Source organism: Callorhinchus milii, unplaced genomic scaffold (assembly GCF_018977255.1).
Source record: "Callorhinchus milii isolate IMCB2004 unplaced genomic scaffold, IMCB_Cmil_1.0 Scaffold10, whole genome shotgun sequence".
NCBI lineage: Eukaryota > Metazoa > Chordata > Chondrichthyes > Chimaeriformes > Callorhinchidae > Callorhinchus > Callorhinchus milii.
Window position 1 is genome coordinate 4,951,978 of NW_024704751.1, and position 60,948 is coordinate 5,012,925.

At 47.0% G+C, this 60,948-nt stretch overlaps 1 long non-coding RNA gene across 1 annotated transcript; it reads left to right on the plus strand.

Annotated features, from left to right (window-relative positions):
* Positions 1-39,246: 39,246 nt before the first annotated feature.
* On the plus strand, positions 39,247-60,240 carry LOC103183331. Its single transcript, XR_488403.2, has 4 exons — positions 39,247-39,509; positions 56,559-56,665; positions 56,762-56,839; positions 59,251-60,240. It is a non-coding gene; the product is annotated as an uncharacterized LOC103183331 (long non-coding RNA).
* The last annotated feature ends 708 nt before the right edge of the window (positions 60,241-60,948 follow it).

Below are 60,948 nucleotides of genomic sequence, written 5' to 3' on the forward strand. Positions count from 1 at the left end.
ATTAGACATTGTCAGACATGGTTTGCATGTTACAATGTCCCTTTGTAACCTTTACCTGCGTATAAAGAGACGTTACATTTGACAGAGATAACCGGTGAAGCACTTTAAATCGTTGCAAAGTTATAAGAAGTTATAGGAATGCAAGCTCTTTCTCTCTTTTTTCTTTCTCGCTTTCTTTCTCTCTCGCTTTCTTTCTCGCTTTCTTTCTTGCTTTCTCTCTTTCTCGCTCGCTTTCTCTCTATCCCTTCCTCATCCATCTCTAGTTCTCATATTTTAGTAACAAAACCCTGAAGCTCCAATAATGTGAGGATTATCCCCTCAGTAAACACCCAAGCCTCCGAAATGGTAGCTAATCTGACAACATTGAGATCGCTAAAGATTGCTAAATTAGATCAGGAAGTCTGTCACTTACAGTCCCACATTAAATGAGCGTCTCTTTCCTTTCATCCCCAAAGAGCTTTCCTATCCATTGCTTGGATGAATTACATCACCCGCGTTTAAACCTTAAAGACTATTCAAAGGCTGTTTGATTAACCAGCTATTCTTAAACTAACATTACATCATCCAGTCTCGTATTCACACAAATCACACAATCGGCCTCTTTCTTTCTGTGCTAATCAAGCAACAGCCGCAGCTGCGAGCTTCTCCTCGATAAACGTCTCCACAGAGCCTTGCGTCGCACCAACTCATACTCAAAACACCGGAGACTTGTCTTTCTGCCTCTTGGATTTTTGTCAGGAAACCGGAACAGTAAAATGCCAAGATTCCACACGTGGCGGGAATCGCTCTCTCATGAGCGCCTCCAACCTTATCTTCCGGAAAGCCTGGCAGGTCTCATTGTGCTGCATGATGTGAGGCGATGGGCAATATGGAATGGAGGACTTGGATGGAAGTAATGGGATAAGTTGGCGGCTGTAATTGGCTTTCGCTCCTCTTGTGTTTCGGTTGCTGGCGATGTCTGAAGTCAAGCCATTCTTTCGTCCACACAATACGCAGTCAATTCACTTTGTGTGTATTGTGAAGCGCTTTGAAAAGCCTCAACGACATGATGAGGCGCTATATCAAATGCAAGGGTTATTATTATAATTTTTATTCTGAGCCAGACACAGTTGCTCTGCACTGGTGCCTGGCTCACAGGACAACCCAAGCATCGAAGCCACAGAAACCCAGATTTGTTGCTTTTCACACACACACACATACACACATGCATACACACGCACACACACACGTTCCAACAGGAAGCTAGTGAGCGAGCTGCAGCGTGTTTGACACTGGCGTGCTCTAGTTTAGTTAACCCACTTCACGCTATTGTATGCTCGGGCCTCTCGACCTTTCTCTTTTTTGAAATGAAACAGAGTTTTATTAATGTGACAAGATTCACACATCGTTAGCAAGAGGAACATGGTGTGTGTGTGTGTGTGTGTGTGTGTGCAGGAGAGCTTTACCCACAACTTTCCACACTCAAGAATCTGAATCATCATGGCGCGATGCGTGGCTTTCCGCTGCGCTGTGCCCAACAGCTTGTTTCCGGCCATTATTGAGGGAGAACGAGGCATCCGTGAGATTCCCAAACTTGCCGTCCATGTGACATCCTTAGCCTAATAGGCTGCGCAAATCCATCCTTCGCAACGTGACCTCTTAATGTTTTCCCCTCCAACCTCCTAGTGACTTCCTGCCCTATGTCCGATGTCAGCGTTCAAGTAGCTGATGCAGCCGGGCATTTTGCTCTGGTGCCTGCGTATCAATTGCTTGCCTTCACAGCGCTTGCAGCTTCGAGGTTGACCGCGACGTTAATCTTTCTCTCAAACACCGACCCTCCGCTCGCAACTCTAGTCAATCTCAGTGGCAGAGGGTCAAAGTTCAGCAGTGACGACCGGCAGAGGATAGGCTTCTAGTCTCTCGTTGCAGGCCGCGCAGATATTTTCTGCCACCAAGCAGGGAGGCCGTTAGGTTTCAAGCGCTCTGAGACGCTGCCCTGCGTGGAGATCGCAATATAAGTGCAAGCCGTCGCGGTCGTCGTTTTCGCAACTGGAGCGGATGCCATTAAATCGTAATAGCGCCTCTTTCGAAGGTTAGTCCAATCTGCTTCGGTGCAAGACTGGGAGGAAGGCAGCACAATGATTGTACTTTCGCCCACTCTTTCCTCGAGATTAGTTACGCCGAACGAAACGATGAATGATCCTCACATTTGATACAGCACCTTATCCCGTCGTCGAGATGTCTCAAAGCGCTTCCACTGACTGGATTTAGGAATGGCCTGGCAGTTAATCGATCCCAGAATTCGGAGTCGTCTCAAGTTGAGCCCAAAAAATCGCGAAGACACACGGAAACGTGGTTGCTCTCCTCGGTTGAGAATTTCGACCGGTACCAGGATTGCTGCTTTGTGAGCGTCGATCATGTTGACGTCTGAGTTTAAGATATTGGTTACGGATAGCCAGCCTTGCGAGTAGCCGGGCCATTGTGGAGTCCTGTAGCGCAGTGGTTAGAGCACTCGCTTTGCAAGCGAGAGACCTGAGTTCAATCCCAGGCAGAGGGCGAAACCTTGGGCAAGTTTCTTTACTCCACACAGAGCCTAATAATAATCCCTCCAAAACCAAAAACAATAATAAATCGGTCATTTTCAATCCACGACTGTTTGTGGGACATTGCTGTGCGCAATTGGCTGCCGCGTTCGCCCACAAATATACAGTCAATTCACTTTACAGTGTGTTCTGTGAAGCGCTTTGGGACGTCCTCCCGACGTGAAAAGCGCTATATCAAATGCAAGGATTATTATTATTATTATTATTCCAAATTCCCTCTCTTCTCCCAAACTCACTTCTTCTCCCCCTAACTCTAAAATCTCTGGTGCTTTATACCTCATTGGTCACATCTGTTCAACGTGTTGTTAAAATACACCAGGCTCAAAACCATCTGCCATTTGTCCTTGCACCCATGCATTTGCGGTATCGTCGGGTTTTTTACGAAGCCTTCGCCATTTTCCGTGCGGCTTTTGCCGATTTTTTTTTTTTCCGGTCAACTTGAGACGACGCAGAATTCTGGGATTGCCAGATGACGCGATAAGGGGCCGTGTCAAACGGAAGGATCATTCTTCATTCCATTACAGGATTAGCGTAAACCCATATTCAGTGCGAAAAGCGTTCTCATAACCCGAAGAAATACGTTCCATAAAATGTTGTGACAGATGTGTAATTGTACAAATCCACTTAGATTTTAATTACCAACTCGCGAAAAAGCAACGTATAAGTTTGGAGGCCAAAATTCTACTAGATGTCAAATAGATTCAGTTGAGTTGGGGAAAAGGAGAAAGAGGAGAGGACAGGACGGGACGAGGAAAGAAATGATTGAAAACGCTCCAGGGGTTTCGGGAATGATAAGCCACGGCTGGATTAGAGGCGAGTCGTGGTTTTCGACGAAAAAGTGGGAAAGAAAGAGCACCGATGACAGAGTGAATAATTGTACAGTATCGAGCTCAGTCTATTCATAGACTGCTGCAATTAGGCTTAAAACACATCAGCGTATTCTCAATGTAATTGCAGTTTTAATAGCACATCTGCTTCCTCAGACACTGTCTGTGAAGCGCGCAGTGAGAAATGAGCTTCCTTACATTAATTGATCAATTCACTTGCTCAGCCTGGCTCCGTCGAAGGTAACGCTCTTGCCTGTGAGTCAGAAGGTCGTGGGCTCAAAGCCCCCACGTCTGGACTTTGAACGCACGCAGTGCAGGCTGGCACGCCGGTTGGAGTGGGGGGCAATGTTGGGGGAACGTGCTGTGTCGTCGCAGGTGCCGTCCTTCGGATCAGACGCAAAATACGAGGACCCGTCTGATCTTGGTCAGGTGGACCTCAAAGATCCTGTGGACAAGGGAGTTTCTCCCAGTGCCCATTAAAAAATGATCGTTCACTTCATGGCTCGTCATGGGACATTGTCTTGCACTGCTGGATTGGACCTGAAAAGTAACATCCATTGATATGTAAAGGTGGCAATAACATTGGCAGAAGCGTTGCCACCTTACATATTAACGGATGTTACCTTTCTTCGCACGTTTGAACTTCCTAACGCAGTGACGTTTTTGCGCAGAAGGTTGATATTTTGTTCACCGGGTATTTTTTTAGAGCTATTTCTGAATAATTTTATTGACAGTCCCAGTTGCAGCACTGATTATAGGAACTACGTTCGAAAGGTACGTTCAGACGCATTCATTTATAGATCGATGTATTTCCTGATTTTTCCCCAGTTCCTTAATCGTTTAACGTTGTAATCACTTGGGATAGCCACATCAATAATACTACATGTACAATCTGTTGTTGTTATGTCTAATCAGATACTCTGATTGCGCTCAGGTTCGACAGGATGACAATACGTGGTCTATAGTTTCATATCTAGGCCTTGTTCTTTCATTTCTCTTGGAAATTGACCTTGCATGATTTTATTATTATTATTATTAATTTATTACATCTCGGATTAAAGTAAGGTAAAAAATGAATAGCTGAATGGCAAAATTATCCATTGAAATTCCCTCCACGGCCCCTCCTCTCTGAAACACATCCCTCATTTCCAAGCTGCGGCCCTTTTGCCACAGTATCTCACTGTTAATCAGGACAAACGGAGTTTAATTTGAACACATTGACACCGCTGATAGCGTGTGTGCGCGTGTGTGTGTACGCGTGGCGCCGAGCTCCTCTTTTTGCTTCAAAGTCTGCTCCGTTCAGCGGCACGCTGAGCTGCCGTGCATTTCTGTCGCGCTTATCTGTACGACTGCGTCTCTTCCAAACAATTTCACGCTCAGCAGGACAGGCAGTGATCTAAAATTAACATCCAATTGAGCAACTCGAACTCCTGGGCAGAGCCACGAGAAGCGAGGTTAATAGCCTGAACGTGGCCTGCGTTCTTCCCGCTGGAAGCCGAGCGAATCCACAAGCACCCACCCCGTCGGCGACTCGTGTTGCGTTCCGAGCTCTGCCTCGTGCTTGTACGTCCACTTTGAAAGGGAGAGAGTCTGGGTGACACCGACCTTGGATCGCTCAGGCTGGTGATCCTTGGCTGATGTCACCAGGGTCCCATTTAAGAAGGCGGATTCGCAAATTCTTCGAGCGTGAACATTGCCACGACACTACGCACCTGGGCAGCGCGTTCCGCTACCGGCAACTATTTATTTCCGCGGCACTGTTGCCCTGGTTGTTAAAGACCCAGGTCAGACTCGAGCTCAGTCTTCCCGGTGTTAGACTGAGGTCCCGTCAAGCCCCTAAAAAATCCCACGACACAAGCTCCGAGTGTTGTACGTTCTCTGGGTGTCCTGGCCAGCGATTCTCCGGGTAAACAGACCGTTCAGCTTCGTGGCTGGTGGATTCGGAGGGAGGGATGGGTTCAGGGTCACCTGGGAGCGGACACCGGATGGCAACGAAAGAGGTGAAATAAAATCAAAACGACTTCAAAGGCAGCTGAGAGCGTGCGGCTGAAACACACAAGGATTATTATTATTATTATGATTATCGAGACGCGGCGCCAAATCAAACCCGTGCAATCGCTCAACAAGAGCTTTGCTGTAATTGCTGTCTAGTGTAGTGACTGTGCAGATAGCCCACTTGCGCGCAGAAACTTCCCACACACAGCCAGGAGGTGAAACGCTCGATCTATTTCGGAGGGCAGGGTGGACTTACTGTAAACCACGTGTCTTTTTCCGTACAGAAGTCTTTTAGGCCGCTGCTAACAACCCTGTAACTTATCCCCCAAAACTAATAATAATCCTTACATTCGATACAGCGCCTGATCGCGCACCACAATCAGTGGTGGATTGAGTCACCAGATTATTATTTGTTTTCGTTAGTTTCGAAGGGATTATTACGCCTGGAGTACGACCAATCTTTCAGCACTTTTTCCCCCCCTTGACCTGCTTAACGCGCTTCCCTCCCTTTCCCTCCCCACCCGGTAAAAAGGGTTAATTCCGCTCCAGAGCACAGAAAATGAAAGCATCCTTCCAAAAAAATAAAATCGTTAAGGGTTTGTTAGCTCTCCCTGGAACTGAGGAGTGGGCTGAGACATTCTGAAGTATCCCTCGTGGCATCTCTTTCAAAGTATTGGATTTCTAATTTTTTTGGACGCTTTTACTGCTCGAGCATTGTCTTTATTGATGCTTTTCATATCAAGTCCTCATAAAAATTGGATTAGATTTTTTTTCTTTTCTCTCCTCTCTCTCTCTCTCTCTCTCTCTCTTTTCCTCTCTTCCTTCCAGCCTAAACGAAACCCATTCCTGAGGAAATCTCAATAAAACCAGATGGCAATAAACATAAAACTGCAAGAGGCGGTGAGGGCTCGGCGGGATTGCTTTGAACAGTGAAACACTAAGCTTCTCATTTTTATTCCCAGCAAAATAAAGCTCTGCCTGATAGTACATCTATGTTACATTAAGAAGAAAAAGCGACTGATTTTGAGCTGCTCGCTATTAACGCGTCGTGTTCCCCCCCCTCCCACCACCACCCCCACTACCCTTTCCATCTCCTTGAGAGGAAGAGGTCAGAGATGAGAGGTCAGGGGCCCCACCTCCTCATCTGCTCGCTGAAAAATTAGGAACAAGAGAAAAAACATCCCTCCTGTCCACAAGCTTCCCTGTTAGACCTTCCCACCGCCCACTTGATACCAGACTTTCACAGCAACCAATTTGCGCACAGCGACATCCTACAAACAGCCTCGAGGTGAACGAGTGGGAGATCTTTCAGCCAGGACACCAGGAGAAACTCCCTTCTTTTTACAAGGAGCCCATCGGGATCTTTAACGTCCGCCTGAACATGCAGACGGGACCTCGGTTTCACGTGTCAAAGGAAGAACAGCACCCCAAACATTACATTGAAGTGTCAGGCTAGCCCGTGAGTTCAATGTCCCAACGTAGGGAGGGCTTGAAACCAGTAACCTTGTGGCTCAAAGGCGGGAATGCAACCGACTGAGCCAGGCTGACACACGTCCCTTGTGGGTTTAAGTCCCACTTCAGGCCTTTGAGCCGGTGCACTTTTTGACGAGACGTTAAACCGAGGTCCGGTCAGTGCCTGTAATGGCGGCCGTTGAAGATTTTAAGAAAGGAAGGAAGTTGCCCTCGGTTGTCCTGACCGATAATCCTCAAGATAAATCCATCATTTGCGTCAGGGCTGTTTGTGGGAAGTTGCTGTGCAAGCATCGCCTACCGCGATCACCCACAAATATACAGTCACTACACTTGGCAGCAATTAGCTGTGAAGTGCTTTGAGACCTTTGGCATCACAGGCGCTGTATCAAACGCACAGATTGTTATGGTATTTATTAGGAACTGCGCACTGAGTGTTCTTTCGGGACCCAGATTGCCACGATTACTCCAAATCGGTAATTCTGACAGAAACGATCAATTTAAATGAATCTGTTTAATAGCAAAGCATTCTGGCCTTTGCTCAGGGTCCTCCATTATCTTTATGGTGATGGACCGAATTAGGAAGGGTCTCTTTCTCTTTCTCACTCTCTCTCTCTCTCTCTTTGAACGTTAGTTAATGAAATCGAGCTAAAGCGAGTAATGAAAAGCATAGATCCAGAGGGTGGCGTAGCTTTCAAACCGATCTGGATGTAGTTAATGTGTTTCTCGTGAACGCAACGGAGACGTGTTTCGTAGCACGAGGGGCAGAATTCACAAACGTTGAAGGAATTTGATCTTTATTTGGTAGATGTTCAAGTGATCGCAGTCCAGGTCGACCGGTGTTGCAATGAAGCGATCTGGGGCGAGACCCTGCGTGGGGTGGGGGGAGGGGGGCACGCTGTATAAATGCAAGTTGTTGTTGTTGTTGTGATGGGTGGGGAAGGAAGGCTCAGTGCTCCGTGACTCTATCCTGCGTTGCTGCTGTTGTTGTTGGTGACTCTGCAGTCCAATGCTTGATGGGAACCTCGGTTCAACATCTCATCCGAAGGACGGCACCTCCAACAACACGGCGCTTTCACCCCGCCCCCCCACCCTCACCCCCCACCCCTCCCACCGCCCGCTCCCCTCACCGCGGAGACCTGTGAGCTCAGAGCGCCGAGGTGGGTGGGGGCTTGCGCCACCAGCCGAGCTGTGCAAGCGAGAGCCGGCGAGGGTCAGCTTACATGGATCCGAACTCGTTCACCCTCCCAAAAAAGTTCCCATCACCACACATGAGAGCGTCCACACCCAACCGAGAATTCCGTGCATCCCATCTGCACGTGGAAATCCCAGAGATTAGGTTGATTGTTGGCACGGAATGCGCTCTCTCTCTCTCTCCCTGGAGGGATGCACCCTGCTTACCTAATTCCGGAGAGTATGAAGCGCAGGTTCACAAGAGGCCAGGCTTGTGGGGGGGGGGGGGGTGGGAACCCAGAGAGGGCAGATGGAGTCAAACCAGCTAAACCGCGGAGCTAAAAACACATCAATTCGTTTCTACCCCCACCATCCCCTCTCCCACTCGCACCCCCACCACCCGTCCCCCCACTGGCCCCTCTCACCCCTACCCCACGCCCTCCTCCAAAGATTTCATGCCCTCCGCTCGCATGCACTCACGCACCCCTGTGAGATGACATGATGATAAGACGTCCCGAAGACCAGCAGTTAATCAGTCCACAGATGGTGGCTGCTTCAAGGCAGTGTTCCGTCTGACTGAAGCCTTTCAGTCTCCGCTGGCTGGATGGCTCGCTGGCTGGCTGGCTGGCTGGATGGCTCGTTGGCTGGATGGCTCGCTGGATGGCTGGCTCGCTGGCTGGATGGCTCGCTGGCTGGCTGGCTGGCTGGCTGGCTGGATGGCTGGATGGCTGGCTGGCTGGCTGGATGGCTGGCTGGCTGGATGGCTGGATGGCTCACTGGATGGCTGGCTCGCTGGCTGGCTCGCTGGCTGGCTGGCTCGTGTCTCATTGTGTGCCAAGCCTGCGGGGCGCGTGGCTCCCTGCCACTTCCTGGTAAGGGGACACCCGAGGCCTTCGTTCCTGGGGAGGTGAGAGCGAGCCCGCGACCTCGAGTTCTGTGCGTGTCAACCGCAGCAGATGTTTGGGACACAATTGCAGGCAGCAACAGACGGAAGGGGTCAGCAAATCCACGACCCCTCTCCCCATTTCGACCCACCCACTATCGTCATCAACGAGGGGATCGCTTGTGAAAGGTGAACATATGGAGCCTGACCTGCCCTGGGATCCGATTCACAAACATATAACCGAGTGACAATAAATGATGTTATTATTCCACGCATAAATATCCTGGAATGTTTTACGGTACAGGGAAGAAACAGGGAAAAATATCCTTTTACAAAGACCCTTTGAAACTGAGCCGTACAAATACAAGACAGACCCCAGCGCTCGCAATGGCAAGGTTGGCGGTGCAGGGCGAAACGTTGGGCAGAGTTTCCTCACTCCACACATCCTCTGTTTACCGAGCGGTAAGTAGGATTGTTGGTCGATTGGCGGATCGCTTTTCCAGGGGGTAATAACCCCTTGAAAAATAACAACAATAATAATAATAATAATAATTTGGTCACACATTTCCACAACTGTTTGTGGGGACGTCGCTGTGCGCATTTGCCTGCCGCGTTTCGCTCACAAAATACACAGTCGCTACACTTTGCAGTATATTCTGCGAAGCGCTTTGAGGCGTCTCGAAGACGAGATAAGGCGCTGTATCAAATTCGAGGATTATTATCAACTGGTTGTGCTCCAACACTTATTCCTAACGCACACTCTGGGTCTCCCCAATCCTTGGCTCTCGTCAACCTGCAACGCTGCATTGTCGGAGGTGCCGTTCTCCGGAGGAGATGCGGGAGGGCTTGAACCCACAAGCTTCTGACGAAAGGTTGCTACCAATCGAGCCAGGCTGACAACAACCACAGCAACAAAAATTACATTTGCATAGCGCCTCTTACGTCGGGAGGACATCCCAAGGAGCTGGAAACCCAAAGGCGAGAGATGAAGGGCACAATGACTGGAACCAGATTAAGCAATAGCTTTGAAAGTAGCCACTGGATTTCAGTCCTGGGTCACGGGGGTAATAAAAGGCAGGTAACACAGTGTGAAATTAACATCAACCTTGGAAGAAGTCAGCAAGATTTAAGGTCTGGGCTGTAAACTGCGAGTGTTCGTTTCCCAGTGACACCACAGGCTCGCTAATAAACAGTAACAAGGTTTTATACCGGGGCCCTAAGCCTTTTTTTTGCTGAGTAACTGCTATTGTCCAGCAGCCTATATCTTCCTAACATTCAATATTCCTAACACACGCTCAAGTTAAAGCAAAGATGCTTACGTGTCGCCGTGCACTTTGGGAACTGACGGAGATTGGGGCTGGGTCGAGTTCCGCCCTTTCGCTTCTTAAACGGCTGCGTCTTAAGGGAGATTTCAGCGCAGCCCCCGCTCGGCAAACCCCTGGCTGTCCAGCGCCTTGGGACGTCCTCCCGACCTGAAAGTCGCTGCGCAAATGTAATCTTTTGTTGTTGTTGTTGTTGTGTGGGTAGGCGGCAGAGGAGCCCTTGACACGAGCAGCCTCGTTATCCTGGGAATGAATCATGTGAGACTCCTCACGTTTTCACGTAGCACCTTATCACGACGTCGAGAAGTCTCAAAGCGCTTCGCAGGAATTACCATAAAGTTGAGTGACTGCGTATTTGTAGGCGAACGAGGCAGGCAGTTTGCGCACAGCAACGTCTCACAAACAGCCGTGAAACGAACGGCCAATTTTTTTTTATCCGGTGGGATTGTTGGCCAGTCCACCGACTGGGAGACACTTTCCTTCTCTTTGCCCTTAGCCCCGTAAGACCATGTGAGGTCCACCTATAACAGGCACAGACGTGAAATCGGTTGAACGTTTCATCCGAAGGACGGCACCTCCGTCAATACAGCTCTCCCTCCAGTGGTGTATCGGGTGTGTATCTGCTTAGACTGTGAGTTCAAAGTCCCGACGTGGGGCTTGAACCCACGACCCATGACTCAGAGGCGAGAGAGCGCTACCCAACTGAGCCAGGCTAACACCCGACCCCCTCCGCCCCGCCTCGATATGTCACACAGACTTCTGAGACCCTAAGTCTTGTTGGAGCCCAGCTCTGGTTACACTTTGGTTGAAAGGCATCTGAAGTTTGGTCTTGATGCCATTTTCCTAGGCTTTTAAAGGACCTGTGTTAAAATGTCTCAAGTAATTTAACCCAATTGTTAAGGGTTCCTCCAGTCACCAGGAGGAAATTTCAAGTGGATAATTTGCCCAGCGAGAGCTGATTTTGCTTGTACAGCGCGCCAGGGGACAAATAAATCCTTCAGCGCACTTCTGGATCCTGTTATCAAATATCTGTCTGAGCGCACGTTTGCTTTGCAACACATTAGGACCCTGTTCATGATCTGTCAGGTCTCATATTCTGCTCGCCAGTCATTAACACACGCAGGCGGAGCAGGGCTGCAACAAGGATTTGTAAAGGTTTATTCGCAGGACTTCAAAATTGTCTAACGCGCTGATAGAGTGATCAGATTTCCGTCTGTTTCATCTAAATTGCCTGAATCGAGATATTGTGAGTTCCCAATATGTCATTGATTAAACCCCACCCCACACCGCCCCACCACCCCCACCAACCTTCCCCTCCCTCGCATCCTGCTGTCTCTCAGAATGTGTGTTCCTTTTCCGTTTCATCTCCTGTATGGGTTAAAGACTCTTCCAAATGCAGGGATTATTCTTATATCAAATGCAAGAGATTATCACACACTTTGTGTTGCCCGGTACTTTTCCCGCACAGGGTACGCTCACATTTTGTCATCGAACATTTCTCAACACGGACCCACTACCCCCCCCCTCGCTCCCCTCCCCCCTCGCTCCGCCCCACCCTCCTCCCCGCCAAGGTTACTCTTAAATAAAGCCTCAGTGACCGGATGTACCATGTTACGCCTTCAGTTCCACTCAGACAGCAAGCACGGGCATTCTTTGCACTGAAGGGTTAACGGATTAACATTTTCCAAATAAATCCCACCGCCTCCTATTACAGATCTATTAGTCAGATATTACGGCTCGGGGGCTGATAAAAAGGAAGATTAATGTCTCTAATTATTCTTGAGATAAGGGGGCCTTTGCAGCTTGTGTCTCGTGCAAGACACCAGAGCAGTCATGTGGTGGTTTGCCCTTTGGACTGATTCACTGTATTCTATCCATTAAACGACACACTTTCCTCTTCCCTGTCTCCCCCCTCCCCCCCCACCCCTTCCCCCCGCGGAACTAAATAGAGGGTCTTACTCTCGTAGTAATATTATACTATGCGCCCACAAAACATACAGTCAATTCACTTCACAGTATATCCTGTGAAGCGCTTTGAGACGTCTAGAAGATGTGATAAGGCGCTATATATCAAATGCAAGGATTATTACTATTATTATTATTCTTGTTAACAGCGGTTCCTAGTAAAGTAGAAATATTGGCGTCTTTCTCTATGTCTTGGGGGGTCAATTGTGAATTTCTCCTTCACACATCCAATTATGCCTTACTTTCATTTAATGCCTAGAAAGGTGCCAGAGGCGGAACAATTGAGATACTGCAACAATTCTTAAAGAAATCCGGAGAACTCGCTTCTCTTTTTCGAATAGCGCCGTGGGATATTTAACGTCCACCTGAACAGGCAGACGGGACCTCCTCGGTTTAACGTCTCACCCGTAGGGACGACAGAGAGAATAAGAACAGTGGGAAATTGCTCGGATAACTTTAAGTAGGGGAGGGGGAAAAAAATGAACAGAAATGGATTGTATTCCTTTAATCAATCCCCAGGAGAGTTAGAGAAAGCTGGACTGCATCTGGACCCGTTTCCTTTTCCTCTCTCGTGCCATGTTCAGGCCAAGCCACTGTTACTAATCAAAGTAAACATCCCTTTTCCTGGATGCAGTTATAATACCCACGGGAGCAGTCCTGCTCTCCATCCATTGCCACTGCGAGGGAAGTGACCCCTTCACCACACAGATTGCTCCGTTTGCCTGTTTGTGCGCTGAGACTTTTAGTGATCTGTGTTTCTAGCCACACTGCACCATTATCCAGAACACAAATTCAAATGTAAGGATTCTTGTTCGGGTTTAGGCAAATTTAACCTTTGGCTGTTTTCGGGGGACATTTCTGCGCACAAATTAGCCGCTGTGTTTCGCCCACGAAATACACAGTCACTCCACTTTACAGTATATTCCGTGAAGCGCTTTGAGACGTGTCAACGATGTGATAAGGCGCTGCATCAAAATGCAAGGATTATTATAATGATGATTATATTATATCAAATGCAAGGATTATTATTATTGTTGTTGTGGATTTTCAAGAGGGAAGCAGACAGGTATATGAAAGATAGTGCCTTGAAGAGGTGTGGGGATGGGGACTGAATGAACAGCTTGGGCTGAAAGCTGAACGGTCTGCTTCTGCTTCTGTGCTGTACGTTTGTATGACTCTGATCGCTGAGTGCGAAGGGGCTGTGGTGTTTGCCTACAAATGCACATCTCTGCTGCTGATTGTCTTGAAGGTCCAACTAAGTCACCAACAACTGCAACATGTTTCCTGAAACCCAGTGTTGCAGTGTTTGGGGTTGCGCAGGAAGCCGAGCTCCAAAATAAATAAATTTGCGTTCAACAATAAACACAGGAGCACGGAACTCCTGACCTGAACTTCGTGTAAAGCCACAGACATCCCTGTTTCCTCCTCGCTAACCCTTTAAACACCGATTAGCCTTGAAACATCCGAGGCATGTTGTTTCACTGTGCGTTTCTGACACTGAGTGTCGGAGCGATGCTTGAAACGCAGAATGGTGACTTAATTCACAGCCTCCCCTGGAATATAAATAGAAGGTGTACAATTCAATTACTTTTGACAACAGAAATTGGCAGAAAAGTGCTACTGCAGTCGGTAAACCTTTTAGAAAGACTTTATCTGGATTCCCTGAGTGACTCAGTTGGTAGCACTCTCACTCTCTGAGTCGGAAGGTAGCTGTAGTTGGTTCAAATCCCACGTCGGGAATTGAACCCATGGTTCTTGAGCACATTACTGTATCGTACATAATAATAATAATGATGATAATAATCCTTTCATTTGATATAGCGCCTTATGACGTCGTCAAGACGTCTCAAAGTGCTTCACAGGAGATACTGTAAAGTGGATTGACTGTATTTTGTGGGTGTAACACAGCAGCCAATTTGCGCACAGCAGTCGCACAAACGACCATGAAGTGAATGACTAATTTCGGACCTTAAAGGGGGGATTTGTTGGCCAGGACGGGGGAACTTGCTGGGAAGAACGTTCTTCTTCCACCTGACAACGCAGCGAGAGTGCTAACAACTGAGTCAGGATCAGTCATTAAAGCAAAATTCTGCCCATTCAAGTGGATGTTAAAAGATCCCTTGTCACTCAGCGAAAATACAGGGGAGTTTCACCTCGCATCCAGGCCAACAATGCTCCAGATTAGTTGGTCATTTACCTTGTGGCTATTTATGTGCGCAATTGGCTGCCGTTTGCGGTTACAGCCACTGCACTTCGCTGGAATTACGATAATGCTTTGAGCCGTTGCAACGTGATAAGGCGCAATAAAAAAAATCTCCTGGCCTGCGTGGAACTGAAGGAGCACAGACACAGAAGGTCGGAGCATTGAGTGTGCGCCATGTTACCCGATCTGGCCAGGTCTGGTCTGTGCGTGGTGCTGAGTGCTGCTCTCAGCTGTCACCAAAGCCACAGTCGCCATCTGAACCCTTGGATTTGGGGATGGGTTTAGGGGAGAGGGAGGGAATCTCTCGGATGAAATTGCTTCAAGGGCTGGTTGTGGGCTTTTTTTTTCTATAATGCACGTTCTCAGCAATTATGGTGAAGCACCTTGAGACATTTTGGCTTCATGGGCGTAATATCAATTTGCAAGGACGTTTCCTTTTAATCAATCACCACTCCCACTCTCCTCACCATGCACAGAACATAGGAACAGGAGTAGACCATTCAGTCCCTCGATCATGTTCCGCCGTTCCATTAGATCACGGCTGACGTGAGGTGACAACACAGACTGTAGGAATGCGACTGAGCGTCAGAAATATTACACTGTATCACAACAATGTTTTTCCGTGTGAATTTTTAACTAAGTCCATTTAGGAGCTGCTACAGCTCTGAAGGAAAATTACAGAACGTGCCTTGTAGCATTCACTGAAACTTCAGTTAGTTCGCTAGTGGGTGAGTTGGTAACGAGAGAGGAAACATAGACTGAAGATACGAATAACAATACAGTAACGCAGCAGTGTATTTTTTCAAGTCAAAGCATTTCACAGGATTTTACTGTAGAATAGGCGTTTTGCAAGCGAGGGATAATCACACAGAGAGGGGTTAGGAGAAATCTCTTTTGATACAGAGCATTGTTAGGATTTTGTGCAATGCCCTGCCTTGACTGATGGTAAAAGCAGAATCCATATTAACATTCAAGAAGGAACGAGATAACTATCTAAGGGGAATTACTGCAAAATAGTACGTGTGCCTGTATGTGTGCGCGTGTGCGCGTGTGGGAAAAGGCAAGAGATTGGGACGAAACGGACTTAATGGATTGCCCTTTCAGAGCCAGCACAGACACGACGAGGCAGAGGCTATAAATTTCCACCGTTCCGCAATCCGTGTCGAGCTCCCACTTTTTCAGCGAAGGTAAAATAAACTTCGAAAGCACCTCGTTCGGGAAAAAAAAAGATTTTATTTCGGGACGTCTTTTCAAAACGTCTATTCAGATGCTAATTACGCAGCTTCAGTTTGACGGTAAAATATCTCAAATTTAATTGCGAGTTGTTTTCCGAGTGCAATCCTTGGATCAAGGTCAGCCCGTGGATAAAAGGGAGAGAATTCTCTCCGTAGATAGATGTTCATTCACATCAGTCACGTCTTGTGCGGAGACTAAATTGACGTTACCTTTCTTTGTTGAAAAGATAATGCGAAATATTACGCTAGACATTTTTTGGGGAGGCTCAGATTAATAACCGGTGCACTAGATTGAATCAAGTTCATTTTCAAACGTTCATAAGAATAACAATCCTGCATTTGGCACAACGCCAAAATATCTCAAGCACTTTACAGGTAATTACTGTCGAAAGTAGTGACTGTCTTTTTCGCAGGCGGTCGAGGCAGCCACAGTGAACAACAGCAGCAACAACATCTTACATTAAATAGTCTTTCGTGCGAGGTAGCGACTCAGAGCGCTTCACAGTGGCAGAGGCTGACACTGAGCTGGGAGGAAGTGACCATAAGCTTGATCGAAGAGGAAGCGCGATCTGATGGGGGGGGACGGTGGGGGCAAGGCGGAGGGTTTGGGGGAGGGAGGGGCATAGCGGCTGGAGAACACGGATGCCGATGGTGGAGTGGAGGGGATGAATGAGGGACAAGCAGGGGTCCAGAGCCAGCCAAACCGAGGGGATGGGTAGCGGAGTGGGAAATAAGCAGGTCAACAGAAGCCATGAAGTGAATGAGCGATTGTTCAGGTGGTGGGGGTGGGGGGACGGTGCGGGGGAATCAAAGTGCTGACGTGGGGCTTGAACCCACAGACCCACTGGAGGCACTTTCTCCCTTTGGCTGGAGCCACGGGGTGACGTGATTCCATTGCCGTTGACCAGGTACGTGCCAACAACGGGCGACTCATTGTGCGCCGTTTGCCATCTGCCGGTGTCACTGTCGGCCTCAAAAAGCTGCAAATTTCGCCGTTGTTAGCGCATTGCTGGGCAGAGCTGGGCGTGTTACTTGGCGGCATTAATCTTGATTAAAGGCAATTTTCTGCAGAAAAGACGGAGAGCTTGCGAAACACGTCGCCATCTGGCTCCGGCGCCGTTCGAGTACATTTCACTCCGCGCCACGAGTCCTTCCCCTGACTCCTGGCTCCCTCCCTAACCCCGAAAATGAGTCACTTGTACCCGAGCTGGGGGGGTGGTGGTCGGGATCGGGGAGGGCGGAGGGCAGGGGGAGGGAGGAAGGTGACTGAAGGCACGGTCGAAGGCACCTGATCAGCTACTGCAAACCAAGTGAAACTTGACCTTGACCAAGGTTTGCCAACAAAGGCACCATCTTCTTTAACAGCATTCCCTGTGAAAGCGCTTTGAGACGTCCTCCCAGCGTGAAAGGTGCTGTATTAAACGCAAGGTTTGTTTGGCACCCTCAGGGAAGGGAAGGCGCGGGGACAAAAAGACCAGAACAGCAACAACAAATTGGACTTATATAGCGCCCTCCACGCTGGGGAAGCGTCTCAGAGCGCTTAACAGTGGCGGAGCCCGACTCCGAACCGGGGTGGGGGGGTGGGGTAAGGTGACCGTAAGCACGGTCGGAAAGGAAGGTTTTCAGGGGGGGACTTGAAAAAGGGGAGTGAGGGGAGAAGGCGGAGGGATTGAGGGAGAGTGTTCCAGAGTTTCGGGGCGTAGTGGCTGAAAGCGCGACCGCCGTTCGGTGATGGGAAGCCAAGTCAAATGGTCTCAGAGAGCAGCTTCGGTGAATCAAGAAATCCCGTTGATTGCTGTCAGTGGGAATTAATTGAAGAACTGCTGATTGTAGCACGCTGTTAGCATGCATATATTCAAATTAATTTTGCATTCGATTTGCATGATATTTATTCTGAGGCTCGGACGGATGTGTGTGTTTTTATATATATATATATATATTCAAAAAGCGGTCAAACTACGAACTGGAAAAGAGTTTTATTTCCTCTTCGTCCACTTGTTGTCGCGGTTCCATGGGTCACTGCCGCAAGGGTTCACTCACTGGGAGGTGCTCGGCCTTAGTGTTTGAGGATTGAGCAAATATTAGACAAGCTAAAGGCCCTTCAGTCGAGAGAGAGAGAGACGGAGAGAGTCTTGAGACAGGGTTCAGCTGGGACCTTATTAGAGGAGAGTCAAATTTTACTTGGATTGAGAAAGTTAAATCCAGAATAGCACTTTGGGACGTGCTGAGAGAGCAGAACAAGGGCCAGACGTACATTTAGATTTGCAAAGAGCAATTTCGGAACGGACCCCAGGAAGTATTTCTTTGCCCAGAGGGTAATTACTGATTGGAACGGAGTTTACCTGGAAGGCTTCATTCGTTTACAAAACAGCACGAACCTGCACAGCGAGGCATTGCTGTATACTCGCCCGCTTTAAACCCGATCAATATATAAATGCAACACATAATAATAATAATTTGGTTACTCAATCCACAGCTGTTTTGCGGGGACGCCGCTGTGCGCAATTGGCTGCTGCGTTTCGCCCACAAAATACACAGTCAATTCGCTTTGCAGTATATCCTGTGAAGCGCTTTGAGACGTCTCGAAGACGCGATAAGGCGCTATATCAAATCCAAGGGTTATTACTACTACACTCCTGGTCTGCAATCTCACATCCCCCAGACATTCACGTCATGGCTGTCTGTGAGTCCTGGATGCTGTGTTGTCCCTCTACCTCCTGTCTCCAAAGCCCACCATCAGACCCATCTTTTCCACTCCCTTGCTGCCATCTTTTCTCTCTCCCCCCCCACCACCTCCACCCACCAACTTGTACTCGCAGCCGGCTGTGTGAGACGTCCTCCCTATTTGAAAGGAGCTGTGTAAGTATAAACTGTTCTTGTTGTTAAAGACCGCACAGCGCTATTTGAGAAGAGAAGGGAGTTTCTCTATCCCCGGTGTGCTGGCCAGCAACCCCTGACCAAAATAAAAATGTGGTCGTTCATTTCATGGCTGTTTGTGAGACATCGCTGGGCGCGCAAATCGACTGCCCATAGCTGCTGTACGTGCGTAGTCAATACACTTTTACAGTGAAATCCTGTGAAACACTTTGAGACGATTTAACGACGCGATAAGACAAGGCGTCAAACGCAAGGACTATTGTTATTACAAAAGAAGTGACTTGTAACATCAACAAATGTAGCGGAAAACACCATGTTCTGCACATTAACTGTGTTTTTAAGATCGCGCGCGTGTGTGTGTGTGTGTGTGCGTGGAAGGGGTGGGGGGAAGGGGGAACAGAACCACACTGCCCTCTCTTGGTTTTTTGCTTGCTACTTCGAGGAACTTATCATAAGAACAATAATCCTTGCCTTCGACATCGTGCCCTTTTCGAAAGGAGAAGGGAGTTTCTCCTGGTGACCGAGCCAACAATCCCCCGGGGCAGAATTGGTCATTAGCCACGGCCGTTTGCGGAGGCATTGGCTGGCACGTCCGGCTGTAAACACGGTCACTCCACTTTTACGGTAAATCCCGGGAAGCGCTTTCAGGCGTCCTCCCGCCGCGGAAGGCGCTGCATCGAATGCGAGGGATGCGCCTGTTGGTATCGTGCCTGGCGCTCAGTGCTTTTTATTCCGGCTGCCGGACACATTAGGAACAAGTATTGCGTGAACTTTTGAGTCCCCATTGTGTAAGGGGCTTATCTGCCGCAGTTAAACCCTTTGCACGTGGAGATTATCTTCATAACCACAGGAATTAAACAATGGCTTTGATGTCCACACACCACCTTCCCCCACCCCAACTCTCCACCCAACCCCCTCCCTCCTCCCGCCACATGGAGTTGAACGCAAACTGATCTGCAGCAGAGGTATTTTATTTTAGTTTGGTTCAGTAGGAGAACGACGACAACCTGCGTTGGCGTAGAGCCGCTCACGCAGGGGAGCGCGTCCCAGGGAACGAACAAAGCCCGCTCGCGGACACGGGGGACAGGCCTTCGGGCGACAGGCTCGCAAACCCTTTGGCTTCGTTAACCTTAGAGCCGGCCAGCGCAGAAGGGAAGGGACGCCGCGACGCCGGGCGGGAAAGGGAGCAAAGGCAAAAGGTTAGGCTTTAACGGCCGACACCCTCCCCAGCACTGAACCATAGATTGTCTGAGCTCAAAACCAACCCCCCCCTCCTCGCTTGAACCCACACCCCCCAGCCTCCCCGGGTGAGCGGGTGAGTGTGCTTCCGAACCCGCTTTCCGACCGCTCGCTGAAGATTTCACAAACCGGAAGCGTTCCAAGGTTGCTGAACTCGCAGAGGTAAAAATTTTCAATGAGTTTTCGGACCTTGACACTCGCTCCTGAACTGACAAAAAACAGGGAGCTGTCGGCGAACACAGCAAAATTGCTGAATTCTGTTCGCCGAGGGGGCGTTGGGGGTGGGGGGTGGGGAGGAGAAGGGGGTGTTGTTGGGGGGGTGGGGGAAGCATATATAGCAGGAGCGGAATTTCAAACAATAGTAATAATCCTTGCATTTGATACAGCGCCTTATTACGTCGTCGAGACCTCTCGAGGAGCTTCACAGATTCTATTATAAAGTGGATTCGCTGTGTACTTTGTGGGCAGCTTTCGAACTCTTTAGATGTAAAGCCACTTCATGTCGTTGGTATTGCGTGCACGTGTCTGCCGGTGTCAAAGAGGCTGCCTCATCCATTTGCAGCTTTGTGGCTCTAAATCTCGTCGAAGGACAACACTTTAACCTGTCTGCCCAACATACGTGATAGGTTCTGTCATTCCTCAGCCGAGGTGCCGAGCAGGAGGCACTCGGGCAATGGAAAAATCAATGGCCCATCAGTCCTGACCACCTTTAAGTGCGTCCTTTGTCAACTGGGCCGCGACGTACAATAAAGTAGCAGACAATCCCTCCAAAGGGGCAGAAGTGGGAAGAAAACGGTAACAGTGGCGCCACTTAACCCCTTAAATGGTGCCCATCCCCCCCCCCCCTCCCCCCCACCACGCCACCGAACAAACAGGAGGCCATTCAGCCCGTCAAGAAGCTTGTTTCGCTGCTTTAGCAGATAGTGTAGATCTTCCTAAATCCCAATTCCCTCGCCTTTATTCCTTAATACCCTCTCACCTCCCAAGCATCTATCTATCCATCTACCTATCTATTACCTGATCGATTCAGCATCCGCACTCTTCAAGCCTTCATGTGAAGCACCGCGTGAATCTTATTAGCTAGCTTGGCTCCCTTGTTAATTTCACTCAACTGGAAAGAAACAGGAAAAGGGCGAAGGGGGGAAAGGTGGAGGTTTTCTCTAAGAAATGTATATTAAACAAATCATTGGTTTGTTCATCTTTATTGATGTGTTCCTTTTGCCTTTGCGGGACTGATATTTGCCAATAGCACTCGCTCGGATTATCCATACAATAATAATAGTAATAATAATAATCCTTACATTTTTCATATAGCCCCTTCCACTCTGGGAGGTCACTTCACGGGATTTACTGCAAAGTGTAGTAACTGTGTATTTTTGTAGGTGAACGTGGCAGCCAATTTACAAGCAGCAATGAGCCACAAACAGCCATGAAGTGACTGCCCAATTTTAACCTAGCGGTGGGGAAGGGCTTTGGGGGGGTGTTTGATGCCCAGGACACCAGGAGGGATCCCTTCTATTTTTCGAGTGGAGCCACAGGATCTCTTTAACACACACCTGAACAGGCCCCTCGGTTTAACGCCTCATCACCTCCGATAATGCAGTGCTACCTCAACACTGCGTTGGAGTGTCAGCCTAGGATGAGTTACAATAATAATAGTAATCCTGGCATTTGATGTAGCGCCTCATCACGTCTTCGAGACATCTCCAAGCGCTGCACAGAATATACTGTAAAGCGAATCGACTGGCACATTTTGCGGGCGAAACGCGGCTGCCGATTGCACACAGCAGCGTCCCACAGACAGTTGTGGATTGAGTGACCAAATAAATATTATTATGACCCTCTTTTGGAGTGAGTTCAAAGTCCCCGAAGCGGGGGTGGGTGGGAGTGGGGGTGGGTGTGGGGGGGTGCTCAAACCCACAACCTTCTGCCTCGAAGGTGAGAACACTATCCACTGAGCCGGGCTGACATTGCTGTATCTGCGACCCACAGCCCTATCTTGAGGTCTCAAACCAAAGAGGTGCTTTAAATGCTAATGCCTATTGACTTAACGTGATACAACAGTTTTTTAATTGAACTGATGGGTGGTTGCTCGGTTGGCTGGGATGATAAACCTGCTTACAGATACGTTTAAAAATGCAAATGCTGGCTTTCCGCCAGGGATATTAGCACAAGCAGAGCTGGCATCCATCTTCTCGGTGATATTGTCACGGTGAAATACTTTGCACGTCAGCTCTGCCGAGCAAGTCACCTGTCAGTGTCAGGAGGACCAGATTTCATTTGGCAAAAGGTTAATCTAAAGGAAACATCATATCCCTTCGATTTTATTAATGAGACCTTGGAGCTGAAACGACGGGAGGAATTTCACCACAAGTTTAGATGTAAATTATTTTCCGCCTCATTTCGTGCTCGACTGCGTGTGATATTTGTTGTTCATTCATGTCGTAGTTGTTTGTGGGACATTGCTGTGTGCCAAATGGAGTCCTGTAGCTCAGTGGTTAGAGCACTCGCTTTGCAAGTGAGAGGCCTGAGTTCAATTCCAGACAGAGGGCAAAACCTTGGGCATTTTTCCTTACTCCACACAGAGCCTAATAATAATCCCTCCAAAAAACAAAAACAATAATAAATTGGTCATTTTCAATCTATGACTGTTTGTGGGACATTGCTGTGCGCAATTGGCTGCCGCGTTCGCCCACACATATACAGTCAATTCACTTTACAGTGTGTTCTGTGAAGTGCTTTGGGACGTCGAGAAGATGTGAAAAGCGCTATATCAAATGCAAGGATTATTATTATTATTAAATGGTGGCTCGTTCGCTCACGAATACAGGGTCACTGCACATTCAGAGTAAAATCCTGTGAAGCACTTTGAGACATCTCGATGACGTGGTAAGGCGCTGGATCATCATTCAATTATTTATGACCAAAACGAAGGAGAAATGTCTGCTCCAAGGGATGCTTGTTAGAACACGGAACGCTTTGATGCAAACAACCAGAGAGGGATTTTCAAAGGGAATCGGGGCCAAAGAGAAGAGGGATGGAATAGACGACACTCGAGGAGCTTTGCACCAGCACAGAACCTGTCTTTTCTGTGTGATAAACATGCCATGGTTCCCTCTCACCAGGGAAAGTTTCTGGCGTCAGACGCACTCCCTCGCTGGTAAGTTCACTGGTTAGTGGCTGAGCGAGAGCGAGTGCCACGCACAGTCCGATCAGCGGACTCGGCTATGCAGGAATTTGATGCATTATTTTTCCGGTCCTCAATCAAAACTGGGATTGCATCCGGCCTGGGATGTGCATTATCTATTTACCGATTGCAAATTCAGGGACCTTTAAAAATCGCGGACGTTGCCAACACTATTCCCTCCTCCCCGGAGGTTATGACGCATTGCATTGGATTTCTTAACGGGGGTCTTGAGGTGCTTACTAATGCCATATTTTCGAGCAAAGCGTTTAAGAGAAGGCAGCTCTGACCCACGGTGACGGTGTATGCATTTGGATGAGTTCAGAGGTGCCAGCTCGTTTGAATAACAAGTGCTCTGGTTTTCAATGAGGGAGGAAAGGTTAATTTCCTGTATCTGTAAATCAGAGTGCGGAGAACTGTGCAACTTGTCTAATTAATGCCCTGAAGGATTAAGCACTTTGCCTCTGTAAGCACTTCACAAACGTTGGCCTCTTATATATAGCGGGGCACGAGACGTGTTTGTCTCTTCTCAACGCTATTGTGTTTCACCATTTTGTTTTGGACACAGCTCGGGTGCCATGTTAAGCACTTTGGGATGTCCTCCCGACGCGAATGTAAATTAGTATTGTGTTGCAGTTTGCCCTTGCGATGCCTTGTAGCTTCTGAATCCTGACTGCACGAGGGGAATAAGCCTCCCTTGAAGTGAATTGACCGTGTAATTGGTAGCCGATCTTATTGCTGATTCCCCCACGTACATTACGTCTGCCTGACCAGGACCTCAATTATCTTTTCAAATAACAGCCAACAAAGCGGGGTTCTTGGTTCTTGAACCCACAACCTGCCTCAAAGGGTGTGGGTGCTTCCAATCGAGCCAGGCTTACGCCATTTAATAATAATAATAATTCATAATAATACTCCTTGCATTTGATACAACGCCTTAGCACGTCGTCGAGACGTCTCAAAGCCCTTCACAGAATCGACTGCAAAGAGGAGTGACTGTGTGTTTTGTGGGCCATCATTATCGCTGGGTCAAAGTAGACTGAGACGGCCTGTGAACCTGCAGTGGCCTTGTGCGGCACAGAATCTCACCTCGCCTAGCATTACAGTGTCCTGACATAGTTGTTTAATTTCAGTCAGACACTGATTGCCACGAAATCTGAGCCAGATGAGAGACCACGGGAACAGCCGATAGCCATAGTGTCTCTCGAGATTAGTTCTGGTTTATTCATTTCCAATTTCTCGTGTTCACGCTTTTGACAATTTTCAGCTAGGTGAAGCCTGTTCTATATTTATGTTATCAGGCAGCAAACCTCTGGAGGCTCAAACATCCAGGCTGGCAGCATCGCTTTATAATTCCTCCCACAATTTCCTCCCTCAATTCCCCCCCCCCCCCCACCCCGCAGCCAACACCTCCCTTTCTCTTTTCTTTCACGAGGACTGGGGTAGAAGTCATGTCAAACATATATGACCTACAGCAAATAAACATATTTACACTGCTGTGCGCAATTGGCTGCTGTGTTTTCCACCGACAAAATATACAGTCGCTCCACTTTACAGTATAATCGGTGAAGCGCTTTGAGACATCTCAACGGCGTGATAAGGCGCCATATGAAATAGAATTATTATTATTATTATGATATAACGTGGGAGTGGAAGAGGAAAAGGAGTCCAGAAACCTACTGGTACCAGTAATACTACTACTAATAATAATAATCCTTGCATTTGATACAGCACCTTATCACGTCTTTCAGACGTCTCAAAGCGCTTCACAGGATATACTGTAAAGTGAATTGACTGTATGTGTTTGTGGGTGAATAATAAACTGTGATATACACACGACTGGCCCCGGGATTTTACTGGGAGTAAATGCTAACTCGGGTAATGAGTGATTGCTGCAGCCCTCAGACTGATGAATAAGAGGCACTTTTATGCTGTGTGAATATTTGCTGTTGAGCTGGGGCCCTGTCCTCTTTCCAAGTGCGCACGTTCTCTTTACCAGACAAGTCGAGGCTTTTGTCTGCTGGTTGGTGGGTTACAGGCAACAACAACAACAATATTTGTAGAGCACCTTTCACGTCGGGAGGACGTCCCGAGGCAGTTCCAAGGTTTCATTGAGTAACAAGCCAGATCTTGTTGGAGTTGGCCTACGAAATACACAGTCACTGCACTTTACAGTACCGACTGTGAAGCGCTTTGAGACAGCCTCCATGACCTGAAAGGCACCGTATCAAATGTAAGGATTATCTATTACGCCCTATATCTGTGCCTTCAGCACCTTCAACAGAATGAAAATGCTAATACATAGTTCACTGCATTCGTAGCGCCCAGAATTGGTGTCTGAAATCGAAAGGCATTAGCCGGGGAAGTGAAAATTAAAACTGTTTATTTGCTGCTGCTATCAATTTAATCGCAGCTTTCTTTCTTTGCAATGACTTCTAATTCACTTCGTTTACAAGCTTGGCTAAATTCCTGCAACTAAATACACCCCGATAAAGCGTATGAAAGTGGGACTTAATTAAAACGTTGGTAGATATAATTCCAAGCTGACCTTAAGGGGTTTAATTAAATATCAATCCTGCTCACACTCCAGCGGACACCGAAAACTCGTTCTGCGTTCCTCAGAATTACGTGCGCTCGTAGCCAAATGAGTCTTGACCAAATGCGCCGTTTTATTCCGTGTCGTTCGTTTTGTTTGTGCAATTTTGCTGAAACCGCTGCAGTTAGCTGAAACACTTTTCACCCTTCCCCCCTCTCGCAAGTCTCAAAATCAACCGCCTTTTAACCAGCTAAAAAAAAACACACACGTGGATTTTCCAACTGATGAGCGCTGATGACCTTCACGCTCCTTGTCTGTTGGCGGACTCCGCCACTGTGAAGCTCTCCGGGATCCCACCCCGGGTGAATGCCGCTATACAAATGCAAGTTGTTGTTCTTATTGTCCAGCGACGATAAGCCTTCCCCATTAGGGCTTTGACTCGCAAGGTAATCGAGACTGAGTGGGGAAGAATCGTTGCTCCCAGTGATTCGCAGTCTGATCCTTCAAGCCGTTCTTAGCCATTTCTCCCCCTGCGTCCTGGCCGACCAGATAAAATTGATCACTCGCTTCATCGGCCTGTCTTTTGGTGGGGGGGGGTGGGGGGGTCCTCGACCTGCGCAGGTTGTCTGTCGCGTTCCCCCCCCCCCTTGCAAACCGCACGGTCACCACGCTTCACAGAAAACCTTCTGAAGCCCTTTTTCGACAGCGTAGGCGCTGGATCGAACGCAAGAATCAATCCCGTAAAAGGCTTGACGCAAACTCTGGCCCCACCGCCACATCCTCCTATCGAGTCGACTCCCCCCCCCCCCATTTGGAGGGCCTCGTGAGCATCCGTGTAACACGTTGGCGGAAGCCATTTTACGCCAAGTTTATTTTACCAACAAGTTGTTTTCGAAGCCTGCGAGTATTAGACAAGCGAACGTGTCACCTCCTCAGATCGCTGGCCTGGTAAGGTGCCAGCCTGGCTCGGTCGGTAGTGCTCTCGCCTGTGAGTCACTAGGTTCGAGCTCACGTCAGGACCTTGAACTGACAGTCGAGTGAGTGCAGCCCCGGAGGAGGTGTGCCGTGTGGTCAGAGGTGCCGTCCTTCGGATGGGACGTTAACTGAGGACACCTGTGTACCCGAGCAGGAAGCACACCGCGTCGCATAGCTCGCGTCTCACATTGACAACGGGGACTTTCTCGCAGTGTTCTGGCTGACAGTCCGCAAGGTAAAGATTGATCATTCCCCTTTGTGGCTCTTTGGGGGACATTGCCGTGTGCGCGAATTGGCTGCCGGGTTCGCCTACAAATTTGCAGTCACTGTACTCCACAGAAAATCCCGCAAAGTGCATTGAGACCATTTGATAGCAGAATAAAGCGCTGTCTAAAACCCAAGGATTATTATATCTCAGTGTGGGAATTGAACATATTACAGAAATGTGTGTGTGTGTGTGTGTGTATGTGTGTGTGCTTGGTTAGGGGAAGAGCACGTGTAGGTAAATTTAGCTGCTTCTTTGGGAGGGAGGGGTAAAATGCGTCGTGTGATGGGATAATTATCAAAACGCATTCCTACCGTTCTCCCCCCACCCCCCTCCACCCGTCCCCTGAACCCCTCCCCATCGAGCGAAACTTGTCGCACCATCAATCCTGTAGGTCTTCTGTGTGTGCTGCGGGACCGAAAGATTTCTAGCCATTTCACCGAAAGGGAACACAGCAGGCGCTTTAATATGATGAGATTATAAGCTTCAGAGGAAATTAAGCATTATCCAGCTTTAGCTCTCTCTCTCTCTCTCTCTCTCGCGCTCTCCAAGAAAATGAAATCTCAGGGCGCTGAGCTGAGACGAATTTGCCACGACTGCCAGACTCCTGCGCATTTTGTTTCGCTGTTGGTTTTGTGCGAGGGCCGCGAAAGAGAGAAGAGGCCAGAAATTATCCTTAAGCTCTCTGCTGTTGTCATACTATAAATTATATGTGCGTCTCTCTTTCTGTCTGTCTCTCCTCTCTCTCTCTCTCTCTCTCTCTCACACCGTCTGGTCTCTCTCTATCTCTCTACCTCTCTGTCTGTCTCTTTCTCTGTCTCGAGGAGAGCGATAAAACCATGTACACCAACCGCAACAACCCGCGTTTGTAAAGCGCCCTTCAAGGGGGGTGGTGTCTTGGAGCCGCTGAGCATGCTCTGAGGGCGGGGGTGAGGGGTGAAATAAGAAGGCTGTACTTATAATAAGCCTGACAATAATCCTTGCATTTTGAGACAACGCCTTTGATATCCAAATGTCTCCGAGTTCTTCGGGGAGAATTGCTGTCAAGCGCTCAGTAAAGCCCCCACGAACAATCATGATGTGAGAGACTCATCGACAGAATTGGTCTGTTCACCCCCGGGGCTGTTCGTGGGGGTGACGTGACTGTGCGCAAATTGACTGCCTCGTTTTGCCCACCGTCACAGTCACCGCGTTTCGCAATAAAATCCAGTGGAAATCGTTTGAGACGGGTCGACGCGATAAGGCACTTATAACGAACGCAAGCGTTATTTTTACATATGATAAATTTATTTGAGTAAATATTTAACAAGCGACTCCCATAAACAGTCAGCAGGGGCCGCAGGCACAACAGGTCAAACGTCCCCGGTTGTCATCCCCACCCACCCCCCCACCCACTCTACTCTCACCCCATTCCCCCCCCCACCCCCCACCCCGACCCCCCACACCACCCACTGAAAATGTTGATGTTAATCGAGTAACTCAGACTCAGTGAAACCCAACCAGCCATTTCAGCAGCAGTTGGTCTGTGCCTGTGCCTGGAGACTTGAGAAAACCAGTTAAATATTAATGCTTTAAGCGCTCAATTTCCATGATGTGTTTCAAGTCTAAACAGTATAAAGTTATAAGCTTGTTAACATTTTACGGTTGGTTTAATAGCATACAATAGAAGCTGGCTGCCCCTTCCCCCAGTGGCTCGGTTGATCAAGGTGATATACCACCAAGTGTGAAACTGAGTACAATAAGGTTCAAATCTCCTACCTCAGACACAGCTGCAATAATAACTTGTGCTTTACAGCTTCTCCCATATCATAACCGTTCCAAGCTTTCCCTAGAGAGAAAGTTTTGTCCAATAAGTAGATTTGCATTTCTAATGTGTGTGTGTGTGTGTGTGTCTCTCTCTCTTTCTCTTGGATTCCTTTGCGTTACCAACTACGTAAGGCAGGGCGAAACATTGGGCAAGGTTACCACCCCTCTGTTTTTGCCGAGCAGTAAGTAGGAACCCGCTTGTTAATCGCTTGGCGGATCGCTTTCTGGGGGCGGGGGGGTAACAATCCTTTCTTTTAAAATAAATGTGTTCACTGATTCCACGACTGTTTGTGGGGACGCTGCCGTGCGCAATTGGCTGCCGCGTTTCGGCCACACAATACGCAAGTCACCACACTTTGCAGTGCGTCCTGTGAAGCGCTTTGAGACGCCTCGAAGACGTGATGAGGCGCTATATCGAACGCAAGGATGATTCTTATTATTAAGTGCACGTCCCATTTCCTCCCTGTTCATTCACACGCAAAGCTGATATCTGCCACGCAACAAAAGGACAAGTCAAGGGGCTCCATATGGTTAGCTCAGCAACTGTTGTGTTAGTGCTCTAAGCGTGTTGTTTCTCCTCTTCCATCTCCGACAGTCCTCACCAGCTAAAAATATATCACGTCAGGTCTGAATGACAAGAGCAACACCGAGAGATGCTTCTGTGCTGAGACCGAGTGCCAAGTACTCTCCCCTTTGCCTGACCCCACAATATGTTTAGTGCTTAAGGGTGAAACCACCTCTTACTATGAATTCGCGGAACACACATCCTTGTCGATGCAGCCTGAAGTGAAGTTTGATCTTTAGGAGCGAAGTAACATGACGCAATGTGCGCTTTCTTTAATAGACTCCTGTTGTTTCGTTTCGCTGAAGAAATTCCTTTGTAGCTTTTGAGCTAAATTTTGTGTATCTGCAGGATAGTTATAGCACACTTATAGTACATGAGGTACAGTCACTACACTTTACAGTATATGCTGTGAAGCGCTTTGAGACGTCTTGAAATCGTGATAAGGCGCTATATCAAATGCAAGGATTATTATTGTTATATTATTATTGACTGTAAGCTCACCTCACCTTCTACTCTATTTCTCTAAAAAAAATCATAATTTCTTTAAGACTCATTAGACATTGTAACGGTAACACGACTTTTTGATTGCTCTGTAGTACATCCCATGAAGTGTTTTGAGACGTTTCAACAGGGTGCTAAGAAGCTGTACAAAATGCAAGGATTATTATATGTATATATTATTATTATTAACTGTAATGTAATGGTGTGTAGCTGTACTGAATCGATTCCAGTCAAATCCCAGTCCCGAAAGTATCGGATGCCTCCAAAGTATTAGCAACCGACGTCAACTGAATGCAGTCTTCTGAGTGTCCGTGTCAATAGTGGGGTTTGATTAACCAGCGGCAGCCCTTTAACCTTTCCTTTCAATACTTTTCCACGTACATGGCTACCGGGTTATAACACTCCCCGACTCTAATGCGGCTCCGTTTATAACCCCATGACGGGCTAACTTAAAACGCTTTCCTCCCCACATGAAAGGCGCTTGTTCAAATGCAACGATGATTATTATTATTATTATTACCTTAATTGCTGTCTTGGGCATAAGTTCAATTAAGATAATAGACGTGGCTATCAGAAGTCCTCATCTTGTTAGCAAAAGTAATCGCGCTGGTGAACAGTGGTTGAGCTGTATCTTTGCCCAAGTGGGTTTATCTGAGTCTCGACAGTGAATGCCCGACCCTGGAGAGTCAACCCAGGTGAACCCGATCATTGTGATGACCGGACATTCACACAAACACATGATTTATTCCCAGGAGAAGTCACTGGACGGTTAAGCGAGACATCTCAGGACCTTATAGAGGTTTCTAAAGCGTTATGCGTGAGATTCGGAAAGTAAACCACCGCTTCTCCTGTTTGTGTTAAAGAGTAGAACCCGGGGGAGTATCGGTTAGAGCGCTCGCCTCACTCGGCGAGAGGACCCGGGTTCAATTCCCGGCCGGGCAGGACGAAACGTGAGGCAAGTTTCCTCAATCCACACACACACACACACACACACACACACGCGCCTCTGTTTAACCAGCAGTAAGTAGGAACCCGGTTGTTAGTCGATTGGCAGATCACTTTTCCAGGGGGTAATAATAATACCTTTGAATAAACACAGAATAATTTGCTCACTCGATCCACGACTGTTTGTGGGACACTGCTGTACAAATGATATATAAAAGGAGTCCAGGGTCTTGGCGCTAACCCACTCTCCCTGGCACGGACGAGCCGGGTACAACGTCAAAAAGGGCCGAACCGGGCTTGAGATTAATCGTATATTGTCACGTGTGTTGACTGTATGCGTTGTGTGTTTTAATGCAAAACCGCTGTCTGTGGCACATCGAGCTGCCCCTTGAGGTCTGTGCGAGGGCGAATGCAGCCCAGGCCTTTGATTTTGTGCGGTGTCAGCGCTAATGTACTAACTGACTGACTGACTGAAGGCGAACAGGCGGATGGTCTCAGCTCAGGTCCTGCCGGGACCCTGACAGATGTGACCGCTTTGCAATAATGAAGCCCCCAGCGACGCATGACATCCCGCCCCCCCCACCGTTTGCCTGCACCGTGAAATCCGCCCGTCCCGCCTGTCCGTCAGAGGCGAGTGGAGGGTGCCTTGGCTGCCGTGGCGTGTTGTGTCTGCCCGCTGACGTTCAAAACCTGAGAGAAAGAGAAGAGGAGACGGGGAAGCGTTCAGAGTAATCAGCTGCTCTTGCGCACATTCTGCCAAACGACGCAAGAAGAGAATATATTGGAAATCAATTTCCTTCCCCCTCAAACGATACTTTGAATAGCAAGTGCGACTGTGTCGCGCTGTGTTAAGGAAAGACATTTTTAATACAAATAAAAAAAACGACCCCATCGTTACGTTTTAAGCAGATTTTTTGTTTTATTTCTAGCTCAACGGAACGCCATCCCGGAGTGTTTGATGCAGCACTTTATCATGTCTCAAAGTGCTTCGCTTCACAGGATATATTGTCGAGTGGAGTGACTGTGTGTTTTGTGGGCGAAACTCGGTAGGCAGTTTGCGCACGGCAATGCCCCACGAACAGCTTCGGACCAATTTTATTTGGGGAGCGACAGTAAACTCCCTTCTCTTTTCGAATGGTCCGTTGGATCTTTAACGTCCACCTGAACAGGCTTAAGAAACCTCACGGGAGAATTTTTTTTTACCTTGTATTGAAAGTCTTTTCTCAACACAACACAATGCCAGAGCACATGCTATTCAAAGCATTATTCTGGGAAAGGAAATTGATTTCCAATGTATTCTTCTTTGAAGGGCTTTGAAGGGAGGGAGGGGATGGGAGGGATGGAGGGAGAGAGGGGGCAGAAAGGCTGAAAGCTCGATCGCTGTGGGGCGGTGGGAGGTGGAGGAGTGGGGGGGGTGATGGAAGGGTGGGGCAGGAGGAGTGGAGATGATGGGAATATAAAGAAGTGATAGGTACCTGTTGTGACTTGCAATCAACGCGTGTTCATTCAGCAGAGCCCCGCAGAGGTGAGAGCTCGCTCAGCATCTGGCTCATCTGCTCTCGTTAACAAACTAACACGAGAGAAAGTGTGAGCAACAAAGTGATGCTATTGGCACTCATTTTATGCAAAGGGAAACTAATTGGCCTCTCGAACGCCACAAATAAGACGGGAATGTGCAATGCCTGCTCTTTTGCCTTGTTGCCATTAAAAAAACGCCCGGCAGCATTCACCGCAATTACCTTATGTCCTAAGTGACAACTGTTTGCGCTCAGTGGGTTCAGAGCCGAGCTAACAGGCTGAGAAAAGCTCACGTAAAAGGCTTGAAATTCCCCCAGGTCCATGGAAAAGTATTCGGTCCTGTCTCGGTTGATGAGGCGCTGCATCAAATGCAAGGAATACTATCATGAATTATTATGAATTTGGACGCCCGCAAATTAATCTGGAAGCAAATAAAAAAAAAGCCCTCCCTGATAGCGGACCTCTCCGTGATAATCTGCGAGGAGGAGAGGTTATCGGGTCACAGGAACAGAAGGAGGTCATTCAGCCCATCGTGCCTGTCACACCAGGTCAACAGACTTTGGCAGATCTTTTAATTTCTTTTTCCTGCCTTTTTCCCTTACTTTCTATGTCTGCGGCTTGCCTTTCCCTCCCTCCCTTCCTCCTTCCCTCCCTCAAAGTATGTTTGCGACCAGTTGAGCCATTTGGTTTCCATTTTGCGGTGTTTTCGTCAACCAACGTAAGCCGTTTTTTTTCCATAAACATTTTACCGAGATGTGCAAGAGGGGAAAATCTCTTTGATTTCACCGCTGAACATGAATAATAATAACAATAATAATATTAATCCTAATAATAATAATCCCTGCGTTTGACATAGCGCCTTATCACGCCATTGAGACGTCTCAAATTGTTATGACCGAAACAAACCCATCAATAGCCCACGTTTAGGTAAACCTGACATGTGCTGGTTTGGCAGAGAGACACACTACTGGATGCAACAGTGTCAGATGTCACTGTACAAGCAGCCGATCGGTGACAGAAAGAGCACTTGTTGTGAGCAGCGACAGTACGATGGACGCTTGCAAGAAAAATTCGACGGAAGCGGTTCCAGAAGCGGTTCGAGGCAGCTCCTTTGATGGCGTTGAAATGGCAGCGTTCCCACTGGGGAATCAATCCAGGGCAAAGCACAGTGTAGGGCAGATATCGGGACGATCCCAATTTACAACGGGAGTCAATTCCAGTGTGGTGTTGAATTTGAAATCGTGTTTGCAGGTAATTACGTTGCTCTGTTCCGGGAGGTTTTTAATGGACCATTGCGCCAACCGAAGGCAACTGGTCTCTCGTTATAATGGTTCGCTAATCGTAGCTTTTAATTAAAATCAATCCGAGGCATTTGCAAAGGGCCACAAGGCTGCAGCGGGTCTGGTCTCTCTGGCAGTATAACATTATTATTGCCATTAATATGATTAATAATATTACGCCCGGAAGATGTCTCAAAGCGCTTCACGAGGTTCCCTATTGAAGTGCAATGGCTGGCAACAGACTACCCGCGCGAGAGGGGAAGCTGGGAGAGAGTGGTTCCGAGCAGATTTCTCCCCCCCCCCCACCTCTCACCCCCCCACTGAGCTTCGATTCACCGAGTTACTGAGGCTTATTGAAACAAGGAACTTCTCGTGCCTGAATGAGCATCACAATCCCCTCGGGAGGAAAGGGGCTGTGGCTGCCAGTTAGTGCAGTGCTACATTTCCCATTGTTTTCCACAGGTCTGAATGTCCTTTCCCTGAGAACACAATCCAGACGCCCAAGGGATTCCAGGGGGCTGGGGGGGTGGGGGGGGGGGGGGGAGAGCGACAGCCACCCCCCACCAAGGACTGGGGGCAGCAAATATCGTCCGGTGTCGCTGCTAACAAAGGCTGTTAAACTGTTACGTGCGGTGTCTCGGCCTGGCGGAGTAGTACCACTCACACCTCTGAGTCAGAGGGTTGTGGGTTCAAACCCCACCCACCCTCCCCCATGTCGGGACACAGTTGATGCTCCAATGCAGAGCTGGGAGGGAGTGCGTTGCATTGTAAGAGGTGCCGGCATTTGGCTTAGATGTTAATCTAAGCTCCTGTTTGCCTGTCAGGTGAAGGCAGCAATTAATTTGCACAGTAACATCCCTCAAGCCACCATTGAGTGAAGGTCCAATTTTATCCATGTGGGGGGAATGTCAGCCAAGATACCAACAGAAACTCCCTTCTCTTGTTGAGTAGAGCCATGGGGTCTTTAACGTCCACCTTAATAGGTAGATTGGACCTCGGTTTAATGTCTCTTCCAAACGACTCCAGTCCCCGATGGGATCTATCTCCTTACTAAGAAACGTTAATAAGAAATACTGCAAATGAGTCCCCTTTTTATGGAACAAATCATTTGAAAATTACTGGGCATTTAGGAGGGGATTTTAAGTTCGACTTGCTTTCCTTTGAGGGAAGGGAGAAAAATGTGGGACCGTGGCGCTCCCTGGTGGCAGACTCTGGTGCAGCAAAAGGCCGTCAGATACGAGAAACTTTAGGCTGATCCTAAAAGTTAAGAGAGAGGAGCGACGAGGAATGGCGAGGTAATCTATGGAAGGATATTAAGATGTTTAACCGGACGAGATGGAACAAAGTGACCTTTGCCAAAAGTCTGCAGGACCTGAACTTGTTAAGAGCAACGGTCTGAAGGCTGAAGCCTGGCGGAATTTGCAGGCCAACCGACCACCACCACAACATCAACTACTTGCATGTATATATAGCGCCCCCTCACACACAGAGTAGCGTCCCAGAGCGCCCTGGACACTAAGGCACACGCGATGCCAGTCGGCGCTTACGAGTGAGTTAAATCACGGTTTATGACCTGGAAAACAGCAGGACACGTCGTGCGAATTGTTAGCAATCATCCCCTAATGAGGGAAGGGGGATTGAAAGCCATTCATCGTGAGGGTTGCAGAGGGACTGGGAAGAGCGTTACTGAGGGCTGCTGTTTAGTCGCCCACTCGTTTGACTCGTCCGTTAAAAAGAATTCCTTTAAACAGTTCTGCGATTCAAAAGCTTCCCCGACGCAGAAGCCAAAATGGTTCTATGATGTTTGCGAGCCTCAAAACTTAGTGTCCGTCCTCGGAGGTTTCTTTATACTTTCTATTCCCCCTGAGTAAGGAAAAGGTTGCTTGGCCTCTTGTGTCCCTGGTTAAATCGTAATTTGTAAACCTCAACCAACCGTGAAATTATCTGTCGCCGAGAAGCATTCCAACTTTCCATTCCACTTTGCCGCAGTGTAAATAATTACACCTTGCGAAGCTCTCTGCCCTTTCCGGGATCTTTAACAAAAATAAATTCACAAAATAATAACAATAATAAGTTGGTCACTTCCATCCACGACTGTTCGTGGGACACCGCTGTGCGCAATTGGCTGCTGCGTTTCGCCCGCAAAATACCAGTCAATTCACTTCACAGTGTGTCTGTGAAGCGCTTTGAGACATCTCAGCGAAGTGATAAGGCGCCGTATCAAATGCAAGGATTATTATTTTTTAACGTCCACCCGAACAGGACCTCGGTTTAATGTCTCTTGACGACTGCTGATGCCTTTGACTCAGGAATTAGATCACAAGGTGGGGAGCGGTGGGGGTGAGTTGGGGGGGAGACTTTCAGGTGAAGAAGTTCCTTCTAATCTTATTCCTTTGAATAATAATAATAATAATCCTTGCATTTGCTGTAGCGCTTTTCACGTCTTCTCGACGTCTCAAAGCGCTTCACAGAATAGACTGTAAAGCGAATGGACTGTATATTTGTGGGCAAAAACGCGGGGGCCAATTGCGCCCCCACAAACGGTCGCGGATTGAGTGACGGAATTGTTATTTTTTAAAAAAAATCTTGAGGGATTATATCAGCCGTGTGGAGTAGGAAACTTGCCCAAGGTTTGAACCCTACTTCTGGACCGTTCTCCCATCGCAGCATTAAGCTGTTCTTTTCTTTTCAAAGATTTTTCGCAATAATGTGCAAACTTTTTTGGGTTACGCAGCCACTCGATTGCCTTCCTTAGACAATGTGATATTTTGGGCCCCTGCAATGTAACTCACGGATGGTATCCACTAGAGGGCAATGCAAGGAACACGACCTCAGGTGAACATAGCCTTTGATCAAACAGTGTCCCGTTCCACGACGGAACGGTGGAGATATTGTTCGTACGTTGCAGTTTGGAAATAACAGGGCAAAATAACAGGGGAAGTAAGCGCTCTGAGACGCTACCCTACGTGGAGGGCGCTGTATAAGTGCAAGTTGTCGTTGCGGTAAAATTGCAATGTTCATTAAACATTCTTTTAATCGGCGCCGCCTTTAATTTTCCGTAAATTAAATTTTTTAAAAAAAATAAAAAAACCTCCGTTTGATACAGTGCCACAAAATACCACGCACGGTCAATCCCCTTTACGGTACGGTATATCCCGCGAAAGCACTTTGAGACGTCTCGGTGGTGTGATAAAGCCCTGTAACAAACACCAGGATTGTTATCATTACCACCTTTCGCATCGGGGAGATGTTTCAAAGCTCTTCACAAGATTTACTGTAAACCGCAGTGACTGTGTATTTTGTAGGTGAATACAGCAACCCATTTGCTCTCACGCCATCGTCCCCACAACAAGCTTTGAAATGGATGACCGACTTTATCTGGGGGAGAATGTTGGCTACGAGACTGGGAGACACTCTCCTCTCTTTTTTGAATAGTGGGATTGAACCCTCAAGCTTGAGACTGACAGGCGAGAGCGCTGCCTCCGTGCCAGGCTGACACCCCAATGTGTTGGGCATCGAATGAATTCAGGGGGCTAAAAAAAAATGCATGCTGTACCTAGGCTCCGCACCCTCAGTGTCCTGTCACCTACCTGCGAACTTACCCCCTGCCTGAAAGCGATGACAATAAGGCTTGAGGTTCACTGAGCACAAGGCACTGATCAGCCCGAAACTCTTGGGGTTTTCATATTTTCTTGATACAGCATTTTTGATTGGCTTTTAAGCTCTGCTTCGAGAAGCCGAGAGACAAACAGATGTGGGACTCTCCTTGACCTGGGGTGTGGCCGCCTGTTATGAAATGAAGCAGTTCTCTGCTGCCAAAACACTGCATCATCTCAGGCCCGAGGCAGAGCATTAACATCTCCGCAGGTGTCAATGGGTCTTGTTTACTCAGAAGCTTCTCTGGGCTAAGTGGAGAACTTGCTATAGAGTAACTTTGCTCCTGATCACTCCATATCCCTGCCCCTCCCACCCCAGCTCCACTCCACCCCCCACCACCCCCAACCTTTTATAGATTATAGGAACTCAAAGGCCCAATTTGGGTCTACATCTCACGGAGCTAATACGGAACCTCGGAGTCCTGTTCGACCCTCAACTATCCTTCATACCCCACATTCGTGCCATGACTCGCTCTGCCTTTCCCCACCTCCGCAACATCGCCTGGCTCTGCCACTATCTCACACCTAGGCCGCCGAGACCCTCATACACTCATTCATAACATCAAGGCTCGATGACGCAAACTCCCCGCTTGTCGGCCTCCCCAACCCCTCCCTCCACAGGCTGCAGCCTGTGTCCTCTCCCGCACCAGGCTCCGCGACCCCATCACCCCCAACCTCGCCCGACTCCACTGGCTCCCCGTCACACAGAGGATACAGTTCAAGATCCTGTTCCTTACTTTGAAAGACCCCCCCCCCACCCTTCCTCTGCGACCTCTTTCCACGCTGCCCTCCACCCTCCCTGATTCTGACCCCGAGCTCGGGTTGAAAACACTGATTGTCCAACGCCTTGGGACGCCCTCCCGACGTGAAAGGTACTGTACAAATGTAATTTTGTAGTTGTTGTTTGTCGCTGAACCCACAACCTTCTGACTCAAAGAGAGAGCTACTGGCTGAGCCAGGCTGACACAACGAGCCACTGCTAATCCCCCAACACATTTCTGTACTGCCAGTTTATCTTGTATTTACGATAACTTCTCACGTAATTGGGGCCAAACTTTCACATCTAAATTCAGATTAAAATAGACTCCCCTCCCCCCATCACCACATCCAACCCCTGAACAGACAGCGCCAATATAGAAGTGCTAAATCGTCATATTTTCCACTTATCTGTGGTTTCACTTCAGCGCACGGCCAAAAATGTTAATACTTCACAAATAATAGCAGTGGTTAGGTTAGGAAGTCGTGCTGTAGAATCAATGTGGTGGCAACAAAAGACGGCACAGTAAAGCTTTGGGGACGTTTGTGGAATGTGGTAATATGAAACATGGGCTAAATTTGGGTCCCATTCATTATATATTTAATAAGCCACTCACGCCTGGCTCAGTCACTCGCCTCTGAGTCAGAAGGTTCTGAGTTCAAGCCCCGACGTTGGGATTTTCAACTCATGTAGTGTAGAGTGAGACAATATCACGGGGATGAGGGAGCACTGCATTGTAAGTCCTTTGGATGAAATGTTAGACTAAGTTTCTGTGTGCCTGTTCACATGGACTTTAAAGGTCCCAATGGCACTATTGGAAAAGAGAAGGGAGTTTTTCTTGGTGTCCTGGCCAACAATCCCCAACAGCCCCAGATAAAATTGGTCCCTCCCTTCAGTTGTGTGCAAGTTGGCTGCTGCTACAATCACTACACGCCTAATAATAATCCCTCCAAAAAACAAAAACCATAATAAATTGGTCATTTTTAATCCACGACTGTTTGTGGGACATTGCTGTGCACAATTGGTTGCCGCGTTCGCCTACAAATATACAGTCAATTCACTTTACAGTGTGTTCTGTGAAGCGCTTTGGGACGTCCTCCCGACGTGAAAAGCGCTATATCAAATGCAAGAATTATTATTATTATTACACTTGACGGTAAATCCTGTGAAGCACTTTGAGACAACCTCCCGCCATGAAAGGCATTGCATCAAATGCAAGTATTATTATGATTATTATCACTATTCCCACAACGTGACTCTTTCTCTCGCTCCCTCTCCTCACGTCTGCTCACAGATGTTACCCAAGGCCAACGTTTTGGTCAAACGCTCTGCCTGACTCGGTGAAGTATGTCGGCAACCAAAGAGTTCGTAGATTCTGTCGAGATTGAGCAAACCGCAAACAACAACCCAAAAAAAAATGATTTGAAATGGCGAATCATTGAGCAGTGCGTGGGTGTAACTTTTACCTCAACGCATCATCTCATGCACATCATGGAAACTCTTACAAAAAAGTTTCGCTTGAGGAGTTACTGCAACTACTAATCAACCAGTCAGTTGATTCTAGAGACCTTTGAACGTAGCTCCAGTTGACTCAAGGGTGCAGGAATTGCTAAGATGGAGAAAATAGGCAAGCGTAGGAAATGGGATCTTTGGCTTATTTCCAGTTAAAGTGATTGCCATGTCACGCACCTGATGGAAAACAACTTGGTCTTCAAGCCTAGTCTCAGCAGAAACCGAGCACCAGAAAAAGGTAAGAATTTGGTATACAGGCGATCAGTTGTTTTCATGGATTTTGAGGATCTTGGAATATCTTTAGCAACACTGTGAGACATGTGAGTGCACTGCACTCAAAGCATCTTGCTCCAAATGTGGTGCGTGACCACTGGTGCTGAATGGAGGAGCATTTCGGAAGGGTAGAGTTCTTGGATGTTTGTTTGTAGGCTGGTTTCTCGCTCGCCAGAAGCAGGCGGGAATGAGGCAGATATGGTAGAGGGGACTTCCCTACTGGCTCCTTCAGGCTGAGCACATCAGAAACAGCATTGTGTTGGTTCAAGCCAGGGACAAGATTAGCCGCAGAAAATGATGGGGATGGAGGGCGGTGATGTGAAAAGGGAAAGCAATGTTAAGATGGTACATGTCCCACTCTCAAGTAAAGCTCCAATGGTTCAGATCAATGTTTCAGGGGGAGTTTAATGACACTGGACAATATTTTCTGCCTCATGAATATTTCCTGTTAAAAGCGAATTTGCCTTCTAGAAATTGTTTTTTTTAAACCCTTTACGGCAAGGATTCAACCACAGAGAAACTACTTGTTTTGGACCCTGAAATGTACAAAGTGTCAGCTTTTTCAGTAAGTTGCTGTCAGAGTTTTTTTTTTGGTCAACCAGGTGTCTGACATACGTAGAAACCCATCCTAGTGTTTAAGAGTCTCCAAACCAGGAGTTCCATGTATGCAAGGGTTTTATTTTGTTTGGCACTCTCTCTCGTGGGAGGGATGCACCCTGCTCAACTAACCTCACAGAGTTTTTGGCACAGGCTAGCAAGAGCCGAGGCTTGGTGACCCCAGAGTGTTGCTGTCAGGTTTTGGTACGCTAGGAGCAATAGATGGTTTCTTATGGACACAAGTCACGGGCTCATCTGATATGAATCGTAAGATGCTTTGGGTGCTTTGCAACGAGTAGCAGTGAAAAAGCGAAACTACACACACTCTTGTGTGATGTCTCGGAAAATTTGTATTAATAATAATCCTTGCATTTGATCTAGCGCTTTTCACGTCGAGAGGAAGTCCCAAAGCGCTTCACAGAACATACTGTGAAGTGAATTGACTGTGTATTCGTGCCTTTTGATTCACCCTCTCCCCCCGCCTGTTCCCTGACCAGTGACTGAGAGCTGAAGCCCCAGCACAGAGATTTGGAAGAAAATACAGTTGACAACGTGATAAGATGCTACTATATCGAATGTAAGGATTATTATTATTACAACTTGTCTTCAACAACCTCTCAGGCGACTGGGCCAAAGTGGCCTTTATATAAAGATAGCCTATTTGCTGGTGTCCGATGAGTATAAGATAATCTAAACCCTCTTCATCCCTAGCTTCTCACCACCAACTCCTTACTCTAACATTCCAGCACACGTTCTAAACCTTTTTTTGTCGTTTAGACACAAATAACTGCCGTGTGTTGCGGGTTTGTGGCATTTCATGATCTCTTTTTTAAATGATATTTCGTTTAAGCAAATGGGTTCCATCAATCACCGTCCTGGAAGCGAAACCTCCTCCAGGGGTCTGTTGTTCTCCATTGATACATTTGGGGGGGGGTCTCTCTTTTTTTTAAGTGGTTAAGAAGAGAACAGAAGAGTAGCGTTAGTGTAGGTTTTGTGGTCCTTTTATAATTATAATCATGGTAATCCTTGCATTTGATATGCATCGCCTTATATAGGGGCACTGCCGTGCGCAATTGGCTGCCGCGTTTCGCCATCAAAATACACAGTCACTACACTTTACTGTATATCCTGTGAAGCGCTTTGAGACGTCTCGACGGGATAAGGCGCTGCATGAACGGCAAGGGTTATTTCTATTTATTATTAGCACATCGTTGAGATGTCGCAAACCGCTTGACTGTGTATTTTGTGGGCTGTGACTTTTCTGTGCTATAAGTGAAATCTGAGGTCAGTCAGGACAATTCAGTCTCTCTCTCTCTCGCTGTCTGCCTGCTTTCATAGCTTATTAATTTAACAGCAGCATGTAGGGAGATAAATGCAATCATTTATCATTTATCCCCGAATTACTGACGACAGCAGCTGCTACTGGAACTGATAGTCAGTCAATAAAGTACAATGTTGACCTAGCGCCTTACCACACCATCGAGACGGCTCAAAAGTGCCTCACAGGATTTTAATGTCAAGTGTAATGGCAGCACAATTTGCACTTGGCAAAGTCCCCCCAAACAACCTTTGTAGGTTAACTAGTAAAGAGTTTACCATTAACTGGGGAGATGGACCTGCTGGCAAAGCTGTGGAGTTAATTCTCCAGAAGCTTATATTCTTTGTTGCTGAAGTTGGATGCTCTTTCTACAGCGCTGGGCTTCTGGATTTCTAACTGAAAGCCTCTTGCACAAAGTTAATGTTAAAGAGAGGTTAAGTTGAGAAGGTTATGGAAAATATTGGCTTGTGCCACAACCTCAAAACCACTAGGTTTCAACTAAACAGCGATATAGCCCTCCGTCAGGTTGCAAGCTAAATATTTTCCATCCTCTGTGGTTCCCCTGTGCGAGTTCTATTTATACCATGAAGGGTCTGACAAATAAGTAGCTCTTCACACATTTTTATCAAATATTTAACGTTTTAATTTTAATACCAACGCTCACTCATGCTGAGACGTTGAGCCAGAATGACTGGACTTAATAAAAATAATAATAACAATCCTTGCATTTGATATCGCGCCTTATCACATTTTCGAGACGTCTCAAATAGCTTCACAGAATATACTTTGAAGTGAATTGACTGTATATTTTGTGAGCGAAACGTGGCAGCCAATTGCGCACAGCAGTGTCCCACAAACAATCGTTTGGCTAATTTAAAAAAAAAAATTTTTTGAAGGGTTATTGCCCTTAACAATATTATGAACATCAGGAACCTCAATGTTCTGGTTCAGTTAGTAAATCTACCGTCACAATTAGCTGAGTTTAGTTTGGTAAAGTTTTGTAACTTAGATCTTTAACTTGATTGGAACGTAAGGGAACTTCAGGAAATACATCCTCTCTTTCAACTTATCTGCATGATGTTTGCCATTTTTGTTCACTTAAACCTTCTTTGGGGTCTCTTCGTGCCTTGTGAGTATTCCAGACAATCCCTCTGCCTCTCTTTTCTCTCCCCCCCTCTCTATCTCTCTCAGTAAGCACCACCCGACCCCCACCATCCAATACACACACAGCCACACGCTCAGTCTTGAGAGAAGATTTCTCAATGGGAACCTTATAGAGTTGTATACAATTTTCAATGGGATTGAAGAGTAAACCCAGATGCACCGAGACACATAGAACATGGCCTTATAAAATAATAATAACCCTTGCATTTGATATAGGACCTTATCACGTCTTCGAGACTTCTCAAAGCGCTTCACAGAATATACTGTAAAGTGAATTGACTGTGTGTTTCGAGTTGAGTTGCAAAGGGCAATTTGAAGACGTACACCAGGAAGTTTTACTTTACTCAGAGATAACTGGAGCAGGTCGCCAGCAAGGGATATTGAGGCCAGGGCATCGGGACTCATTTAGAAAACACACGGTGATGGGAGAGTGCGTATTTGGAGACAACGGGATTAGATGTGCCCAAGGGACTACTACTTCACCCAAACTAATCCTATGATCTTGTGAATCCTCACCAGGTGGTGCTGTTGCTCAGTTGGGTACCTGGTTTTCACATGATCTGTGTCTCTTTTAAACTAAAAGTGAAAGCAAAAATAGGAGTATATTCCTCATCGATCAGGTAGGGTATTTTAGGAACCAGAGGAACAGGAGGAGGAAGCCATTCCTCCCATCGAGCCTGTCCCAACACTTTCCAAGATCGTGGCTGAACCACAACTCAATTGCACCTCCCGTCCTCTCTCCGTATCCATGGATACCCCTGACTATCAAGTATACGGCATGGGTTTCCCTGGCTCTCCTACAGTCATGTCATGTTGTTTTCTAGTTGTATGTTAATAAGGGAGTTGGGGGTGGGGGCAGAATGGCTGAAAGCTCACCCACAATGGTGAGTCAATGTGACTCAGAGGTTGGACTATCCTTTAACCCCGTGAATCAAAGACCCAGTACAACAACAACATGCATTTACACAGCGCCTTTCACGTGGGGTAGGGTCTCTTACGGGTTGGGAGGTCCTAGCGAGACGAGGGTCGTGAAATTCGCCAGTGCTTCTTACCGAAGAAAGGTTTGCTATCGATTCACGATTCTGGAGACTTTTTAAGCTTTTTTGTTTCTCTAGTTATTTAACGCATATGGGCTGCGGGGGTGGGTGGGGTGGGGGGTGGGCGGGTGGAAGGGGGCAGTGGGAGGAAATCCTCGATGTGTGATAGTTATAATTAGCAGAACATCGTAGGCTGCAAATTTCTCCCGAACCATTTAATGCTTAAAAGATTAAACCCTCGAGACCACACCCTCGAGTCCAAACCAGACGTGCACATTTGTCGCCTACTAGTGGAGAAATTCAGCAACACAGCTTTCTCGTTGGGATGGAACTCAACCGTCTACACGTTCACATTCCTTGCATTTAATGCAGAGTCTATAACGTCAAAGCGTCTCAAAGCAGCGTCTAGGCAAGTCTAGGCATTGTGTGTCTGTAGGGGAATGCAGTTGCCGATTTACGCGCAACAACAGACAGCTATGGAGTGAATGACCAATTTTGAATCTTGACGATTGTTGGCCAGGATTCTGAGAGAAACTCCCTTCGCGTTTCGAGTAGTGCCTTGGGGGGTATTTAATGTCCACCTGAACAGGGCAGACGAGAGCTTGGTTTAACGTCTCACATACTATCAACCAAGGGAGTAGATTATTGTATATACAACGGCAACAACACAACAACAAAATTAGATTTATAGAGCGCCTTTTCCGTCGGGAGGACGTCCCAAGGCGCTAGACAGTCAGGGGGCAGGGCCCTAGCATGGGTGAGGGGTGAGGGAAGGCAGAGAGGTGGGAGGACGACCCAAGACACGATTGAAGAGGAGGGTCTTGAGACCGGCCTTGAAGGAGGCAAGGGAGGAAGTGAGGTGAAGGGACCGTGGGATGGAGTTCCAGAGTGTGGGGGTAGAGAGGCTGAAAGCCTGGCCGCCAATGGTAGGGCGGGTCGGGCAGGAGACATGGAGCAGGCCGGAGCCCGATGAACGGAGGGAGCGGGCAGGTTGGTAGGGAGTCAGCAGGTCAGATAGGTAGGAGGGGGCAAGGACATGGATGGCCTTGAAAGTGAGGACGAGGATCTTGAATCGATCCTCTGGGGGAATGGGGAGCCAGTGGAGTCGGGCGAGGGTGGGAGGAGAAAGGACAGTTCAGGGTCAAACAAGACACCCAGGTTCCTGACTGGCTTAGTGAGGTTGAGCGTGCAGCCGTGGATGCTGATGCTGCCAGCGCCCGAGGTGCGGAGGCGCTGGTGTGAGCCAATCAGGAGGGCCTCGGTCTTGCTGATGTTCAGTTGGAGAAGCTGTGATGGGTCAAGGGAAAGTTTCTTCAAGGTGGGGGTGATATTAGGTGTTTTGAGGGGGGATGGAACAGTGCCAGATAACAGGCTGAGGTTGATGATGTCACGAGTAGTGGGGCAAGGAGTTGGAACTGGGATTTAAGGAGAGGGGTGGAGATGGGGTCCAGGGAGCAGGTGGTGAGCTTCATGGAGGATATGCTGGTGATGACAGAGGAGGGGGTGATAGGTTCAAAGGTGTGGAATGAGGGATGGGTATGGTCAGAGTGTGGGGGTGGTAGGGAGGGGGTGGAAGTTGGGAGGGCAGTGGTAGCTGAGCGGATTTGATTTTGAACTCGAGGAAGCCCAGCATCTCCTTGCAGTGGGAGTCGGAGGAAAGAATCTGGGAGGCGTGGCAGGGAGGGGGAGGAGCCGGTTGGTGGTGGTGAACAGGAGCCTGGGGTTGCCCTTCGCCTCCAGGATTAACATCGAGTGTGGTGGAGAGGGTGCTGTGGAGGAGAGTAAACGCAGATGATGGGTTGGCGCGGGAAGTGGGCCAGAGGGGGAGGAGTTCAGAGGACTCCAGGGCAGTGGAGAGGGATTGCGGGGAGATCTTCTTCCACGGGCGGTAGAAGATGGTGGTAGGTTTGGAGATGGTGGGGAGAGGGATATGGGAGTTGAGGGAGATGAAATGGTGGTCAGAGACGGTCTTGTCAGTGATGGTGACATCCGAGACGCTGAGGCCCAGGTCGAGCGGGTGGCCGTGAACGTTGGTAGCAGAGTGGATGTGGGGGGAGAGGTTGAGAGAGGAGAGGAGAGAGGAGAAGTCTGAGGAGGTGGAGGAAGAGGAGGTGAGGTGGAGGTTGAAGTCGCCTAGGATGATGAGGTGGGCGGAGCAGAGGCAGAGGGAAGCTAGAAGGTTGGAGATGTCAGAGATGAAGGTGGGTGAGGATTTTGGGGGGCGGTAAATTAGGAGAATTGTTAGTGAGAGATAGGAGGGATGGCAGAGGATAAGGTGTTCAAAAGAGGGGAACGAGCCGGTGGAGTAGGGGGGATAGGGCAAGTGACACCCTGGAGATGAGGGCTACACCACCGTCACGGTAGTTGGGGCGTGGGGCATTGTGGTAAGTATAGCCGGGTGGCGTGGCCTCAGTGAGGGGGAAGATGTCACCTGGGGTGATCCAGGTTTCCGAGAGGGCCGCAATTATCAACGTTCTCATCGAGGATGCGATCATTGACGGCCAGGGGCTGATTGCAGATGGAGCGGAGGTTTTGAAGCGGACCTTGGCCCTCTTTTGCCCAGCAAATTCTTACGCTGTTATGTTCCAGTGACTGGTCCAACTGGGGCTAAACGTTCAGCACCGATCTCTGCGTGGAGCTCTCTCTGTTGCACCCTGAACGGAATCCAAGTACATTTGGACCCGAAACGATTAACTTTTGATCTTGCCTCGCCGTTTATTTCGCCGTGCAATTCGCCGCAACGAAATGCAAAAGGGGATGTTTTCAAAAACGGTTAGTTCTCTGTTTTACATCTCAACAATCTGCTCTTTCTGGTTTTTTGGGGGTAAAAAAAAGGATTGAAGGGAATGTGGCAACTGTGATTGTGTCCCACAAGGTGGTGCTCTCCACCGGGGACAATAGGGGGCAGGTTGCACAGAGCAATGCTGCAACCACAGACTCTTGAAGATGGCCACAGCTCTCTCCCAACTCAGCCGTCAGATCACAAGAGAGGTGCAATTCACGAAGGCCCTTCGGTCTCTCTGATCACATCCTTCCGGAATACCGGTCCTCTCCTCCCATCGCAACACCGAGCTTTTTATTTTAAATGAGTCCCAGTGTCTTCTTTGGTCAGTGTCAGGACTTTGGGACGTCCTCCGGACGGGAAAGGTTCTAGACAAATGTAATTTGTTGTTGTTGTTGGTCTGGCCTGATCCATGTCTCCCCCACCCCACTCCACTCGCCCCCCAACACTCATGTCTACCCCATCGAGATTTCAGCCTTTCTGCCCCAACCTCTGGAACCCCTTTGCCTCGACCCTTCCCTTGTCTGCTTCAAGGCCTATCTCAAGACCTTCCTCTTCAATTGTGCCTTCAGTCATCCCACCCCGACCCCTCTTGCACTCCACCCCTCTTGATTCCAACCCCTAGCTCGGGTGCAAACCTTTGACTGTCCAGCGCCTTGGGACGTCCTCTCGACATGAAAGGCACTGTATAAATATAATTTGTTGGTGGTAGTGGTGTTGGTCAAAAGACCTCATAAGATGGAGTTATTGAAAATAATCTTTACAATGTCCTTGTCAGAAAGATGTCTCCAAGCACTTCACAAAATACACTGTAAAGTATAATGTCTATGTATATTACGCAATGACTGCTGTGCGCAGTTGGCTGCTGCGTTTCGCCCATAAATACACAGTCAATTTACTTTACAGTATATTCTGTGACGCGCTTTGAGACATCTCGAAGACGTGAAAAGCGCTATAATGCACAGATTATTATTGTTATACTGTAAACACAAGCAGCAGACAATTTCACCACAGCAATGTCCCACAAACAGCTGTAAAATTTGCTGGTGAGTAATTATTTACTGTAATGGGGTCACAAGATTGGTTTGGATGGAGAAGCTTATTCAACCCATTTGATCACATCCTTCCAAAATACACACCCTACAACAACAACAACAACAAAATGACAATTGTATAATAATAATCCTTGCATTTGACATAGCGCTTTTCACGTCGGGAGGACGTCCCAAAGCGCTTCACAGAACACACTGTAAAGTGAATTGACTGTATATTTGTGGGCGAACGCGGCAGCCAATTGCGCACAGCAATGTCCCACAAACAGTCGTAGATTGAAAATGACCAATTTATTATTGTTTTTGGTTTTGGAGGGATTATTATTAGGCTCTGTGTGGAGTAAGGAAACTTGCCCAAGGTTTCGCCCTCTGCCTGGAATTGAACTCGGGTCTCTCGCTTGCAAAGCGAGTGCTCTAACCACTGAGCTACAGGACTCCACGAGCCTTACATGTCGGGAGGATGTCCCAAGGCGCTGAACCCTACCCTCCTAACACAGCAGCTGTTTTAAATTGAGTCCAGTGTCTTGATCTCAAAACCACCCTTCCGGGCAACATGTTCCAGTCGTAAGTTACCATCAGGGGCAAGAAACACTTCCTGTCCTGAAATTGCCCTTTGCAATTCTAAACCTGGTTCCTCTCGTTCTGCTGCTACTGTGAGTCCGAAAGCATTGCTCTGAGTTTAGTTTCTTACTGTTACATGACTCTGTAAGATGCCCCCTTAGTCATCTCTCTCTCTCAAGACCGAAAAGCCTATTAGCTTGAAGAAGGCGAGTGGAAGAAATGGTGTTTCATAAATAATAAAAGGTTAGCACGGAAAGGTTTAACATTGTGCAAAATGCGTTAAGGTAATTTAATGTTCCAAGTTGCTTATTAAAGTGATTGCCCGATGGGAAACTGAGCCGTATCTCACCCGTTTAATTCCCAAGGAACCTTAGCCATTGGTGGTAGAGGTGCTACAATTTAGACCCAATTTGCCTGGGCGTGAGTTAGGACAATACAGAGAGGTTTGATTCATCAGATAGGCTTCCCATTGTCACAGAAGTCGCTGGGGATACACAGCAGGTCAAATAGCATCCATGGAGAGAGGCAAATGAGTTAACATTTCTGGTCTGTGACCTTTCGTCAGACATTACGTCAGGCTGGAGTTTGACCAAGATTTTTAAAATCATTTAAAAGGTGCGTGTGTGTGTGGGCGGGGAAGGGGGAATGGGACGAGACGAGACTTAATAGTAATCATCAGAAGGTGACTTTATTTTTCACACACACCCTTCCCAAGACAACAAAGTCAATTGTAACACCCCCTCGTTGCCCAGACTGAGACCAACTAACTCAACTTTCTAACATAATTTATTATTATTATAGCAAATAATAATGAAATAATAAATTCGACTTGCATTTGCTGTGGCGCCTACAATGTCATTCCGTTGCAAAACAAGAAGGAACGTCTCAAAGCGCCTTCCAGGATTTACTGTCAAGTGTATTGTAGGCTGTGTATTTGGGTAGGACAGCCAATTTGCGTACAGCAGTGTCCCATAAACAGCCGTGAAATTAATGACCTGGAAGTGAATGATCTGGAGGATTGTTGGCCAGGACGCAGGGAGAAACAGCAGTACAATGTTGGAGATGCCGTCCTTCGGTTGAGACGTTAAACTGAGGTCCTAGGTTTACCGGGGAAGGTATTTGGGGGACTTGAACACTGGAATCGTTTGAGGAAAAATTTTGCCCGTCAAAAAGATGGCAGCCTAGTTATTTTGCAAGGACGAGAGCAAATTGGACTAAAGGCGCCTTCTTAATCCGAATCTCTCTTGTGATATTCTTGACGAGCATTCCCTCTTGTTCAGCTACCTCCCTCCTTAACAAACAGCCGTGCACTCCCTCCTGATATCTTTAACACTATCCATTGCCGTGGCCTCCCTTGGCAATCATTTCATGCAGTCACCGCTCTCTCCTATTTTTGTTTGTTCGGCTGGGCTTCTGACACATTCTGTTGCCAGGCACGTCACCTTAAAGCCAGTTATCAGCTCCAAGAAGATCCCCACTTATCTCTCCCACGCCCCCCCTCCACAAGGATAATCCCCCCAAAGACTCTCTCCAAAAGTGGTTAACGTGAAACCTGTTTCCCTCTTTTTCTCCTCCTGGCTTCGAGAGCATAAACCTCTGAGGATTTCAGACTTCCAGACTCTGAAGGCCTGAAATGCCCCCTAGTATTCAACCGTAAAAGCATTTTTTCTTAAAATGTAAGATCGGTTTTACCATCTCCCGGAATAAAGATTTCCCATGTTTATGTGCGATCGTAAATTCATAGACAAAATGAACTTATGAGCTAAGCCCAGGTGAAATTCCAGATCTTTATCGTAGAATATATTACAGAGAGACATTTCTTTATTGTGCTTCAGAAGCCTATAGGACTTAACATAGTGGTGAGTGTGCTCGCCTCGCAAGCGAGAGGACCCGGGTTCGATTCCCAGGCAACCTTAGACAAGTTTCCTTACTCCATGCACCTCTGTTTACCGAGGAGTAAGTAGGAACCGGGTTGTTGGCGGATTCTTTCTGGGGGTAATAATCCTTCAAAAAAAACGTGGTCATTCAATCCACGACTGTTTGCGGGACCCTGCTGTGTGCAATTGGCTGGCGCGTTTTGCCCACAAAATACACAGTCAATCCACTTCACAATATATTCTGTGAAGCGCTTTGAGACGTGATAAGGCGCTATATCAAATGCAAGGATTATTATTATTGTTATTAAGCCTCAACTTTTTTGGAGGTGGGGAGAAATGTGGGGTGACCTTGAGGGCTGAGCTGGCTCCAAGGCGATGCGCCCGGCAATGGAGTATCGTAATTGAGGCGATCGATCCTCTGTGGCGGTTTCGGGAGTCCAGTTTCTGAGTCAGGCAGGTTGACAGTGTTGCAAGGCACTGTTGATACCCTTGTAATCAGGCTCCGCCACTGTTCAGTGCTCTGAGACACTACCCTGCATGGAGGGCTCTATATAAGTCCGAGTTGCTGTTGTTCGAATTCAAGATCCTCATCCTCACCTACAAGGCCATTCACGGCCTTGCTCTCTCCTACCTCTCCGACCTACTATCCCCCTACTTACCTGCCCGTACCCTCCGTTCCTCTGGCTCCGGTCTGCTCCACATTCCCCGCCCCAACCGCCCTACCATCGGTGGCCTTCAGCCTCTCAGCCCCGAGGCTCTGGAACTCCATCCCCCAGTGCTTTCGCCGCTTCCTCCCTTTCCTCCTTCAAGGCCGATCTCAAGATCTTTCTCTTCGACTGAGCCTTCAGCTCCCCTCTCGAGTCTCTACCCCCTCCTCGCTCCCTCCCTCCCTTCCCTCCCCTCACCCTGACCATTTCCCCCCTGCTCGGGTCCCGACCCAACTGTCCAGCGCCTTGGGACATCCTCCCGACGTGAAAGGTGCTCTATAAATGAAATCTTGTTATCATTGTTGTAGCTAAAGCCCTAACAGGTGGTCCTAGCTGGACAAGAGCTGGGAGATTACATGCCAACAAAATACACAGTCAATCCATGCAATGTATCCTGTGAAGTGCTTTGAGACGTCCCAATGACGTGATAAGGCGCAATATGAAATGTAAGGATTATTCTTATTCTTATTATTAAGGCAGTCTTTGAAACGTCTCTGCCGTTTTAGTTGGCTAACCTGCAGCAGTACTCAGATATACACTGCCAAGCCTTGGCTCTTGTTAATCTGCATCTAATATTTAGGTGAATGGGATGCTTCCTCATAGGGAGAGAATTCCTTCTGCATTTCAGACTACAGACATCTCCGCACATAGGTGGAACTCCCAGTAGTTTGGATTCTCTTAAGCGCGGCACGACAGACACCTTGCTGATGGAAAAAAATAACCTTGAAAGATAACTAAATTTTCTGCAAAAAAATGGTTTTATGTAAATCGCACGAGAGTCACTAAACCTGTTCGATCAAAAGAAGATAACAATGCTTTTATTTCAATGCCAGAGATGCGCAGTAAGGTTATCAGATAACGGTGGGTAGGTTATGGATAGGTGCGATATTTATAACGTTTTAACAATTGGCTAAAAAAATCACTCGCAATGCAAAGTCTAGTCACAAAGGGACAATGTTACTCACGGTAGCTTTTTGAAAACCAAGCCTTCCAGATCACCTGACACAGACGTCACTCTTAAATAGCTTATATGGTGAGATTGACTGCTACGTCGTATTTACGTGATTTCCAAGATGGCCTTACCATATGTTGAAGTTGTCACTACAGAGGTATGCAATTTGGAAGTATTTTGCGAAAGTTTAGGCAAGCCTTCGAAACTGTAATCTTGCAAAGATGCTTAAGCTTTGCTTTGTACTACTCTTTTTCTTGATCGTTTGTCGATGCAAAATGCAGGTGCTTTGAAACTTGCTAAGTTGAATCGTTGGACTGTTAATTTATTAGCGCTTTCAATGACGAAGGCATTTCACGTTCATGCGTTTGCTTGTTGGCCGTATCGCTCTCTCTCTGCTTTATTTAATAGAAGTCAAAAGTTTAACCACCAGCATGAATAGAAAAGACTGCTGCTTGGTGGAGCTTCAAAGGCTGGGCAAGGCGATTGAGACGCCGGCTTTGAATAGATTTCCTCCAACACGTTTTTTTTAAAAAAACTTTTGAAATCTTAAGAGTTGACTAACGTTATGCAGAGAAAGATGAGGCGCACCTCTCGATAAAGATCAGCGTCTCAAATGGTGAGCAGGCTTTCAGGTTTTATGAACTGCTGAGGTTACCCAACATCGGGTACAGCATTTATCACCCGTGGCGATCTGCAAACTACACTGTTTGCAGACATTGGTCATCAGCTGTAGTCTTCTGTGGTCTCCAGCCTTGCGACTCAGACTGCCTCCCCCTTGCCCTCCCCTCTAACGCGGCACCTTTCTGTCCTGTATCGCCTAATTCTGTTGCGATTTTAATCGGTCTATCCCCAGCCGTGTATTCCCCTTGTTGCAGCTTAAGCCTCAATGCACCTTTTTTGAACGTAATCTCAGTGTTCTATGGTGTTTGATCGATCCCTCCTCTCTCGTGTCTATCGAGGCTACTCTCTAACTTACACTCTTCACTTTACGACACCTTGACGTGGATTAGATCGAGGAAAATCCTGTCCTTTATTTGGGAGAGTTTCATGGGTCAGCTTATGACAGCTGAGTTGCAGGTACCCTCGGAGATTGATGTTTAGAGGTGAATTTCCTACACTTGCCAAACGCACAGTTTTGTAGATTTATTATAATAATCCTTGCATTTGAAATAGCGCCTTATCACATTGGCGAGGTGTCTCAATGCTCTTTGCGGGATCTACATTTGGTCAACGGTTAGAGCACTTGCCTCGCAAGGGAGAGGATCTGTGTTTGATTCCCGGGCAGGGCGAAACGTTGAGCATGTTTGCTCACTCCACGCGCCTCTGTATACCTAGCAGTAAGTAGGAACGCGGTTGTTAGCCGATTTTTTTATTAAAAAATAATAATTTGGTCACTTAATCCATGACCGTTTGTGGGACACTTCTGTGCACAATTGGCTGCCGCATTTCGCCCACAAAACATACCTCTATACCTCATACCTCTTTCGCCCTCAATTCACGTTACAGTATATTCTGTGAAGATCTTGGAGACGTCTAGAAGATGTGATAGGGCGCTATATCAAATGCAAGGATTATTATTTATAATTATTAAGTATTGGAACTGTGTATTTTCTAGGCGAAGTTTCCAATTATATTTCCAACAATGGGATATTTTACGGTTGTTTGAAGGGTTCAGATTATGATGGGATGAAGTGGGCAACTAATGTCAGTTAAGCTTCTGCAAGAGGGAAGACGGTGATGTGAAACATAAAACTAAGTACTTAATAATAATAATAATCTTAGTATTTGATATAGTGCCTTATCACGTCTTCGAGATGTCCCAGAGGACTTCACAGAATATACTGTAAAGTGAATTGACTGCATAGTTTGTGGATGGTAAATCACCATTATTATTTCACTGATGAAATACAGAGTTATTCCACTTCACAGTATATCCTGTAAAATACTTTGAGACCTCTCTACAACGTAGTAAGGCACTATATCAAACGCAAGTATTATTATTATATTATTGGATTTAATGAGATTCCGGATTGGGATAGATTTTCTGAACTATCATTAAAATCTACCACTCAAATTATTTAGCTCCAAAATGTTGGATTGAGCGGGGATGCTAATCGAAATATATCAGTTCAGCAAATGTCACCTTAATCGTTGCATGTTGTCTACACCTATGCACAGTCGTTGCACTGTAAAGATCCTGTGGAGTACTTCGAGACGTTTTGATGTTACAATAATGCGCTGTATCAAATGTAAGCATTATGACAATGTAAGGATATTATAATGCAAGGATGACTATTATGCTGCGTCTTGGGACATCCTCCCGACATGAAAGGCCCAACACAAATGTAATTCTATATTGTAATAATATTATTATGTTTCCTGGGCTCAGTTGGTCAAAAGGTTGTGGGTGCAATCCCCACATCCGGACCTTCAGCTCATAAGCTGACAACCGTGGTGGGTGATGGGGGGGAGGGGGTTTGGGCAGAGGGTGGGGGGAGGAGGTGGTGCTGAATTGTCGTTGGCGACACCCTTTGGATAAGATGTTAAACCAAGATCCTGTCTGCCTGTTCAGAACATTAAACTGAAGGGAGTGTTGCTTTCTGGTCAATAGTTCCTCTAGAGAGAGAGAAAAAAAATATCATTCATTTTGTGGCTGTTTGTGGGACATTGCTGTGTGCAAAAAGTCGCATTAAAGCTAGCGGTGAACTCCAATCGAGCAAATCTTTTGTTTGCTCAGATGACAGATATGCTCTTCCAAAATAAAATAAAATGCGCCTTTTTTTTACTGATCTGGCTCAGTATACTGACTGCTTGTGAGGACTCTTTGTGCCGTTATGCTTACAGAATCGCCTTCCATGACAATCCAAGCTACTTAGATGTTGTGCGAGAGACAATTCTATGACCCTTAGAATTTTGGAGTCCAGTAGCGTACTGGTTAGCACGCTCGCCTCGCAAGCGAGAGCGCACGGGTTCGATTCTCGGGTGGGTCAAAATCTTAGGCAGATTTCCTTACTCCACACGCCTCTGTTTTACCTAGCAGTAAGTAGGAACCCAGTTGTTAGTCGACTGGTGGATCGCTTTCCAGGGGTCATAATCCTTCCCCCCAAAAAATGGTGGCTCAATCCAGAACTGTTTGTGGGACGTGACTTTGCACAATTGGCTGCCACGTTTCGCCCCAAAAATACACAAGTTAATCCACTGTGAAGCTTCTTGAAGCTCTTTGAGACGTCTCCACGGCGTGATAAGGCGCTATATCAAATGCAAGGATTATTATTTACCATATATTACGTTGACACCATTGTGCATGAAAACAACTTTCGAATGAATGCACTGACATTAAATAACATCCTGTAAACTAACTGCCTGCTGACCAAAATCCTTCTCGCTTTCCCCCCTCCCTCCTCTTGAGAATTCTGTAACCCTCACACTGGAAATCCCCATCTCTATATGCTTTTTGCTTGTTACAAATCAGCTGTAACAACAACAACAACAAAATTACATTTGTATATTTCAGGTTTTGGACTATAGAGATAGTTAAAGCTGTGGCTGACCATTAGAGTCACCCTACTTTTAAGGTTTTGCAGAGAAATAGTCCTCCATTGAACTCTGATACCGTAGATAATGTTACAGCTGCATTCACAGTAACCACAAGGTAATGAACAGCAGCAACCCTTGCAGCTGATGCAGCACCTTATCATGTCATCAAGTTGTTGGGTCTTCTCAAAGCGCTTCGCAGGATTTTACTGCAAGGTATAGTGACTGCGCACTTGTAGGCGGGCAGGGTGGTGAGGTGGAGGGGGTGTGTGTGGGGGCCCACAACGCAGAAGACTGAGTTCAAAGTCCCAACGTGGGACTTCAATACTCAAGCATTTGTGAGATTGCAAGCCACCAGACACGTGATGACGTATTGGGTTTGTGGAGGAACGAGATCAGATAGTCTGAAGTACTTTCCTGATCGAAAGTCTCTTGATATGACTTTAACTACTCGGGGGGTTCCCAAAACGACCGAAGAGGTTTCAAAGTCGACAACACCTGTGACTGTGGCAAGTGATAACGTGCGCTCAACGCTTCTAAGAGCCTGGGAATAATTAGGTTTATTCCCAGGTTTGCTCCTACATCAGCTGCAAGGAATAAATAGGTTTATTCCCAGTGGCAACAATCACCACAAAACACAATTCACTCACAAACCATGGATTTCTCCTCTTCCTCACTGCTCTGCTGAAACTGATTCCGTCTGTTCTGTTCTGTTGTGTATTTCCTGAGCTCTGTTGTAAAACCAGTACGAATGCTTGTAAAAGTGCAAAGAAAAGATAGTATGAAATCCAGTGCCTTTGGGACGTCCTAAGATAAATGGAAGTTTCTATTGGATTGCCAATTCTGTGATCAGGTTAAAATATAATCCCTGGATTGTCTGGGTGCTGAAGTCTTCGCAATTTTTGCATTAACTGGACGCTCTTCGAGACAAGGCTGTTGTGACAGTATCATTGCATTTATATTACATTTGTGCTTTTCTTCATCACTTCCCTGCATGCTATTTTCCAGTGCTTTGTGCCACCTACACGTGGAAATAATTCCCCGTGCCTGGGACGGTGTGGAGGGACTTGCCCCGCTCACCTAATTCCGCGGAGTATTAGGCGCAGGTTTTGGCACCATAAAGTTGGAGCGAATGTGTATTTTGTGACCAAAACACGGCAGCCAGTTCCACAAACACACGTGGAGTGAATGACTAATTTTAATGGTGGGATACTTGTGGGCCGGGACAGCGGGAGGAACTCCTTTCTCTTTTTTAAATATCGCCGCGGGATCTTTAACGTTCCCCCTCGGTTTAGCGTTTCATCTGAAGGACGGAGCCTTCATCAGTGCAACACACAACCTTCTGACTCCGAGGCGAGAACCACCACTGCGCCAGGCTGACACGTACGTGGATAGGCGTGCCTGAAAGTGACAACATCTTTGTGTTTTAACAGAAGCCCATGCAACCCGTGGAAGACCCCTACGGTTGGAATGCGTTCATTGTCTTTGGGACGTTCTCAATACCGTTAGCAGACATGTATCCTAAAAGCACAGCTCCAGAGTAAGTAATGGCCCTTTCACTCACAGAGAGCCTCGCATTACATCACTTGCTGCCTGGCTGTTCGTACAGCGTCAACGTTTATTTTTAAAATTCCAGAGAGACGACGGCCACGATTCCTGCGCCTGAAACTGGGAAATAGAGTATTCCGGATCTGCAGGGACACCGGGGTAACAGGTAGGTCAGGCGGTCAAATATCGTACCAAACCAATCACATATACACACTGGAGAGACAGCATTGCTCTCACACGGATCGACAACAACAAATTGCATTTATGTAGCATTTATATCGTCAGTCAATGTGGTAGCATTCAAGGTGGAAAGCTAGTTTTGATAGCCTGAACATGTAACAAGCAGAGTGAACTTGTTGCGCACAAGGCGTGGAGTCCTGTAGCTCAGTGGTTAGAGCACTCGCTTTGCAAGCGAGAGACCTGAGTTCAATTCCAGGCAGAGGGCGAAACCTTGGGCAAGTTTCCTTACTCCACACAGAGCCTAATAATAATCCCTCCAAAAACAAAACAATAATAAATTGGTCATTTTCAATCTACGACTGTGTGTGGGACATTGCTGTGCGCAATTGGTTGCCGCGTTGGCCCACAAATATACAGTCAATTCACTTTACAGTCTATTCTGTGAAGCGCTTTGGGACGTCCTCCCGACGTGAAAAGCGCTATATCAAATGCAAGGATTATTATTATTATTAAGGCTTTTAAAAGCCAGTTGCCTTGTTCTGAGAGCTGGGACTTGCTCTGAGAGCTGATGCAGACTCCATGGGTCAAATGGCCTCCTTCCATGCGCACCCACGCTATTTCACAGTGTTACTACCAACGCTTCTTTCAGGTGTGACAGCTGTTATATGATGAAAGTTTCACTGAAACTATGAGTAATTCTTTCCTTTCTCAAAATCTCTTTCCCCGCCACACAATCGCTGCAATATGAGCTCCCGAGTGTCTGTGTAATTTGCTGCTAAGAAATCAGCTCTCACCAGTTTACCTCCTGCCCCACAATGTCAGGCAATTTCAGGAAAGACATCAGAAAGTATTTCTTTGCCAGGAGTGTAATAATAATAATCAAGATGTCTCAAAGCGCTTCACACAATATCCTGCAAAGTGAATTGACTGTAAATTTTGTGGGTGAAACGCGGCAGCCAATTGTGTACAGGAGTGTCTCACAAACAGTCGTAGAATAAATGACCAAATTATTATTTTATTTTAAGGGATTATTGCTACCCATAAAGCAATCTGCCAATCAACTAACAACTGGGTTCCTACTCACTGCTAGGTAAACAGAGGCGTGTGGAGTACGGAAACTTGCCCAACGTTTTACCCTGCTGGGAATCAAACCCAGGTCCTCTCGCTCGCAAGGCGAATGCTCTAAACAATATGATACAGTACTCCACAAGTCTAATGACTAGAACAACTTGTGTGGAAATGTGGTTGAGGCCAGGACACCTGGCTTCATTTAAGAAAGAGCTCAATGCTGCGCTGAGAATACAAATTATATAATACAAATTCACATTTATACAGTGGAAAGGACATTGCAAGGCTGGGCCGGGCCAGGCTGGACTGTAATTGTCCAATTTTCTTTCACAACAAACTATAGCACGCCTTTTAAGTAACTACTTTGTAGTGCAACAAGGTCACCGTGAGATAGTCACCGTGAGCCTTCAGCGGTCAAATGGTTTTGAACTGCTGCTTGCTTCCTGTGTGGGTGGCACAGGGCTTGCTTTACAAAGCAATATCTGCTTCTTTCTCAGTCTCTACACTTGTCAGCAATTAACTGTTTAATGCTTTCATCACTTATCAAAGCCATACAGCTCTATAAAACAGAAACAAAAGCTTATAGAAGATAACTCAAGTAGTATTACATTCCTCCTTCGCTGAACCAGTTCCCAAGTTTAGCAAACCTGTAGCGTAGCGGTTAGAGCACTCCCTTCGCAAGCAAGACGACCCGAATTCGATTCCTGGGCACGGCAAAATGTAAGGCAAATTTCCTTCCTTCACACATCTCTGTTTACCTAGCAGTAAGTAAGAACCAGGTTGTTAATCGATTGATGTATCGCTTTTCCAAGGATAATAATCCCTTCCAAAAAAGATAAATAATAGTGGTTTGCTCACTCAGTCCATGACTGTTTGTGGCACGATGCTGTGCGCAATTGGCTGCCGCGTTTCTCTCACAAAATATACAGCCAATTCACTTTACAGTATATTCTGTGAAGTGCTTTGAGACACCTTGAAGACTTGATAAGGCGCTATATCAAATGCAAGGATTAATATATAGGATTATTATAAAACCTCAGTAATCCAAAGGCAAAAAGTAAGGCATCTTCTCAGGCTTGCCAAAGCCCTAACCAGTAGTAGGACTGCACCAGTTGAACATGCAGTGAAGCACTTGGAAATATCCCTCCCGAGGTGAAACTGTGTGAAATGCAAGGTTTATTGTTATGAACAATTCTGAACACTCTGAAATTCTGCATTAACAAGAGTGAAACAAAGGACCAATGGGATTTTTGCCCCACACGTTTTGCAGAGGGCAAAAAGTAATTGCAACACCTTTTAAACTGAGTTTATCTTTATTGTTTGTTGCAGAATGTATGTATGGAAGCGTACAAGGCCCTTGAAAGTTCTCCAAAGGCTCGGACTGAGGAAACTGAGCCCATTTTGTGTTTAAACCACTCTAGGCTTGACTCCTCAACATCTGGCCGCTGTCTGTCATTTGTCAATGCTTTAAAAGGTCTTTAAAAACGGTGATAATTTTGATGTTGTTGTTGTTGTTGTTTCTGATTCATTGTTGAAAAGGTGCTTTTTCTTTATGTGATCGTTTCTAAGTCACGGTGTTAGCTAGAATGTTTGTGTGGCTGTACTTCCTTTGAATTGCAGGTACACACATACTGCAACAGCGTAGTAGGTGTGAGCTAAACATGATTGTATGTATTCCTTCAGTAATTCCTTCATATTCCGGGCATTAATGTAACATCTCATCTTAAGAGTTTGGCAAATTCTTAAATAGTCCGAATTTTGAAACCGGGCACCGACTGATGTGAAAGCGTCAGGAAAACTGGCTTCAAAGTTAAGACGAAGAATTCAACAGTGTTGGCCTGGCTGATCAGGTAGGGCTCTCGCCTCTGAATCGGAACGGTTCTAGGTTCAAGCCCCAAGTCGGGAGTTTGAACTCGTATAGTCGAGACTGAACCTCCAATACAGTGTTGCAGGAGTGCCTCATTGATGGGAATGCCATACTTTGGATGAGATGTTAAAAGTTAGTAGTTTGGGTTGGTGCAGTTACAGTTAATGCCAGCGCCACGGCAGTGTAAAAGCCAGCTCTAAGCTTGTCTCACCTCCACCGACATTATGCAATGAAGATTCAGTCAGTATTTTTTAAGAGTTGCTCAAATGAGCAACGTCCACAATTTTGTGGTATGCACTGAGATGAAAACCACTTTAGCTGCCTGTGGTCATTAGGAGCAGATAAAATAATTTTTTCTAGTATCGTTGCTGCCTTGTCTTCCTGCATGTTTCATGCCTTGTAACCTGCATTGAATGTTGCCTTACTCACTGTATTGGTTAATAAAATAAGTAATGATTGTTGCTGGCTTGAGTGAATTCATTCCTGAATTGAGTATCCATACATGTGGAGTCCTGTAGCTCAGTGGTTAGAGCACTCGCTTTGCAAGCGAGAGACCTGAGTTCAATTCCAGGCAGAGGGCGAAACCTTGGGCAAGTTTCCTTACTCCACACAGAGCCTAATAATAATCCCTCCAAAACCAAAAACAATAATAAATTGGTCATTTTCAATCTACGACTGTTTGTGGGACATTGCTGTGCGCAATTGGCTGCTGTGTTCGCCCACAAATATACAGTCAATTCACTTTACAGTGTGTTCTGTGAAGCGCTTTGGGACGTCCTCTCGACGTGAAAAGCGCTATATCAAATGCAAGGATTATAATTATTATTATGTGCGTATAAAAGAAGACCTGGAAATGTATTAATTTTTTTGTAACTTCTTGAGCTCTGCATTATATAATCCTTGAGACTATAGCCATAATATCACAGTATTTACACTGTCACATGGAATAAGTGGGAACACTAAACTTTAATCTCTTGCCTAACCCTTGATGGCCCAATTAACATCTTGTCTCTTTCAATTCTTCGAAGATTTACTTTCCTCACATTCCTTAGATTACTCAACAGCTCACCTTTGATGGTTCCTCACTTATTTCTTCATATACTGACATTCTTGGCCTCATTATCTGCTCCGGCCTCCCCAAGTGGGATATTTAATAAATA